The following is a 72,089-nucleotide window of genomic DNA, read 5'->3' on the forward strand; positions in this document are numbered from 1 at the left end:
CAGAGAAAACCATCCAACTTCTAAAAGATGTTTTTGATGGTAAAACAGACAATAGCTGCCACTCATATATGTCTTATAGTTTTCAGAATCCTTTCCTATATTCTCCCTTAATCTTCACAGAAAGCGTTGTTAGGCCCATTCCACAAGCCAAAAGGGAAGAAATCAGGTCGGAAGGCTCAAGTTCTCTGAGCTACTTACTGTAGGCAGAAAACAAGCTACTGCCCAGGTCTCCCTCCTGAACTTTAGTGAAATTTAACCCAAACTAGCTGGCCCTCAAAGCAAATGAAGACTAGTTTTTCTACTCTTCCCAAGATACCCCAGAGGCAACAATGTTGACATTAGCTTCCCGCAAGGCACAGTCCCAAGATTTAGGGGCCAGATTCGGAAACTGTTTCATCTCGAATTAAACGGAACCAAAAGAAAACAGAAGATCTTGTGCTAGCCTTTCAGATTAGCCTAGGATTCCCCTCAAGGTAAATGTGGCTGGTAAGATTGGGACAACATCCCTATCTAATCAGAAAACCTCCATTTTAAAAAGCAACTCTTCAAGAAAACTATTTTCTGCACAATCTTACAAAAGCATTAGGGGCCTGATTAAAAAAATAAAACGTACTATGGTAAAAATGCCTTTACTCTGGGGGACGTAAAAGAGGTGATAGCTAAGAACTCAGACCCAAGTCTGATTGCCAGATGTCCAAATCACAGCTCTGGCTTCTGAGTGACCTTGGAAAGTTACTTAACTTTTCTGGAGCTGGTTTTCTCATCTGTAAAATGAGGGTAATAAGAACCAGTACTCGAGGTACCTGAGTGGCTCAGTTGGTTAAGCGTCTGACTTTAGCTCAGGTCATGATCTCACGGTTCCTGAGTTTGAGCCCTGCATTGGGCTCTGTGCTGACGGCTCAGAGCCTGGAGCCTGCTTCGGATCCTAAGTCTCCCTCTCTCTCTCCGCCCCTCCTCCACTTGCACTCTGTCTCTCTCTCTCCACCCCCCCACCCCCCCCCACGAAATAAACATTAAAAAAAAAGGAACCAGTACTCAAGGGCATCTGGGTGGCTCAGCCAGTTAAGGGTCCAACTCAATCTCAGCTCAGGGGTGGATCTCAGGGTCATGATTTCAAGCCCCACATTGGGTACCAAACTCGGCCTGAAGCCTACTTACAAAAAAAAAAAAAAAAAAAAAAAAAAGAAAACATGAGTATATGGCAGTTGTGAGAATTCAATTACTGAATGTATATAATGTACCTACAAAAGTACTTTTAGTAAGCCCTATTTTTACTACTTGCAAACTCTCTGAACTGACCAGCATCTAGTAAAAGCACCTAGTATTTTTGAACCTGAGGTCTGTTGGATGAATAAGCCCCTCCTATTTTCAAAGCACTGTTTTAGGAGAAAAATATATCTAAGGAAACCTAATGTAAGCTAGGACAGGACTAAAACTCACCACAGTCCAAGAACGCCTGAAAGACATTTGAATCCTCACATCTATTCCAGTTCTATTTAACTCAACCTGTTCTAGCTTCTATACTCACGGTCCTAAATCTCTGTGATGTGGAGTTACATCCCACAAGGTGATCCAAATTCAATCTCCTCTTAACTCTGATAGTTGAAGGAGATGACCTAGGTGTATGTTGGTGCTTTTAAAGATATCCTGCATTGTAAATAAATAGGCGGATATTCCAGTTTTCAGAATCAATCTTGTGAGTCTGAGTCAATCAGTGCACTAGGTTCCTAAAACTGTGAAGCTAGAAAATAGGTCTGGCCCCGTAACAACCTCAAAAGGTACAAGGATACTCCCAGAGATTCCTATGTTAAATATCAGGGTTAAAATAGTCTATTAAAAGGAGGATTTTTCTACTCTAAGAAATTATAAATGATTTAGTACCCAAAACAGTAATGTAAAAAAGAAACAAGTGATGTAATGATAACTTTTAAAACTCAGCATTGCTTCTTTCTGAAGCAGTATCTACTTGCTTTGTAAAAGGTGGAGTAGGGGTAGGGGCAGACTTAAGCAAAAACAGGGAGATTACCTATTATCCCATCAATTTGGTGATCCAACTCCAGAATTAAGGTAATATTGTTTCCTCAGCTGGGTAAGAAAAGCTAAATTTCTCATATTCAAAACTGTATAGTATATAATTATCGTTCCCACCTATTTAATGGGCAGAAATCCAGAAGTTTGTCAACACACTCTGCTGACTGACAAGACACGGGGGACAGGAACTAGAACTAAAAAGTGGCCCATCCCCTATAAAGGGCAGATTGACTACTCCTGGCATAAAGACAAATGCATTTACCCTCTGACCCAGTCATGGTTATGTGAATTACTGCAAAAGTCCACGATTCACTGCAGTACTGGTTACATAAGCAAAATGTTATAAACAGCCCAAATGTCTATCAACAGGGGACCATTAGGTAAACTGGAATCTGTAACAGTGAAAACCACATACACAATGAATTAGGAACCATGGTGCTGTGAAGGAGAATTGGGACCTCTCTCTCTATTGATACAGAAAGATCGCCAGGTAAGTGTAAGTGGAAAAAAGCCATGTTCAAATCAGTATGCCACCTTCAATGTAAGAAAGGGATTTAAATAAATAATAAAAAAAAAAGCGCATACATATTTCTACTTGCTTTTATTTTGTATAAGGAAAACACTAGAAAAATAAATATGAAAGTGATATAAGGGGCACCTGGGTGGCTCAGTCGGTTAAGTGTCTGACTTCGGCTTGGGTCATGATCTCGCGGTTTGTGGGTTCGAGCCCTGCCTTGGGCTCTGTGCTGACAGCTCAGAGCCTTGAGCTTGCTTCAGATTCTGTGTCTCCGTCTCTCTTCCCCTTCCCTGTTCGCACTCTGTCTCTATCTCAAAATAAACAAACATTAAAAAAAAATTTTTTTTAAAGAAAGTGATTCAAGGATTACCTGTAAGGCCAGAGTGGTGGTTGAAGGGCAGTTCGTTACTCAGTCATGGGTGGAACCAAGAGTTCATTTTTTTTAGGTATTTTCAATTGTTGAATCATGTAGCTCACCTATTAAAAATCATTTAAAGGGTGCCTCGGTCGGTTAAGCGTCCGACTTCGCTCAGGTCATGATCTCACGGTCCATGGGTTCGAGACCCGCGTCGGGCTCTGGGCTGACAGCTCAGAGCCTGGAGCCTGTTTCGCATTCTGTGTCTCCCTCTTTCTCTGACCCTCCCCTATTCATGCTCTCTCTCTCTCTCTGTCTCAAAAATAAATAAATGTTAAAAAAAAAAATTAAAGAAAAATCATTTAAAAAAATAATAAAGCGGACCTAGGAAGTGGTAAGCTTCCTTTCCGCACCTGTTCTAACTACTAAATCACTAAATCCAATGCAGTGATTATCCATCAAGAACTAATGTTCACCATCCATGTGCCATGCCCCACGCTTTAGGTAACTGATGTTTACAGAGAAAGTGGAAATCATAAAAATTCTTAACCTTCTTTTAAGGGTGAGAGCTTGTGCTTTCCATCAGTTAGTGGTATGATAAACGTGAACAATTTCTTTTTCCTTACAAAATGATACAAATAGAAAAAGGAGTTACCTAATTCATATACTGGGTAGCAGCAGATACAAATGATGCACTTTTAATATGTAGAAAGAAGACACACATTGTGTGATATAGATTGTACAAAACTGAGGGTAGGCCAAAGCTGTAGATTATCTAAAAGCTGGTTGAAGGAGACACCGTAACGGGCAATCTATTAATGTTCCACCTCCTATATTCAAAAGGGAATACGCTGGCTTTGTTGTTTTTTTTCCCCTCTCACTACTTTGAAAAGAAGTATTTTCTTAACTGTTCCAGTTTTCCCCAAGCTCCAAATAAATTCTAGCAGAACCCAGCAACACAGCAGTTATAAAGTGTTAAACATTAGCTCTAAAAGTTTGCCCCCGAGTTTGTAGTAGATATGTATTTTTCCACACTGTATACCAGAATAAACATTTTTCTGCAGTCTCGGAGAAAAGCTTTAAAATTTTTAAATGGCTTTCAAAATATAAGCCCCTATGTTTTACAGCATTTCCTTCAAACAAAATCTAAGTTACTGTATCATTCTATAAAATGTCTGTGATCTCTAGCCCTTAAATGTGTTAAAGTGATAAAATGTAAATATTTGTGCTTTTGGATTATTTGCAAGCTGAATAACATGCAAAGTTAACATATTCACTCGGGCGAATAGGCCTTTTCATCTTTCTTCTCTGCTGTTTTACCACCATCCACTTCTCTTGGCTGTAGAACCATAGTCTGTTAGGAGAAATTATATTAGAAATCTTCTACATTTCATTTTATAGATGGGAAAACTACAGAGCCAGAAGGGATTCAGCAACTCATCACACAATCAGTTAATAAAAACAAAAGAACCCATATTCTCAAATGTCAATCCAGCACTTGTGACAGAGTCAAACTGTATTAGCATTTTCAACTGACAAATTATTTCCCTGCCTCATCCCTTGACCTGCAAGCCCCCATAAAACGAAGTTAAAGTAGATTTCCCCCTCTGATTCCTGCTAGGAAATCTGCATCACCTAAGTTACCAGCTGCCTTGCATACCAGCTGCCTTGCGGTTTTAAAACAGAATTACCTTACTGAAGAGAGAGCTTGTTAATGAAATGGAATAATGAATGACTACTGCCGTTGCTTAGATTAAGGAACTTCCCATTGCCATCTATCATGTCAATGACTTGCTTCTGTTTCCCTAAGAACATTCAAGAGGCAGCAATTACAAAAGCGCCCATTTTTATTAATAGCTGAGTTTTAAACAGAAATTGTGTGGAGGCTATTTACTAATCAACAGGAAACACCTGCAGTGGCCCCCACATTTGTAGATGTACAAGCTGAAGGGAAGTTGGTAAGGCTAGTGTTTGCTTTACGGTCTTCCTTTTCAAGTATGTTCACAGGCATGCACGTTGTTGAGGGCATATTTAAAGTTTTTTAAGAGAAAAAAACATCTTGAATACTAAACATGCTGGTTTCCCCACAATGGAATTTTTAAAGTATTTGGCCAATTCGATGTTACATTATAATGCTGACTATGGTAAATTCAGACTTTCACTCCAGTTTTCAATCTGCCAGACCCTGAGAGGTTGGAATTACCAAATCAACAGGATTTCAGTGTAACTGGATCTTGTATGGATAGAATTACACAAGGCAATTAATTCCTCAGTCAAAACAATGAATACTAAAGTAGCCACAGCCCAATACATCCAATTTACTTGACGAATCAAAGGGACAGATTTTTGTAAGTCTCAATTTTTGAAAGCAGATATCAACTTGAAAATCAAGGATACAGGAAGCTAAACTTATATCCTCCCTGCACCCCTACCCACTGGCCCCAGGGACACACACACTCCTTCAAAAATCACTTTGGTAGGAGGGTGGTGAGAAGAGGGCAGGTGAACAGCCTAACTCAATCTCTCCACCAATCCCCTACAAAAACTGAATCTGGATATCCTCGAAATTTCTGTCCTAGAAATGCTGAATCACACCCAATTGGCCAACATGGTTTGACTATCCAGAACAACAGTATGGATATAGGAGAAAAAGCCAGGCTGAACTTTTCTTGAGTAAAACTACATAAAAAATCCCATCTTTGCAGTAGCTTTGAGGAGATAAATGTTCACTTTTATAGTGCAAAAGATAACACACAGGAAAGGAGACCAAATGGCTTTACTTTAAACATGTGCCTTTGTGGGAAAACCGTAACATTTGACATTTAAAATCTTTTCATTCTGGAACTCTAGTCAGTAAGGAGGCATGCCTTGCAACTTCAATTTATTAATAAAGTTTCATTATGATTTTTAAAAAGAATAGATAATAAAATGCTTAACTAGCTCTTGTCACTTGTGAAAGTCTTAAATTTGGTGTATCATGACAGTTTACAGGTAACAGCATCTCCTCCACCCTGCCTCCCCCCGCCAAATCCTAGTATCAATTCTGTGGATATTGTAAAAGTTTACTTCTATGTTAACTAGCCCACAGACCCAGTTCTTTGAGAAATGAGCTGATTTCTTTCTAGCACATTGTCTGTGGACCCTGCTCACGATAACTTTCTTTCTGTCCCCTTCCAAAAACGTCAGCACCTTCCATCAGGATGCACATTTTCAGTTAAAATGGTCAATACAACCCTCAAAATGCAAGTTTATTGAATAAAGCTGAGAAGAGCAGTAAACAGACAAAAAATGCATCACCTAAATTAAAAAATTCACGTATTTACAAAGTTCAGTAACTGTTAAGTTTTCACATGCAGAAGTTAATGCACAGGAAAATGTTGGTAGTAGAGTTTGGATGTCTTGAAATGCTGAAAGCAATGAACAGACACACAAACATATTTAAGGTTTAGCTATAGGTCAAATAACAAACCTATGCGATCCCCACAGAGTCACACTTTCTAATTCCAATTCCTCCTTTTAGGCACAAGCAAATTGCCACATTCTCTGTAATGGTTCACAGTGACCATTAATGGTGTTGAGCTACAGTAGCAAGTTTAAATTTCCCTTCATTTACAGAACCATCCATCCCATCAGGGAAGTATGCAACATGCTTCAAAGAATAGGAACAGAATTTTAAAAGCTGAGATTCTACTCATAAAAATGCGAATGGAGGAAAACAAGGAGTATCTGTGCAACACAGTGCAGTACTTTGTACAGAATATTGTTAAGGCCATGGCAGTCTATAAATTAAAACTGGTATTCATTAAAAGAACTCACTGTTGACTGCACTTCTGAGTGCTCAACATGTCTGGAAATGCACTGTCTACATGAGTGCTGCTTAACAAAAGAAACAAAATCACACACAGTGTGAGGCAACACATAAGCGGGTGTACCATAGAATTTTATCTACTACAGTGGTTTATGTGAATAACAATTTACAAGTGAACCAGTAGTAATATGTCCCTTTGTGTATATGGACATCACTAAACTACAAAACATGTTCGTTTTAAGTTTGTATACATCTCCGTATCATAGAAGCAAACAATCCACAGCATCAGCTCCTCAGTTCCCCGGGTGATTATTAAACAACCTGTAGACGTTGCGCATGATTACATTAGATAGAGCAGGCAGGTCTAGAGTTGTCACAATAATCGAGATGTCTAATGGCACCAGACAAAAGAGTGCCAAACCTTACATCAATAAGAGAGAAAAATAAGAATTTTTATTTCTAAGTATCTATTGTGCTGAAAGTCTATGACTGGATATAAAAAGTCGAGAGTTAGAGTGTCATGCAGCAGCACTGATTTAATGACTGGAGAAAGAAAGAACAAACAGGTGTTTGAACAAAGTCTGACATTCTTAGCACATTTTATTATATTGGCTGGAATGCTCTAAATTCATGAAAGCTTTTGAGAAAATCCTCGATTCCCAACCCTTTAAAAAAGTGTGTTGAACCCAGAAAAAAAAAAAAAAAGAAGAAGAAAAAATAGAGAAGTAATGATCTGGACAGATACACAACAGCATGCCTCAGTTCCTCTCATATTCCCAACTGCTATCTGGTGATGAAGAATTCTCAGAAAGCAGAATGTTTTCTAAACTCATATATGATCTCACCAGTGTAAAGAACCAATTAACAACACTGATCTGGTGCCTTCGCTCACTCTTTGCAGACCATTTTTTAAATTCCTAAGGTGTAATTATACATTTCACATGCATTTGTGAGACAGGTAAACATTATGTTTTTATCCCACATGAGTCAGGCTAAAGGTTTTCTAAATACTGTGTGTGGCACTAGAAACTTCATGCTGTATCAAGTCAGTATCAGTATTAAGCTAATGGACTCTATAACGAAATATCATAGACATTTACCGAAAACCAATATAAAAATCTGGCCCAGAAAGACCAGAACATATATATGCAATTGTCTTGATTTAAGATGGTCACATGTGTTTGGGGTTTTTTGTTTTTTGTTTTTGTTTTTTTTTTTTTAAAAAAAGCTCTACACACTGTTTAAGACAAGTATGTATAAGAAGCTTTTTTGTGTGTGCTGACTTTATCATGACAACTCTAGCTGATTCTTTATGAAGGATTAGGGATACACATCTTCAGCAGTGCACATGAGAAATAAACTCTGAAAAAGGCAATTTCTTGGGATTAGGAAGGACCGTATTCTGGGAAGTACTTCAGAGGAACGGACAATAATTCTAGGATTATAGCCAGGAAGGACTGGATGACTTCAGGAGATGCTTCAGCTTCTTCTAGACTTTGAATGTTGAATAAGCCACTGAAGTGTGATATCTAAAGACGGAAGGAAAAAAATTGAAGGCATTAAGATATCAAAGTTAAGAAACTACTAAACATGAGGGATAATATTTAAAATGCAGCTAATTCAAAACACATGCTGGCCCTGCCCTCTTCTGCTTTTCTGCATCTATACTACTATTCTCCATTACCGAAACATCAAGAGGGCAGTCTAAGGAATTATGAGAGACTCATGAGGTCTCTGTGCTCAGGACAGCTTGTGCCATCTTTTTATTCACTCAAAAATTTACTAACTGCCTTAAGACAAGGTACTATTACATGAAGTGCCAGGAATGCAAAGATATGGGAGAAACCCTCTTTGCCCTCAGGGAGTTTTTAGTGTCAAAGCTGGAAAACAGAGAAGAAATCATTTGGGGTTGGGAGGAGGGTTGCCCAGCAGAATTCCAGGCAAAGGAAACAACAAAAGCAAAAGAATAAACAAAGACATGAACACTGTGGAGATCTGGATGGGTTATATTTGATAAGATGTGGATGAAGCACAGGGATGGGGGAAGGGGCTGCCACTCGTTGCTAAGGCTACAGCAGGAGTTCTCACTTCACCTTCTGGACATTTTGGACTGGGTAATTCTATGCTGGGATGGGAAGAGGGCCTTTCTTGTGCATGGTAGACCATTTTGCAGTATCCATGACCTCTACCACTAGATGCCATTATCACTCCCCCTCCACACTCATAGTTGTGACAGCCAATAATGTCTCCAGATATTGCCAAATGTCCCCTGGGAGCAAAAATGTCCTCAACAAAGAACCACAAACAAGAGGGAGCCAGATATCCTTGTATCTCACTCTAAGGTGCTACTAAGTTTGGGTTTTATTCTCAAGTCAACTGGAAGTTATTGGAGAATTTTAAGCAGAGAACATATATTACTTTATTTTAGCATGCTCAACAATGGCAACAGAGAACTTGGAGAGCTGCTAATACAGATGCCAAATACCACAGCGGGAATAGGAAGTGGAGGAAGGCCTGAAGCAAACAAGTGCTATAGGGATAGAAGAAGGAAATGCAGAATTGACTAACATACAGAATAGAACAAACTGCCTATATGTAGTGGGTGAGAAAGAATATTCTGACTTCAATGAGTTGTGTATGTCATGGAGCTGCTGACAAACACAGTGGCTAAAGAAAGAACAGACTTGAGAATTAAAAGATTAAGAATTTAGCTGTAGGGGCGTCCAGGTGGCTCAGTCGGTTAAGCGTCTGACTCTTGATTTTGGCTCAGATCGTGATCTCATAGCTCATGAGACTGAGCCCCACATCGGGCTCTGCACTGACAGTACAGAGCCTGCTTGAGATTCTCTCTCCCTCTCTCTCTCTCTCTCTCTCTCTCTGCCTGTCCCCTCACTTGTGCTCTCTCAAAATAAATGAACATTAAAAAAAAAAAAAAAAGAATTAAGCTATAAAGCACATCAGGTTTGAGGTGTAAGAAGATAACAGGCATGGAGATGTCCAGCAGGTAGTTTTAGCTCTATGGATCTCAGAAAGGGATGCGGACTGGTAAGGTACCAAAATAGAGGTGGCAGGTGAAGCTATAGTAGCTGAAATTAGCTAAGAAAAGCACTTCGAGTGACAAGAGAAAGCAGCTAAGTCAAACACTGAGTCACTGTCATTGAGTTCTTTAAAATGTGTCATCTATCAAAAGGAGCATTCAATTCTCCAAGCCTGAGAGCTGAGTGCAAATTCAGTTTCCCAGCTAACGTGTGTTACAGAAACTGTACTCCACACACATATAAAGAATAGCCTAGAGCTGAGATCTGAACAAACATGATCTGCTCAGAGTTGTGAAAACAATGATTTAACCTGATTGCTGAACCAGACTGTGCACTTTCAAAGGGGGACAGCAGTATGCAGTAAGAGCAAAGCCATGTTCATTAGAACTGAACGGAAAGAAAGGTAAAACTGAAAGTGAAATGCCTAGTTTTAAATATTTAAGATATTCACTTAAAAAAATCAAAACTTGTGGACACTGGACAGAAGTCATATCCTAAAGACAGATGGATCCTAAAGACTAGATAAAAAGGCAGAAAAGAAATAAGATACTCAGAAAAAGAAGTTATCTTCCATGACAAAAAGGGCCACAAACATGAGACATCTTTGCAAAAATCATGTTCCCAGAAGTAATCTGTTCTATGTGTGGTCTGAGGATACATTACTCAAGTATTTCATATGCCACATTAGGAAGCTGGAAGGAGAATATACAATCCATGTGTACTGAGATACCTTTGGAACAATTTAGTAAATTCACGAATTTGGTTCTAAAATGTTGTAAAAGCTGAAATTAAGGAGGATGTTCTGACTTGATTATCCAAGAAGTCTAATCTAATTCGCTATTTGCATTTCTTGCTCCAAATTCTCATTTACAAACTGCTTATTTGAATCTAGGTAGAGTGGATCCATGTCCTAGGGCTTGATAATGCAAAGTGAAGCCGGAGTTCTACAATCACACACTGGTGTCTCTGGAGCTCTATGACAGACTAGGAAGATCAGCCTCAAATAGCAAAAGTTCTTTCTCATCAGCTCTCCAGCATTTCCTTCCTAAATGAGCTCCCAAGATTTTTTCAAGAAACTATCTGGCTAGTTTGTTAAGGTAATAAAATAAAGGATTTTTTTTCTCCTTTCAATAACTTCTTTTTCCTATTTTATGAAATACTAGAGAGTATTCAAGGTGGTAAAATAGATTTACAGAATAGCACAATGCCCTAAAAATTACGGTTAGTATAGAACAGTGTTTTTCAGCCTCGCCACTACTGCTGACATTTTAGGCTGGTCAATTCTTAGCCGTGGAGACTGTAGCATGTTTAGAATATCTCTGGTCTCTACCCACTATGTGCCAGCATCACAGTCCTCATTATGACAACCAAGTGTCTCACGGTCCGTGAGTTCGAGCCCCGTGTCGGGCTCTGGGCTGATGATGGCCCAGAGCCTGGAGCCTGCTTCCGATTCTGTGTCTCCCTCTCTCTCTGACCCTCCCCCGTTCATGCTCTGCCTCTCTCTGTCTCAAAAATAAATAAACGTTAAAAAAAAAAAAATTAAAAAAAAAAATTTAACAAGAATTCCTCCTAACACGGGGGGGGGGGGGAGGGATTTTTTTTAATAAACTATGTAACCCTAAGTGTTTGAAGAGTCTGCAAATTATCTGAATGCTCACAATATAACAAACCACTTATTCTACCCATTTAATAGAGGAGAGTTTGTGTCCATCACCAACTTATTAGGCTCAAACTGCTTTTAGGTGCTCTTTAAAGGAAACTCAGGGAGGCCTGGCTGGCTCAGTCAGTGGAGTATAGGACTCTTGATCCTGGGGTTGTTAAGTTCAAGCCCCATGTTGGGTGCAGAGATTATTTAAAAATAAAATCTTGGGGTGCCTGGGTGGTTTAGTCAGTAAAGCATCCGACTTCAGCTGGGGCCATGATCTCACGGTTTGTGGGTTCAAGCTCTGCATCGGGCTCTGTGCTGACAGCTCAAAGCCTGGAGCCTGTTTCGGATTCTTTGTTTCCCTCTCTCTCTGCCCCTCCCCTGCTTGCACTGTCTGTCTCTCTCTCTCAAAAATAAATAAACATTAAAAAATAGTATTAATAAAAATAAAATCTTTATGAGGCACCTAGATGGTTTAGTAGGTTAAGCATCTGATTCTTGATTTCAGCTCAGGTCATGAATGCATGGTTCTCGAGACTCAGCCTAGGGTCAGGCTCTGTGCTGACAGCGTAGACCTATTTGGGATTTTCTCTCTCCTTCTCTCACTGCCCCTCTCCCACTCATGCACACATGCTGTCTCTCTGTCTCAAATAAACTCAAAAAAAAAAAAAAAAAGAAAGAAAACCCTCAAAATAAAAAGTAAAATAAGATAAAATAAAAGAGAAAGAAAGCCCAGAATTAGCCAGAAAACTATCAACAATTTGAGCTCATCAGAGCATGTTTGAGAAGGTATGGGGAAAAACTTGATAGACTAGAAATGACTTGGGGAAAAAGTTAACTATGGTAAGAACCAATACATAATGAACAAGGCTAAAGGAAAAAAAAAATCTCAGAATACCTTTTAAACAAAACTTTTTTGGCACTATTTACAAGTGCCAATACAAGTTTTCAGTGTTTTTTTTTTTTTTTTCTTTTTTAATTGGAGGTGTGACTATGGTAAAATGGTCAGAGAGAGATAATGTTTTTGGCTTTGAATATGGAGGAAGGAGCCATGAGCCAAGAAAGCAGGCAGGATCTAAAAGGTGAAAACAAGGCAAGAAAATGGAGTCTCTCCTAGAGTCTCCAGTAAGAGCACAACCTGTCATTTTAGTCCTTGATTTCTAGCTCAGTGAGAACCATGAGAGGCTGCTAATTGACAGTAGCAATAGAAAACTAATACCCCCATGTGACATCCACCATATGTCAAATGTTGTAATGCATTGTCACATTCCCTCTCACAAGAGAGTTTTGAAATTTCTGCCATTATCACCATTTTATAGATGAGTGAAAACTGGAGATCAGGGAGGTTAAGTGCTTTGTCCAAGGCCTGTCAGAAAGTAACTTAGGACCAAGTGTTCTGGCCTGAGGCTGCGTGACTCCAAAGCACATGCTGTCTGTAGCCTACTATGCAGCAATGACGGATAGCCTCATTTTTCTGTACTGACCCACACAGTGATCTTTTTCATCAGTGACCACCAAAACTGAGAAAAGTGAAGGTGCCACAAAATCCCTAGGCTCCTACCCAGCCGCTTCAAGATGCATGCATTGAACTCTCCTTTCATACTTGGGTTGAGCCGGTCATGTCCAGACAAGAACCATGTGACTTAGCGTGAGTAGCTTTTTTCGTGAAGATTATACCTTACCACTGAGTATATTTTATTGCATTGTTAGAGGTCTTTATCTTGTCAAACTCTTCCAGTCCTCTTTCCTTTTTACCTTTGACTCTTTTTACCCATTCCAATATACTTTTATTATTACATAATCTCTCATAAATTAGTTAAGAAACTAAAGTCCAACCAGATATAGGTATTCTTTAAGGACACTGTACTAGATTGAAGAGAGTCCCCTAAAAATTCACACCTACCAGAACTTTAGAATTTATTTGGAAATAGTCTTTGCAGATGTAAGATGAGATCATACTAGATTAAGGTAGGCCCTAATCCAATGATATATGTCTTTATAAGAAAAGAAAATACACACAGAGACACACACAGAGGAGAAGGCTGTGTGAGGCCAGAGACAGAAGCTGGAGTTATGCCATCTCCAAGTCAAAGACTGCAGGCAATCACAAACTAAGAAAAGGCAAGGAAGGATACTCCCCAGCAGCCTTCAGGGCCCTGTGACACCTTGAGTTTGGATGCCTCTCCTCCTGAACTTAAGAAAATAAATTTCTGCTGTTTTAAGCCACCCAGTTTGTGGTACTTTGCTATGGCAATTCTAGAAAATTTATACAGACACTTAATAGATAAAGGGTACTTTTGGCTTATATCTCCAATAGAGTACTGACATATTGCAGTAATATACTGGTTCAATAAATGAACAATTGTTTCAGTGCCTATAGACCAAATAATAGACCAATTTTTGTGAAGTCTTATTTCAAAAACATCATTGTTAAAAAGCACAGCTGGATACTAGCTCGACCAAAATTAATACAATAAATTGATATCACATAATGTTTAACTTCATGTCTATTTCACTTCTTTAAATAGCATAGAGCACATTCAGGATGTGTATTTGCTGTCAAAATATATAATGTCTATTATTTTTCCTGAGGCAAAAACAACAGTACTCTAAAAGGGAAGTCAATTAAACAGAAATGGGGAAAATAAACAGTAGAAAGCATTAAGACACCTTTCCAGTAATACCCATTTCTTCAACAGTCATTTCTTACCTATATTATCCTTTTCTTTGCAAGAAATTGAATAGCAGCAAATTTCTCTATCCTGAATAGCAGACAGGTTCCTATAAGAAGCAGAATTAAGAGAATAAGTCAGTGCCTAAAACAACCATACTTATCACCCTTTGTTCCATTTCCTGGTCTTTTTATACTGAAGAAATTATTTTACCACTAGTGAAATTTTAGAAATTCACTTCTCTGGTGGGCCAAATTTACCATGTTTACCTAAAAACATAGCAATAAGCATTACTAAATAACGGCGCCTGGCTGGCTCAGTCAGAAGAGCATGCAACTCTTGATCCTGGGGTTGTGAGTTCGAGCCTCATGTTGGGTGCAGATATTACTTTAAAATAAAATCCTTAAGGGGCGCCTGGGTAGCTCAGTCAGTTGAGCGCCCCACTCTTGATCTCAGCTCATGTCATGATTCCAGAGTCATGGGATCGAGCCCCATGTCGGGCTCTGTGCTGAGTGTGGAGCCTGCTTAGAATTCTCTCTCTCTATCCTCTCTGCCCCTTCCCCTGTCTCACGTGCTCTCTAAAAACAAAAATTAAAAATTAAATAATAATATAATGATGCTAAACAAAGTAGTGGGCAAAAAAGTGTAATTGAGAACCAAACTTTTTTAAAAACACCATCATTCTTTCTTAAGACATACATTTTTTGGGGGCGCCTGGGTGGCGCAGTCAGTTAAGCGTCCGACTTCAGCCAGGTCACGATCTCGCGGTCCGTGAGTTCGAGCCCCGCGTCAGGCTCTGGGCTGATGGCTCAGAGCCTGGAGCCTGTTTCCGATTCTGTGTCTCCCTCTCTCTCTGCCCCTCCCCCGTTCATGCTCTGTCTCTCTCTGTCCCAAAAATAAATAAAAATAAAAATTTAAAAAAAAAAAAAAAAGACATACATTTTTTCAATTAGCTGTTTTTCGTCCAAGGCATTCGGAAGATCTCTCTTGTTTCCGAGTACTAGTACCTTTAAAAAGAAAAGATATTAACAATAAACTTTTATGTAAGAAAAGGTCACAGAAGCATATGATAGTCATATCTGTGGACATGAAAACTGGAATGGTACCACATGCCATACTATTAAGGCATATTTGTGTTAAGTGGTAGCCTATCTCATTCACTCTGTCATTCAAATCAGCATCCATTTTAACTTCTCCCACACAGATACCCTTAATCCAACATGTGGCTGCCAAATTCTATTTAAAATATTCTAAGTCTTGGGGCACCTGGCTGGCTCAGTTGGTTAAGCATCCAACTTCAGCTCAGGTTGTGATCTTGCAGTTCGGGGGTTTGAGCCCCACATCGGGCTCTTTGCTGCCAGTGAGGTGTCCCTCTCTCTCTCTGCCCCTCTTCAACTGGTACTCTCACTCTCTCAAAAATAAGAAATAAACATTTAAAATATTTTAAGTCTAGGGGCACCCGGATGGTTCAGTTGGTTAAGCATCCAACTTCAGCTCGGGTCATGATCTCATGGTTCCTGAGTTCAAGCCCCACCCACATCAGGCTCTCTGCTGTCAGCCTGTCAGCACAGAGCTCGCTTCAGATCCTCTGTCCCCCTCTCTCTGCTCCTCCCCCACTTGCACTCTCTGAAAAACAAGTAATATTTTAAAAAATAAAAATAAAATAAAATATTCTAAGTCTAGGGACACTTGGGCAGCTCGGTTGGTTGAGTGTCCTGCTCTTGATTTCAGCTCAAGTTATGATCCCAGGGTCATAGGATCAAGCCCCGCAGTGGGCTCCGTGCTGAGCATGGAACCTGCTTGAGATTTTCTCTCTCCCCCTGCCCCTCTCCCCCACTCACACTGTCTCTCTCTAAAATAAAAAATAAAATATTCTAAGTCTAGGGGCTCCTGAGTGGCTCGGTCAGTTAAGTGTCCAACTCTCGATTTTGGCTCATGTTATGACCTCACAATCATGAGATTGAGCCCCAAGGCAGGCTACAAGCTAGGTGTAAAGCCTGTTTAAGATTCTCTCTCTCCCTCTCCCCAACTTGTGCTTTCATGCTTTCTCAAAAAAAAAAAAAAAAAATCTGAGTCTATGGTATGCATTCTGCTATTTCTAAATAAATCTCTACCAACACAACCAAGAGTGGGGGAACAATTTTTTAGCCATTTTTTTGTTAACCATTAATCATATCAACACATAAATAGGCTTTTAAAATTCCTGATCCATCCTACAGAATAACACGTATAAATATTCTAAGACAATGGTTAAGTCTGGAGCTCAGGATAAATATAGCAGCTCTAAACTGTGGCAATAAATGCTGTCATCAGGTTGCTAGATGTGCTTTGAAAAGAAAGGAAAGCAGAAACAGGCTTCCCAATTACCAATCTATCTTTCTCAGCTATGTCCTTTCTGCCTTAGAGAGAGCGAGAATATGAGTACCTGGAACATACCTGATGATATCCAAACTCTAAAGTCAGTGTTTTCTAAAAAACCTGTATCTCAACAAAGTACATGCCAGGTCTACCTTGTCATACCTATTCCTTTCACTTAATACAGCATACTCTCAGCTGACTCCATACACTTTGACCAATCGTACTCCTAGGCCCCAGACTGTGACTCTGCACAAAGGACAGAAAGCCAGGGACACCAGGGGCTCACAGGAGAATGCACTACAGGGAGTCAGAGTGCCAAGAGCCAAACCTCAATACCTTTGGTCAGCCTGTCTCCCCTTTCCCAACTCCCATGCCTCTCTATACTCTTATTTAAGTCACACCAGGTTCTCAAGCTGGACCTGCCTGAGTTTCTAAAAACAACATCACGGTCATTTGTTATCAGTGGTCAGTTTGGAGGTTGCCTAGCATTTTAGACCTCTTACTACATTTAAGAAACCTCCTCCTACCATATGAATCTGCCTCCCAACAGAGCTTCTTGCTTCTGTGGATCATTTTTCCCCAGCTTTCCTTTCTGCTAGATCTAGAATTGACCAAAACCTTCCAGGCAGAGCCAATTACACAAGAAAGCAGGAGGGAGAACCCATTCTGACAGGGAAAGAGAATCACCTAGATGACTTTCCAACCAGAAAAATTACATCCAGTGTTTAGAACCTGCATGTGGTCACCGGATTTACTCTGTGGTGTGGGTCTGGGTATCTGGCAGCTGCTGAGCTTCCTTGTTCCAGCCCATTTCCTGAGCCTGCTTATGTGCTGCCTTCTCAGAGCTACCCAATGTCCTTTCAATGAATTCCTTTCTGCTTAAGTCAGCTTTCTTTTGCTTGCAACTAAGAAGACTCGTGATGACTTTAAGGCTGATGTTTACTTACGGTATATAGAACCAAGTTTTAAAACAGGAGATGAAGAATTGGCTTTGAAGTCAGATAGACATGGATTCAAAACCTGGCTGCACAACATACAAATGTTGCCATGTAACCCTGAATAAGTAACAACTTTTATGAATCAGGGATAACCATGAACCTCATTATGTTCTGAGAATTCACAGAGATAATACACCTCAAGTCCTTGACATTCATTGTCATGAGGCTAAATCCTGGTCCTTTTCCAGCATTCTTGGCTCAACAAAAGGCACCACCCTCCGCACAAATGCACGAACCAGAAAACTAGGAAATTATTCTTTACATTTCCTCTTCTAACCCATTATCAAGTCTGAGGACAGTGTTCCTAAATATCCCTAATACCTGTTTCCTTTTCACCATCTTGTCTACTACCACCCTAATTCATGGTACTATAATTTGCAGTACAACTTCAACAGCTTCCTAAAACTGTCCTCCTTATAGTCCTTCTTGACCCTTGAATCTACTCTCAAACTGAAATAAGTGACTTAAATAATAAATCTGATCATTTCAAATGTTACATCAGCCTCCCACACAGTCCAGTCCAGTCCAGTCCAGCCCAGCCCAGCCCAGCCTCCTCTAGTGTCCTAGCTGCCTCATAGCTCACCACCCTCTCACTTTGCTGTGTGTTCTAGAGAGACTGGCCTCCTCTCAGTGCCTTGCTTCTTCCTTCCAAAGGCGCTCTCTTTGTCTACAACTCCCTTCTCCTCCAATCGTCCCAACCAACCCTCCTATGCCTCCATATCCCTCACGATTCAGCTCAAGCATCACTTCCTTGGGGAATCCTTCTTTCTTCCCTCAAACTAGATCAAATCTCTCCTCTAACTTACAACTTTCATGGCCCCTTGTACCTCTCCTTTGCAGCACTTATCAGAGCTGTACTATTCAAATGATTTCATCGCATCCACCTTTCCTACTAAACCACAAGCTCCATGATGGCAGGGAGCATGACTCTATTCACTTCTGTTCATTACTGTATCCCCAGGACTGAGCACTGCTCCTACTGCATATAGTTTAAGAAATGAATAAATAGCACAGTGCCCAGTATATGACTCATATTCAATAAATATAAGCCTTTTAAGACTTTAAGACAGAAGACATTTTACTGGTTTTGAACATAACATAATCAAAAAATTATACTTCTAATAATATATTATAATCATATAATATACCAAAAACTCCATACTTACTGGAATTCCTTGTAACTGTGGTTTATCTAGAAGATTATGTAGCTCATTTCGAGAGGCTTCTATCTTTTCACGATCTGCAGCATCTATCATGTAACTTAAAAAAAAAAGCAGTTTCAATATGTCTTCTCCAAATTCTCTGATGATCACAAATAGGAATAAAGGTTTTTAATTTTAAGATTTACACTACTGAAACTGTTAATCAAAATAAAGGCCTACATAAAGAGAAGCTCAGTACCCAAAAATACTTTTAAATAGACTATTCTTAGGTGCTAAAACATGGCAGTAAAACATTTCTATCCCTCAGCTCTTAACTGCATAAACAAAAGACATAAATAAAACTCTCATTTATGATTCATTTTTTCAAGTTTCATATTAATGGAATTACACTAAGAAAATATCTGAGGAAGTTATTGTGTGAAATAAAAACTGAGCCTTTGAGTATTAAAAACAACTTTTCTTCCTGGAAACCTAAATTGACGTTTGTAAAAAGTGCTTACACAATGGCATTGACTCCTCTGCAGTACCGTTCCCACATGCTCCGGAATCGGGGTTGTCCTCCTATGTCCCAAATCTTTAAACCAAGAAAGACAATTCTTAAGAAAGATATTTCAAGTAATACACGGAAGGAAAAAATTACAAGAGGCGGAGAAAGATTAGGCAGGTGTGCTTATTTCCACAACGTTAGAGCCAAACTACTCCTGAAAAACTTGAGCTAATAAAACAAGCTCTTCATCTAGAAGTTCTTGGGGCCATTCTAAACTTTATGTTCAAGGGTGCGTGGGTGGCTCCGTCAATTAAGTGTCCGACCGTTGATTCCAGCTCAGGTCATGATCTTACAGTTCGTGGGATTGAGCCCCACATCAGACTCCATGCTGACAGCACAAAGCCTGCTCAGGATTCTCCCTCTCTCTCTCTCGGCCCCTCCCCCTGCTCATGCAACCTCACGCTCTCTCTCTCTCTCAAAATAAATAAACATTTTGTAAAAAAATTATGTTTATAGTTTTATAAACTTTCCAATTTTATAGTTTTAATTTTAGGGCTTAGTAACAAAGAAAGAGAAAACTAGGTTACCACATATATACCACAAATATAATACTAAATTACCAATATTATAAATAATAAATTATCTTTCAATATAAAATACTACCCATGAAATAATGTAACACTACATCCCAAACATGGGATTTTTATTTTTATTTACATCCCAAACTAGGGATCTCAAACATAGGGTTTTTATTTCCTAGAAACATTCAGACCCTAAACATTATTCTGCCAAACCATATGTTTAATTTTTTTTTTATGGCACTTAACCATTTCAACTTACACATTTTGATCTACTAGAAAAAGAAAAAAACAAAACAAAACAAAACAGTTGATTTACATTCTTTCGAAACTTACCCATTCATGAGTTAAGAAGTACAAATAAGCATGTAAAAAACAAAGAAACAAAGATTTCTAGCTATGTATGCTAACAATTTAAGTCAAGTATGGCAAGATAACATACCTTTATTGTGACGTTACCTTTAGTTACCTTCCTCATATTGAAGCCCACTGTGGGTATCATATCTTCACTGAATTGACCTGACTGAATGAAAGAAAACATCTCAAGTTAGATTAATCAATATTTATTAAGATTCATAACATGGTATAAGCTTCAGGCATCAACAATGCTTCTGTAACCATTTTAGTATTTAACTAATTTTTTAGGGGTGGTAATAATGTCTTAAGAAAACACGCTTTAGGGGCACCTGGGTGGCTCAGTCAGTTAAGCCTCCGACTTCGGCTCAGGTCACGATCTCGCAGTCTGTGAGTTTGAGCCCTGCATCGGGCTCTGTGCTGACAGCTCACAGCCTAGAACCTGCTCCAAATTCTATGTCTTCTTCTCGGTCTGCCCCTCCCCTGCTCACGTTCTCTCTCTCTCTCTCTCTGCCTCTCTCTCTCTCTCTCAAAAATAAACATACATTACAAAATTTAAAAAAAAATACTTAAAAAAAAAACACGCTTTATACCCCTAATTCTTGAAGAGATATATTTTGTTCATACAAACACATTTCCCCCATTTAAAAAAAGATATTTTGGGAGCACCTTGATGGCTAAGTCAGTTAAGCATCCAACTCTTGATTTTGGCTCAAGTCGTGAGTTCACAGTTCATGGGATCAAGCCCCAAGTTGAGCTCTGCACTGACAGAACGGAGCCGGCTTAAGATTCTCTCTCTCTCTCTCTCTCTCTCTCTCTCTCAAAAATAAATAAATATTTAAAAAATAATAAAAATTTTTTACGTATATCCTTAAATTTAAAAAAGAATTATTATACAACTATGAAGAAACATTTATTAACTTCCCCACCTGTACGTAAATGTTAACACACAAAGTAGGAAATCAGAAGTAAAACTTCAAAGTTTTCCATTTTTAGCATTTAAATTATTTTGACAATAACTATTACAATTCATGGCTGAATAGCTTTTCCAGGTTTGTCTTGTAACAAGGCTTATAAAATATTTTGCCATTTCTTTTAAAGAGATGATTTTATTTATTTAGTTAGTTAGTTATTTTTTGAGAGAGACAGAGAGAGAGAGGACATGAGCAGGGAAGTGGGGCAGAGGGAGAAAGAGAATCTTAAGTAGGCTCCACACTCAGCACAGAGCCCAATGTGGGGCTCAATCCCATAACCCTGGAATCATGACCTGAGCCGAAATCAAGAGTTGGATGCTCAACCAACTGAGGCACCCAGGCATCCCAAATTATTTTGTCACTTTATAGGTTTTCCTTTTATGTAATCAATTCTGTTCTCTTTTTGGTTTATGACCTTCTTGTCATAAAACTGAAGTATCTTCTAATAGTATTTGAATGACTTTTTCTTTTTTTTTAATTTTATAACTCTTTTTTTTCTAAATATACATACAAAGAAGTACACAAATCGTAAGTATAAAGACCAATAAATAATCACAATGAACAACTGGATTAAAGACAATTACCCACATCAAAAAAACAACATTTCCAGAACCTCAAAGTCTTTATCTTGCCCCGTCTGAATCACTATTTCCTACTCTTCACCCAAAAGTTAATCCTGTTCTGACTCCTAACACTACAGAGTAGTTTTTACTGTTCCAGGACTTCATATTAATAAACTCTTATGACATAATATTTTGTATTTCTTCCAACATTATGCTGCCTGCAGTTTGTTCATTCTCATTGCTGTAGAGTATTCCACTATAGTAATAGACAACAATTTATCCATACATTCTGCTACTGAATGACTTTTTTACATTTAAAATGTTCACCCATCTGGAATTTGATTACACAGTGCAAAAAAAGCTCCTTTTTTCAATCATCTCACTCCTCATTTAAAAATGCATGCATTCCTGGGGTGCCTCGGTGGCTCAGTAGGTTAAGGGTCCAACTCTTGGGGCGCCTGGGTGACTCAGTCAGTTAAGCATCTGACTTCGGCCCAGGTCATGACCTCGCAGTTCATGAGTTCAAGCCGTGCATTAGGCTCTGTGCTGACAGCTTAGAGGCTGGAACCTGCTTCAGATTCTGTGTCTCCCTCTCTCTCTTCTCCTCCCTCACTCATGCTGTCTCAAAAATAAATAAACATTAAAACCTTTTTTAAGAGTCCAACTCTTGATCTCAGTTCAGGTCTTGATCTCAGGGTTGTGAATTCAAGCCCTGCACTGGGCTCCACGCTGGGCACAAAGCCTACTTAAAAAAAAAAAAAAAAAAAAAATCCACCCATTCTTAACTAATTTGAAGTGATTTGCCAAATGCCATACAGAGACAGTTCTATTTCTGAGTCCTCAATTCTTTTCCATTAGTCTGTTTATTTTAAATTAGGATTAGATGAATTACTGTAGCTTGTGCAATGTATTACACTACATAGAAGATCAAGAATTTGGAATGGTTCACTGCTCACATTCCAAATAAACTTTAGAGATTCATATTTCAGTTAAAATACTGAATGGAATTATATTAACTGTATCTACTCTGAGAAGGATTGCTCTGTATCAATTCACAATATTTAACTATCAAATCTCTCCATCTCCAGGCACATGGTTTGTCCACTCAAACATTCAAATCTTCTAAATCCTCAGGAAAGTATCATAATTCTCCTACCAGCTCTTTCACGCCTGTCGTATTCTTTACCTTGACTGCAATTACTAAGTACATCAAATGAGTCACAGTTAATACTAATTTTAACTATTTATATATTTTATTTACCCAATATTAATTTCTCAGTTGACCTGACTCTTACTTTTTAGGTAAACAGCCCAGGATTATGAAATCTCTCAAGACAGGAATGGTTAAACAAATAGGACTATTTTCAAGGTCCTAACACTGGCCAATTGTTTGTTGTGACCTTATGCTAGCCACACATGATTCTAAAACAGTCTACAAGCCCCAAACACAATGAATTCCAATTTTATAAATTAATATCCTCTACATAACTCCAAAGTTATACCTCACTCCCCCATCCCGTTCAGTGGAATTTAGGCTGATTTCAGAAAAAAAAAGATGTTGAGGCACTTGGGTGGCTCAGTCGGTTAAGCATCTTCTGCTCAGGGCATGATCCCACAGTTTGTGAGTTCGAGCCCCACATCAACTCTGTGCTGACAGCTCAGAGCCTGAAGCCTGCTTCAGATTCTGTGTCTCCCTCTCTCTCTGCTCCTCCCTTGCTCGCACGCTGTCTCTCTCTCTCTCTCTCTCTCTCTCAAAAATAAACTTTAAAAAATTTTTAACTAAATGATAATTTAAAAAATGAAAGAAAAAATGTTAACCACAATCACTACTTTCATTTATATTAGACATAATTCTCAGAAGTTTCACATATGAGAAAGTCAAGTCATGACATCAAAACTACATACACCAAAACTAGTCTTGATGCAACAACAAAAATATAAACTGATTTAAAAAGGAACAAAGGCAACACCAAAGGCACTATCCATGATAGCAACAATAAGCTGGACTTCATTAAAATTAAAATCTGTCCTGTGAACAAGAGTTAGAATTAGAGTTAGTAAACAGGCACAGAGCAGGAGAAAATATTTGTAACAGATATTTCCAATAAAGGACTGTTATCTAAAATATACAAAGAACTTTTAAAACCTCAACAATATGAAAAGAAACAATCCAATTAAAAATGAGCCACATGGGGCACGTGGGTGTATGAACATCCCACTCTTGATTTCAGCCATGATCTCATGGTTTGTGAGTTCAAGCCCCACATCAGGCTCTGTGCTGATACTGCAGAACCTGCTTGGGATTCTCACTCCTTTCTTCTCTCTGCACCCCCCCCACCAATAAATAAATAAACATTAAAAAAATATTTAAAAAATGAGCCACTGACCCTAACAGATACATCACCAAAGAAGATACAAAGATGGCATATAAGCATACAAAAAGATGCTGCAATCATACGTCATCAGCGAAATGCAAACTAAAACAATGAGATACCACTACATGCTTATCAATGAGTGGCCAAAATCTGTACACTGACAACACCAAATGCTGCTAAGGATGTGGAGCAACAGGAACTCTCATTCATTACTGGTAGGAATGCAAAATGGTACAGCCATGGTGGAAGCAAGAAGGAATGCAAAATGGTACAGCCACGGTGGGTAGTTTCTTACAAAACCAAATATACTCTCAATATACTCTCCAATCCAGCAATCATTCTCCTTCGTATTTATCCAAAGAAGTTTAAAACTGAAGTCCACACAAAAATCTGCACATTAATGCGCACAGCATCTTTACGCATAACTGCTAAAAACTGGAGGCAACCAAGATGTCCTCCAGTTAAGTATATAAATAGACTGTGGCATATCCAAGAAATGGAGTATTATTCAAAACTAAAAATAAACAAGCTACCAAGCCACAAAAAGACATGGAGGAATATTAAAAACATATCTAAATGAAAGACTCTATCTGGGAGGACTGCGTACTCTATATGATTCCAACAAAATGACTAAAAATATGACTCCAAAAATATTCTGAAAAAGGCACAACTATGGAAACAGTAAGAAGATCAGTGGTTAACAGGAGTTGGGGGGTGGGGAAGAAATGAATAGGCAGAGCACAGAGGATTTTCAGGCAGTAAAAATACTCTGCATGATACCATAATGATGGATACATGTCATTACACATTTGTCCAAAACTACAGAATGTACAACACAAAGAGTGAAAAATAATGTAAAGCTACGGACCTTGGGTGATGATGATGTGCCAGTGTAAATGCATCAATTGTAACAAATGTACCACTCTGGTGTGGGATGTTGATAACAGGTAAAGCTGTAAGTGTAGGGGCAAGAGGTATACAGGAAATCTCTATACCGTCCCCTCCTCAATTATGTTGTAAACCTAAAACTGCTCTTAAAAAATCTTAACCAAAAATTTGTTTTAATGGGCAAAGAACTTGAAAAGACATTTCTCCAAAGGAAATACACAAATAGCTAATAAAGACAGAAAAGATGCTCAACATCACTAATTATTAGGGAAATACAAATCAAAACCATGAAGATACCACCCCAAACCCATTAAGATGGCTATTATCAAAAAACAAAACAACAAACTGCAGTGAGCATATGGAGCCATGTCCTGGTGCACTGTTGCAGGAACATAACATGGTACAACTACTATGAAAACCAGTATAATAATTCCTGAAAATTTTTGAAATAGAATTACCACATGATCCAGGAATTCCACTTCTGGTTACATACCAAAAAGCACTGAAAGTAGGGACTCAAAATTGTATCTGTATACCCACGTTCACAGCAGTATTATCCATAAGAGCCAAAAGATGGAAGAAACCCAAGTGCCACTGGCAAATGAATGAATAAACAAAATGTGGTCCATTCCTACAATGTAATGTTACTCTGCCTTAAAAACCTTATTCCTGTTAAAACACAGATGACATTGAAGATATTATACTGTGAAATAAGCTAGATACAAAAAGACAAATATTATATGACTCTACTTAGGAACCTAGAATAGTTAAATTCACAAAGACAGAAAGTAGAATGGTGTTTGCCAAAGGCTAGGGAGAAGGAGGAAATAGAGAGTTATTGCTTAGTGGGTATGGAATTTCAGTTTGGAAAGATTAAAAAAAAAAGTTCTATAGATGGATGCTGGTGACGGTTACACAAGGTGAATATACTTAATACCTACTGAGCTAACTGTACACTTAAGAAGGGTTACGATGGTAAATTTTCTGTTTTGTTTTGAGTATTTTACCACAACTTTAAAACTCGTTGCTGTTAAGAAGAGGCAATTACCAGTATCATTTTATAGAACAGGAAATAAATCCCAAGGTCACATAGCAATAGTGGGTGATTCTGTTTTTCTTAAAGATTTCCACTGTAATTATATGTATTGTAATAACCTTTAATTAATGTCTGAAGTGAGATCTATGTGAGATAATGCCTCATTTGTTTGGTATCATTAGGAAAAAGATGTGCTATATAATGAAGCAGCCAGAAATGGTAGCTAAACTTTTTAAATACCAAAACTTTTAAACTAGCTTGCATAGAAAGCTTTCTAAAATGCACACATAGTTGGCTAACTTCTCACATACAATACATGGAACATGATTTAATGTGTTCTTGGTATTTGAAGGTCACTTTCCAAATGTAAAACAAGACAACTAAGTTAGATAACCTGTAAGGGCCCTTCTGGCAATAAAATTTAATGATTATGAACATCAATTATAGCACCCACTCAAAGATAAAATGATGGAGGGGGGTGGTCTGCAGTATACTGGGGTGGTGCCCCTAAACTTTCTTGGATGTTTCTTCAGCTCTTTCCTCACCAATACTTCTCAATGGTGGCAGAAGCTAACAATAACTTTTTTCTAATTCAGTTGCTAACCTGCAATGGCTGCAAATTAGGTCATCAAGTCTTTTGAATTTTTTAATTTTTTTTTAAATGTTTATTTTTGAGGGCAAGAGACAGAGCTCGAGTTGGGAAGGAGCAGAAAGAGAGAAACAGCATCTGAAGTAAGCAAGCTCTAAGCTCTGAGCTGTCAGCACAGAGTCCGATGCAGGGCTCAAACCCACGAACCATGACATCATGACCTGAGATGAAATTGGACACTTAACCGACTGAGCCACCCAGGCGCCCCAAGTCTTTTGAGTTTTTTCTTTTAATTTATTTTTTAAATTTACATCCCAGTTAGTTAGCATATAGTGCAACAATGATTTCAGGAGTGGATTCCTTAATGCCCCTTACCCATTTAGCCCATCCCCCCCTCCCACAACCCCTCCAGTAACCCTCTGTTTGTTCTCCATATTTAGGAGTCTTTTATATGTTGTCCCGTTTTAATATTATTTTTGCTTCCCTTCCCTTAAGTTCATCTGTTTTGTATCTTAAAGTCCTGGTATGAGTGAAGTCTTATGATATCTGTCTTTCTCTGACTAATTGCCCTTAGCATGATACCCTCTAGTTCCATCTATGTAGTTGCAAATGGCAAGATTCCGTTGTTTTTGATTGCTGAGTTAATACTCCATTGTATGTACATGTGTATACACACACACACACACACACACACACACACACACACACACACACATCTTCTTTATCCATTCATCCATCAATGGACATTTGGGCTCTTTCCATACTTTGGCTATCGTCGAGAGCGCTGCTATCAACATTGGGGTGCATGTGTCCCTTCCAAACAGCACACCTGTATCCCTTGGATAAATACCTAGTCGTGCAATTGCTGGGTCATAGGGTAGTTCTATTTTTAACGTTTTGAGGAACCTCCATACTGTTTTTCCAGAGTGGCTGGACCAGTGTGCATTCCCACCAGCAGTGCAAAAGAAATTCTCTGCATCCTCGCCAACATCTGTTGTTGCCTGACTTGTTAATGTTAGCCATTCTGATAGGTGTGAGGTGGTACCTCATTGAGGTTTTGATTTGTATTTCCCTGATGATGAGTGATGTTGAGCACTTTTTCATGTGTGTGTTGGCCATCTGGATGTCTTCTTGAGAGAAGTGTCCCCCATTTCTTCACTGGATTGTTTTTTGGGTGTTGAGTTGAATAAGTTCTTTATAGATTTTGGATACTAACCCTTTATCTGATATGGCACTTGTAAATATCTCCTATTCCAGCGGTTGCCTTTTAGTTTTGCTGACTGTTTCCTTTGCTGTGCACAAGCTTTTTTATTTTGATGAGGTCCCAATAGTTCATCTTTGCTTTTGTTTCCCTTGCCTCTGGAGACCTGTTGAGGAAGAAGCTGCTGCAGCTGAGCTCAATGAGGATTTTGCCTGCTTTCTCCTCAAAGATTTTGATGGCTTCCTGTCTTACATTGAGGTCTTTCATCCAATGTGAGTTTATTTTTGTGTATGGTGTAAGAAAGTGGTCCAGGTTCATTCTTCTGCATGTCGCTGTCCAGTTTTCCCAGCACCACTTGCTGAAGAGACTGTCTTTATTCCATTGAATATTCTTTTCTGCTTTGTCAAAGATTAGTTGGCCATACGTTTGTGGGTCCATTTCTGGGTTCTCTGTTCTGTTCAATTCATCTCAGTGTCTGTTTTTGTGCCAGTACCATACTGTCTTGATGATTACAGCTTTGTAATACAGCTTGAAGTCCAAAGTCTTTTAAGTTTTTAATCCCAAATGTCTTGAACACAGAAATATGTTTAATAAATGTTTAAATAAGTAATAAATAATAACCGTGATGCATGGATTTTGTGGTATAACTACTTTATACACTTGGAAGCATTTTCTACTTCTTTCCAAGTGTCAAATCTTACTCCTCACTTTTCAAAGCTTGTGCTTAATGACTAAACTACTCAGCAACTGTTTTCTAGATAACGGGGAATACTTATTTCTATGCCACTAAAATGAGACTGGCAATTTAGGAAGCAAATCAATGCTTAAAAAATATACTACTTAGCAGTGTATCATTCTATTTACTTAAATTTAACACTTAAATAACACCAAGAACTGTTCTTAGCACTTAATAAGTAGGATACAAGTAGCACTCACTGATTCTGTGATGATGGATGCAACTGTAGTCATCCATAAGCCAAAGTCTCAAGGCAATATTCCTGGAATTTGGTTGGACAAAATAGATTGAGGCAAAATAAAATAGTAAAAAGAAGACTATCCTCTAAGCCAGGGAATCTTATTACCAGTTATGCTACTTACTAACCACATGCAAGTCATTTTACCTTTGGAATGAAGCTATCTTATCTAGAAGAAGAGGGAACTGCAAGAGTAGGTCCAAATTCAGTTCTACCTCTAATGTTTATGATGTTGTGTTTTATTCACAAGCTTCTTAAAATACAGTTAAGCAACAAGCTTGAGTCCCACGTAGGGTGGAGAGATTACTTAAATAAATAAAACTTTCAAAATAAAATAAAAATAGGGGCACTTGGGTGGCTTAGTCAGTTAAGCACCCGACTTCGGCTCAGGTCATGATCTCGCAGTCTGTGAGTTCGAGCCCTGTGTTGGGCTCTGTCCGGGCTGACAGCTCAGAGCCTGGAGCCTGCTTCAGATTCTGTGTCTCCATTTCTCTCTCTGCCCCTTCCTTGCCCACACTCTGTCTCGATCTCTCTCTCTCTCTGTCAAAAAATAAACATTAAAAAAATTAAAATAAAAATAAAAGCCTATTTCACACATGATCCAATCATCAACAGCATACAAAGACAATGACTGTGTGTTGTACTGACTCACAAACACCTATACTGTTCACCTTTCCTCTATTGTCATATAAACCCACAAAGCTACTTTGCCTGTGTTTTTACTCATTTGTTTATTTACTCACTCACTTATTCAAACAACAGAAGGAAGGAAAAGAAACTAGGAAACCTAAAAAATACCACACCATGAATATAGACTATTTAAAACAAAGGAGACAGTATGAGGTGACTGGGTATCTAGAAAGGCCTCTCTGAAACAGTGACATTTAAACATCTAAAGATCATTTTAAACAGGCAGCTTCTGCAGATAACCTAACTACTGTGCTACTTGAATATCAGTAAGGAAATCTAAATTCCAGTCCCAGCTATATCACTTTAGATTATATATAGATACATACAACTTTGAACAACCCTCTTACTCAGAATGCAAAGGTTCTACCTCTCTCCTTACTGCCACTTAAGTACCTATAGCTAGTTCACTTCTTCATTACTTCAAGTATTTACCACTCCCAACCTTTTGCTTTTCTTCTTTCCTGAGTTCCCAAAGCTACTGTAGATAGGAGTTCCCGCTCCCAAAGAGCAGGCCTTTAATAACAAGTGCATTCCTTTCATCTGAGGCAAAAAGACCCACTCCAACCCATAAAATACAATATTTAAATCTTAACTGCTGTCCTCGTCCTTACAAACCACTCAAGCATTGCTGCCAGCAGAGAGACACTCTTGACATACTTCTCAGCTGAAGACTACTCCTGAATCTAAGGGTCTAGGAAAGCAAGTCTCTGGGTTTTAGTGTTAAAATTGCCAGTGCACTTTTGTTTTGTTATTAATGTTGTTAAATTATGTTAATTTGGCAAGCAATCAGGTTTGCCTTGTGGGGACTGGAGGTGGCTAGCTTACTTTTCAAGTGAACTGTTGGTAGGTTTTACGTAGTAGGATACATAGAACACCCAAAGAGGAGAAAAATGGATTTTAAAATAGCTCTTTTTGGGTGGTAACATTAAAACTCAGCAAAAGACATTATGTTTTCTTTGACATTAGGCTATGAAAACTAAATTTAACAGATGAAAATTCTCCAAATAAGAACTTTTTAAAAGCATAATGGCATAGGGAACTCTGTTACTACTAATTAAATGCCTGACTGTCATTCCAATTCAACTCATTTTAAACAACTAATTAATCCTTACTGCCTGCTAATACCAGTAGAGCTACTCTGCAGCAATCCCCTTTATAAAGATAAGTCTTGAGGATTAAAATGTTCTCAAACCCACAATTTCAATTAGGAGCCTGAAAACTCTCATCTCTGCTAACCTCCATTCTTGAAGAAAATTCATTTCAAAAGGTCTGTAATGACTATTTCCTACATTCACTACACCTTTCATTAAAAGTACTTTAATAAAGGTTTTATAAATCTATATCCAAAGAACTACTGAAGAAAAACTCAACTTGCTTGTCTGTAAAACGATTTGCTAATGAACATCCCTAGTCAAACCCTCAAAGACCATATACCACGGTTTATTTTCACTCAGATACTCAGAAATTATCACGACACAGTAATAATGTGAAAATGGACCCCAAAAGAAATCAGTGCTGGAGACCTTTAGCAAATATAGTTTCTGCTAACTTGTCAAGTCACTAATATGTCTGGATTTATTTCCCACAAACATCAAGGGTCCACCATAAATCTTTAATAACACCTGTGTCTTTATATAAAAAGACTACTAATCTTCACATGGGCTAAAGCAGGTTCTAAAGTCAAAAGCATGAGTAGGGAAAATTAGCATACAGTCACGTTTTCAGGCCTTGATATATTCTACTTGTTGGTCTCTAGACATTTCAACTTTTTTTTATTTTTACTTTTCTAACTTAAATACTTTTCATAAAGAAAGTGATTTTCTATATTTAAAAGTTTCTTTCCCTCTTTCTGGGAAAAAAATGGGTATTTAAGAAATAGAATGAGAAGAAGACCTCTATTTTCTGCTGCATGTGCCCTTCTGTGTGTCCATGTATAGCTGTTCAAAAAGAAATTACAAAAAGTTTCCTTCAAATCTCAAAATAGGCTTCTATTACTAAATCAAAAGGAGGATTCCTAGAACCACCCAAATGCTATAAATCAGTAAGTTATATATGTAACAGAAGTCCTCTAGTCATAAGGAAAACTGCTTTATGGAAAGGGTGCATCATACATAACAAAGTTTTAACCTGCAAATAAACTGTATAGTAAATTTCATACTTTTTAAAACAAGTAACAAGCCTCGTCTTCATCAAAATCTATTAAAGTAAGCCAGAATCAGGAGAAAAATAAAAATTTTAATGTAATTAATAAAGCCCATCTTAGGAAAGTTAAATAGCTGACAATCATTTCAGTACAGTTTAAAGAATCCCAGTGGGTGTGGAGTTACTAGAAGAGATCCTGTTCATTTTCTCAGGTAATTTACAACACAGTGAAATAGAGGTAGTATTAGTCTGGTGGTTATGATGGAGACTCTGGAGACAGTTATACTGACTGGGTTATCACTCTGGTCTTACCACTTGCCTAGTTATAAGTCCTCCCTGCATGTTCCTTAACTTTGCAATGCCTCACTTTCCCCAAATGTAAAGTGGAGGTAACAGTCTCTATCTCATAGAATTGTCTAAAAATCAAATCAATTTTAAAAAATTAAATTAATTAAAACACATACAGCATTTACAACAATGCCTGCCTCAGAAACAGCTATGGAAAAGGTTTTAACATTTGGTAGCATCATCATTACAGAGTCCATTAAATGCAATGTTAAAAAGTAATGCACAGGGTTCTGGTTAAGATTAAGTAAGGGGGCACCTGGGTGGCTCAGTCGGTTGAGTGTCTGACTCTTGATTTTGGCTCAAGTCATGGTCCAAAAGTTGTAGGATCAAGCCCTGCATCCAGCTCCACACTGAGTGTGGAGCTTGCTTGGAATTCTCTCCCCACCCCCCCTTCTCTCTAGCTCTCTCTCCCCCTCCTTTCCTCCGCCCCTCTCCTCCACCTGCACACTTTCTCTCCAAAAAAGAAAAAAAAAAAAGGATTAGATAAGTACACTCCACCCTATCCCTTCCACTGAAGGTAACTAAAATCCCTGGACAGAATGTATGCAGCACCTGAGGGCTGCTCAGGGTGTAAGTGGCAGCAGACAGATTAGAAAAGGAAATCAGAACTTAAAAAGCACAAATAATCTGGTGCTATTTCCTAGTCGTTTTCTTTCCTCCCATCTCCTATCCTGTAATCAAAGGTAGCCCAAATGCTAACAAACATATACCAAGCATGAACAGAAAAGGTTCCAAGAGAAGCACCTTCTCTTTTGAGTCTGAGGTAGGGGAGTGTGTGTGTGTGTGTGTGTGTGTGTGTGTGTGTGTGTGTGTGTGTTTCGGGGGCGGGGAGGGGGGGCAGCCAAGAGGAAGAAAGGACAGAGAGTGGGAAAAGTCTCCTGGGTTTTTTCCTCTCTCTCATGCCATAGCCTCCAGACAAAACCAAGTCTGCCAGGCAGGCATTCCTTAGAAAGAAAAGGATCCTCTTTAACCATAAGAACCCTGTTCCAAAAGTGCTTGGTAGTGTGGAGAAAATACAGACAGGAAACCCTGTTGATTATTATTATTATTTCTTTTTGTCTATTCTCTTGGCCCCCGAGATAGATTCAGTTGAGGGAAGGACATAGCAAAGGAGGGATAATGAAGCCCAGCTTTCCAGACAGAGGATCAGGAAAGTGGGGCCAGGGCTGTGACCCATAGTATTGGTGAAATTTGCAAAGGAAAGTTCTAGAGAAACAGACCCCATAAAGTTATACATGAACTCCTGGGCTCATCCCTAAACTGTAACATGTGGATCTGACCCTAAACAACATATCAAAGGTCTTGAAAACTAAACTAGGAGGTAGAACCACTAGCCAGGTTTCTGAATAACAGCTTGCACAGTATATAGCCAAACAGTACTACTGAGGCTTTGAAAACTGGACTGACTTTAGAACCACAGCCCACAGAAGAAGGCTGGTTGGATCTTGTGGCCTGAACCTAACTGGGTCAAATGCACACTAAAACAAAACCACAAATCATTCCCTATAGGATGTAAACAAAACCAGAGACTCATAATATTCAAAGTGTCCAGAATAACTGAACATCTGAAGAATCAAGAAAACTCAACTAACAAGGGAAAAAGTCACTGAACAGATGCCAGTATCAAGATGACCCCAATGTTGTAAATATCAGAGACTAGCTATCATAACCATGTTCCAAGAAGGATTAAATGAATGTAACATAAAATTTCAGCAGGCAAATAAGTTGTAAAATAGAACCAAATGAAAATCTTAGATTGAAAAATACAATAACCAAAAAAACAAAAAAAAAACAAAAAAAAAACTAACTGGATGGCCTCAATAGAAGAATGGAGATGACAGAAGAAAAATTCTATGACCTTGAAGATAAAGCAACAGAAATTATCCAACCAGAAAAAAAAAAAAAAAAAAAAGAGAAAAAGATAGGAAAAAGAAAGAGCCAAGCCTCAAGGATCTGTAGGGCAAGGTCTAACATTCATGTCACTGAAATCCCAGAATAACAGAAAGAGAATGAAACCACAAAAGACCCCAAATAGTCACAGCAATCTTGCGAAAGAAGAAGGCCTCACACTTCTGAATTTCAAATTCTATTACAAAACTATAGTAGTCAATCAGTATGGTATTGGCATAAAAAAAAAAAAAAAGACTCATTGATCAATGAAACAGAGTAGTGAGCCCAGAAATAAACCCATGAATATGTGGCCAATTAATCTGTGACAAAGGAGCCTAGAATTTACAATGGGGAAAGGACAGTGTCTTCAATTAATGGTGTTGGGAAAACTGCCACTATCTTACACCATACACAAAACTTAACTCAAAATAAAGGCTTGAACATAAGACCCAAAACCATAAAGTTCCTAGAAGAAAACAGGTGCTAAGCTCCTTGACAAAGGTCTTCAGAATGATTTTTTGAATCCTGACACCAAAGCAAAAATAAATAATTCAGAGTATATCAAACTAAAAAGCTTCTGCATCAAAATGAAAAGACAACTTACTAAATGGAAGAAAATATTTACAAATCATATATCTAATGAAGGGCTGACATCCAAAATATAAAGAACTTCTACAACTCAATAACAAACAATCTGGTTTTAAAAAAATGCCAAAAGAGGGACACCTGAGTGGCTGAGTCAGTTAGGCAACTGACTTCAGCTGAGGTCATGATCTCATGGTCTGTGAGTTCGAGCCTATGTCAGGCTCTGTGCTGACAGCTCAGAGCCTGGAGCCTGCTTCGGATTCTGTGTCTCCTCTCTCTCTTCTCCTCCCCACCTTGTGTTCTATCAAAAATAAATAAACATTAAAAAAAATTTTTTTAAATAAAAAAATGCCAAAAGACCTGAAAAGATATTTTCCAAAGAAAACATACAGACAGCCATCAAGCACATGAAAAGGAGCTCAACATCACTAATCATCAGGGAAATGTGAATCAAAAACAGGTGCAAATCAAAAAGCAACAGAAATAGTAACATCTGGGTAAATATCAACAAATGTTGTCTTCCTCTTGAATACTTAAAATTGTTGATGGTTGAAAACAAAAATTACAAGCTTCTCTGGTAATGTTTTCAATGTGTGTAGATATAATATGATAACCATACCATAGAGGAAAGATAAAGGGACCTATATGGTAGAAGGTTTCTAAGTAAACTAGGTAAAGTATACATACTGTAATCCCTAAAACAAGCATTAATGAAGCCATACAAAGAGAATAGTCAAAACCGCAATAAATTAGTGAAAAATAGTCCACCTGAAAAGAAAGCAGTAAAGAAGAAACAAAGGAAAAAAGCAGAGAAACAGAAAACAAATAATTAAATGACAGATGTAAATGTAAATTAAAAACCAAAACAGCTCCATCTTAAACTCATCAAGTTGGGTACATTAAATATGTATAGCTTTGTGCATGTCAATCATTCCTCAATAAAGTGGTTAAAAAAAAAAAAGTTAAAGGACGGAAAGAGTAACACCAGGCAGCCACTAACCAAAAGAAAGTTGGAGTAGCTATACTAATATCAAAGTAGACTTGAACACAAAGAATTTATTTAAAATCTATTTCCTCGTGCGCCTGGGTGGCTCAGTCAGCTAAATGTCCAACTCTTGATTTTAGCTCAGGTCATGATCTCACAGTTGTGAGATCAAGCTCCACATCAGGCTTGGTGCTGACAGCATGGAGCCTGCATGGGATTCTCCCCACCACCACCTCCTCTCCTCCACTTGTACACTCTCTCTCTCTCTCTAAAAATGAAAGAAATAATAAAATTAAAACTGATGGAAATGAAAGGAGAAATAAACCCACAATTATAGAGACTTCAGCATTCCTCTCATGTTGACAGAACAAAGAGCAAGAAAACCAGCAAAGATATAAAATTTAACATCAGTAGCAATCAAGTGAATCTAACTGACATTTATAGAAATTTATAGAACACTCCACTCAAAAAAGCAGAATACACATTTTCTTCAAATGAACATGGAATATTCATTCAAGACAAACCATATCCAGACCATAAAACAAAGCTTAAGAAATTTAAAAAGATTCAAGTCAAACAAAGTATGTTCTCTGACTATAATGGAATTAAACTAGAAATAATTAATACAATATCTGGGAATAACCAAATATTTTATTATATGTAACCTATGGGTTAGAAAAGGAAGTCTTAAGGAAGATTAGGAAATATTTTAAACTAAATGAAAAACATCAAAATTTGTGAGACATAGCTAAAGTACTGCTTAGAAGGAAACTTAGACACTCAAATGTTTGTATTAGAAAATTCTCAAATTAACAACTTAAGAAATTAAAAAAAGAATAAATATGTGCAACATTATTATTATAATTAACACTGCTGGGTGCCTTGGTGGCTTAGTTAAGCATCCAACTTTGGCTCAGGTCACGATTTCAGGGTTCATGAGTTCAAGCCCTGTATCAGGCTATCGGCTGTCAGTGCGTAGCCCACTTCAGATCCTCTCTCTCTCTGCCCCTCACGCACTCATTCTCTTTCACTCTCTCTCAAAATTAAATAAACATTAAAAATAAAATTATTGGGGTGCCTGGGTGGTTCAGTGGGTTGGGCATCCAACTTCAGCTTGGGTCACGATCTCACAGTTCGTGAGTTCAAGCCCCGTTTCGGGTTCTGTGCTGACAGCTCAGAGCCTCAAGCCTGCTTCCGATTCTGTGTCTCCCTCTCCCTTTGCCCCTCCCCTGCTCACACTCTGTCTCTGTCTCTCTCATAAATAAATAAATAAATAAATAAATAAATAAATAAATAAGTAAGTAAGTAAGTAAGTAACTAAATATTATTTTAAAAAACACTACTGTATGCTGTATTTGAAAGCTGTTAAGAAAATAAATCTTAAGGGGTACCTGGGTGACTCAGTCCGTTGAGCATTGACTTGGGCTCAGATTATCATCTCACAGTTCCTGAGTTCAAGCCCCACATCAGGGCTCACTGCTGTCAGCATAGAGCCCCTTTTTCAGATCCTTGGTCACGCTCTCTTTGCCCTTCCCCCACTTGCACCCACTCTCAAAAATAAACATTTAAAAAAAAAAAGGTAAAGAAAAAAGAAATCTTAAGAGTTCTCATTACAGGGGCCCCTAGGTGGCTGGGTCCGTTAAGCATCCAACTTCAGCTCAGATCAGTATCTGACAGTTCCTGAGTTCAAGCCCTGCATTGGGCTCTCTGCTGTTAGCAGAGAGCCTTCTTGGGATCTTCTGTCCCCCTTCTCTTTGTTCCTCCCCCACTCACTCTCACTCTCTCAAAAATAAACAAACATTAGGGGTGCCTGCCTGGGTGCCTCAGTAGGTTAAGCGTCTGACTCTTGCTTTTGCCTCAGGTCACGAGTTCGAGCCCCGCATTGGACTCTGCGCTGACAATGTGGAGCCTGCTTGGGATTCTCTGTCTCCCTCTCTGTATCCCTCTCCTGTTCATTCTGTATCTCTCTCTGAAAATAAAAAAATGAACATTAAAAACAAACAAAAATAAGCAAACATTAAAAAAAAGTGCTCTCGTTACACAGAAAAAAAATTTTTTTTGGTATCTATAGACAATGGACGTTAACTAAATTTACTGTGATAATCATTTCACAATATATAAGTCAAGTCATTATGGTCATGTAGCTTAAACAACATAGTGCTGTATTTCAATTATATCTCGATACAACTGGAGAAAAAAAGAACAAAATAAATTTGAAACAGACAGAAGCAAACAGTAAGAATAGTAATCAATAATAATGAACAGAAAATCGATAGAAGGAAATCAATGGAACCAAGAGCCGATTCTCTAAGAAAATAAATAAAACTGACGAACTGACAGAAGAAAACAAGAGAAACAAAAACTAGCAATATTAATAATGAAGGAAGGGATATCACTAAACTCTACAAATACTAAAGGGGTAATAAGAAATACTATAAACCCTATGCATATAAATTCAACAACCCCATTGAAAGAGACCAATTTATTTAAAAATTTTTTATTTTTTTAATATTTATTTATTTTTGAGAGAGACACAGAGAGTGAGCAGGGGAGGAGCAGAGAGAGAGGGAGACACAGAATCGGAAGCAGGCTCCAGGCTCTAAGCTGTCAGCACAGAGCCCAACACAGGGTTTGAACTCACGAGCCCTGAGATCATGACCTAAGCCAAAGTTGGATGCTTAATCAACTGAGCCACCCAGGCACCCCGAATTGGACCAATTTCTTGAAAGCCACAATCTACTAAAACTGACCCAGGAAGAAAAAAATTGAATAGTTCTCTGTCAATTAAAAAAATGTAATAAGTGACTTCAGGTCTTTTTTTTTTTTTTTAATGTAAACTCTCTCCCCAACATGAGGCTCAAACTCACAACCCCAAGAACAAGAGGTCATGCTCCACCAACTAAGCTAGCCAGGCATTCAGATTTTAAGTCTTTTTTAAAAAAATCTTCAGGCCTGGATGGTTTCACTGGTGAATTCCACCAAACATTTAAATAAAAAACATTTAAATAAAAAACACCACCAATTCTACATAATCTCTTCCCAAAAAATAGAAGAGGCAGGAACATTTCCCAGCTTATCTTAGGAGTCTAGCATTACCCTGATGCCAAAAGGTAATTTACAATATTCAAAAAGGTGGCTACATGTCCTAAACAACTAGAATGATATAAAACAGCTAGAAAATTCACACCAATCTACAGCAAAGTTCTATGAATTACTAGATTTGCTTGTGATTTGGGGACAAGAGCCCTTGAGGAAGGGAGATCTATCATCTGTTGAATGATCTAGGTTGTCAATTTTGTTCAGCCAAACGCTGGTGTGTGGAAAGGTAGGGGAGCAACCCCCACCTCCATCAAGAGGTTACTGGTAAACCCACCCATGTTTTCTGGTAACCCAGGAACCATCTATTCTAACCTAAAAATTTCAGAATACAACAAACACCTACAGCTGCATCCCTCATGTTGTCTTTTCTTATTGTACCCTTGGATTAGTTTGAAGAAGTCTGGAAACCTTCTCCAACACTCACTATATAGAGAATTAAGGACAAGATTACAAGATTAGTCTGTGTTGGAATTTAGCCATGAGGTTTAGTTCCTGATGAACCAACCAGAGCATGATTGTTAAAACTGCTGTGCACAGTCCCCAAAGTGAAGAAAATCACCTAATCGCATCTTGTATGGGAAGAGGCCATGACCACTGCCACCTGTTAAAGAACAGAACTAGGAAGGCCACAGGGAGCCCTGCAAGCTTTACATCACCTATCACCCTAATTTCTTTGAGACAAGACATCCTGTAGGAATTGAACTGACTCATTCAGAATTCCCAGGTCCAACATCATCCATAACCACTTCTGCTTCCCGTTCAGCTCCATTTCTTTAAAAGAAGTTATACAGGGGTTTTTCTGGGCTATCAAGAAATCTAACTGGGGATGAACATTTTATATCATTTTGAGTCTACCTCATTCTACTTCCGAGACAATAAACATCACTGCTCACTGAAACTGTAACATCCATTAGTGGCTATTTAGATCTGCAATTAAACAAATGTCAGAAACATTACTGAGAAGTTATCCAGAAACTGTCCCCTAGTTTAGAATTTAACCCATGACTCCTACTGCTACTCAGAACCTTTAAGTGTTAGAATGAAAAAGCCTCTAAATGTAACCAAGGATTACAGCATATCACGCCAGGTGACAGCATATGCATGTCCTCTTATCAGATCTCTTTTCTAACTGGACGATAAATAAAGCTATTAAAACCCTGCTCCACAGGTATATCATAAAACAGATAAGCAATACTCTCTTTCTTATCTTTTAAAGAGTAGCCCAGGCAGCCTTGACAGCAGTAGTGGAAGCAGAAAATGTTTATAAATACAATTCTGATGTCAGACTCTGGAGGAAGCAAACTTTGGCACCTATCATTAGGATACATTAAAACCTGGATTTTAATTTTAGTCGTTTATCTCCAACTTGTAACATTTTCCTGCTTTGTGGATTTGCATCCTTATCTCCTCCACTAATAACATCACGTGGATTGCTTTGTTTTTACCCCCAAAACAAAGTAAAGCACTTAGAAACACTGCTTATTTTTTAAAATATTAAAGGTACTAAATCTCTAAAAACATTTTTAAACTAGAATACATCAGGTCTTGCAGCTGTTTATTCATGTATCAGTAAAGACATCTCTGCTTCTACATTTATTAGTTTGGCAGTACAGTGGTATGGCTGCAGAAAATGCCATGGCCTGAATACATTTATTTCCCTTTCAATGGCTATTTTTCACCCTCTGGCTCTCTCTGGGTGTCCCTGAAGAAACACCAAACATGCCAAAGCTACTCCATTAGCCTACTCAGTGTTATCAGCATCACTTCATACTGAAACTCAGCTCTTAAATGATGGGCAGTCATGAAATACTGAGTCATTGTACAGTGCTCAAGTTCCAAATTGCTGTGTCTTCTAAATGCTAACATCATTATTTATTCAGTAGCTGTCTACAACCCCACTTACTACCATCCAGGTAGGGACCCTGGCAGGGAAATAAAAATGCACAAGGGGTTGGAGTGTCAAGAATGTTTTCCAGTTATATGTGACTCCTGCATCAAGAATACACCACTGTTAGTAGCTAGGACACATTCCACTGACTTACACTATTAATAACAATAGTAATAATGTTAACAGCAACATGACACCATTCACTTTACTGGCCTCATTTTACAGAAAAGGAAGCCTGAGAGCAAGGTCACAAAGTCACACACACAGCAGGAAAACTGGGATCTGAACCCAAGTCTGAGTTTCAAAACCTTTATTCTACTTTCTACTTGAGTAAAATGCTTCACACATTTGAGAGTTATCTGTTGATAAATAAGCAAAGATTTTTATTTGTACAGAAGCTTGTAGTCCACGTTAGGCTGCCCAAACACAGGAACAACAAAAAAAACCTCAATGGTCAATTGAGAGATTATAAATAGATACTATACTAAGCATACGTAGTAAAATACAAATTTAGTATTCCACCAAGCCGAAACTAGTCACTACTACCAAGTTTACCAACAGGAAGACAAAACAAATAGACCAGTAAATTTTTCAGTTAAGTTGCCCCAAGCACCCTAGCACATCTGTAATGGATTATGGCAAAGGACAGTCTGATTTTAATTTCTCTCACAATGACAGAACCTTCATCAAGAATCAGAAATTGGTCCCTAGTGGCCAGCAGACCTCCATCCTGGAACTCAAAATCCTTTCATCCTCCTCCAAAACTGAATCCCTATTCAGTGCTTACTTGAGGGGTGAGGGAGGATCCATTTCATCTGCCATCTAACTGGAGCACATGCTCCTGCCCTTCCCCCCCAAATATCACATCAACCACAGTGATAATTATCAACTATGGAGCATTTATGCCAGGTACTATGCTGATTTATCTTACCTCACACCATGAGCCCATAGGACAACTACTCTCATTCCCAAATCACCAATGAAGAAACAAACTTTGAGGGGGGCAGAGAGCTCTAACAGATATAGAATTCAAATGTAGGCTTGTCTGACTCAACATACTTAAACAATACCCTACAGTGCTTGACTCTAGTAAGTCAATAATTATGGAGCACCTCCTGAGTCAAGCACAGAGATACGTTTAGGGGATATAAACAAGAAGTCTGCAGTCTGTAAGTAGAAACAGATAAAAAGATATAAAATTGGCACAAATAAACACAATTTTTAACAAAGCGCTATGAAAAGAGAGCAAGGGCAATTAACTTTGCCTGGGAAAAGAGTTAAGGCAAGGCTCCACAGATATGGGACCTAAACTATGTGTAAGACAGTGCTGTCTAAGGGAAAAGGAGGACCAGGAGATAATGTATTGCAGACAAAGGAAAATGGCTTGGTATCTTGGGTGTCTCATTCTCCATCATTAACACGGTCTAACATGTATTTCAAAGCCTGCTTCCTCTTTCTGCTCACAACCATCTTGCTAATTTTCACTGGCAAATTTAAGGCCCAGTCCAAAGTCTGCCACGCATGCGTGCGTAAGCGCACACACATGCACACACACGCACACACACACACACACACACTCAAACCACTAAAATTTACAAGTGTTCCTAGGAAGTATAATACAGAAAAGTATTACAACAACCAGTAAAATAGACTTAAAGTATTTGGCAATGAATTGCCAAAGAAAGCTAAAAATGCCTAAGGAACACCACAAGAGGTGATATCAAATTTCTCAAGTAGTCTGAGTCACAGGACTTGGAAAAGTTGTACTATGTCAAGTGGCAAACCAAGGTCCTAAAGGATTTGTCTGTAAACAGGATTCATCATAGCTCACCTTTTTTATGGAACAGAACATCCAGGCTGAGTTAGAGTTGCATTCCAGATCTATCTCAAAACTGTGTCACTTGAGCTCTTTTTACCTTTTATAAGCCAGTGAGTATCTATTTAACAAGGAGACCAAAAGAATGATACAATGCTTCGTATGTGAGTGCACTTCATAAAACAATCAACTGTTTCACTAAATAAATAAATAAATAAATAAATAAATAAATAAATAAAAAGGTTTTCACTGAATACCCCTTCTGCATTGTAGAAAAGGACAGTTAAGAAACAGTAGGATGTCTAGGAATATTCTTTGCATTAACTACCCTTAAGAATGACATGGCAGAGATGGTACAGCCAGTTCCTTTTTGTTATATGATAATGTCCACATGTTCTAAGATGAACAGGTGTCTTTGAGCACTGTTAAGTCCACAAAAGACTGTACTAAATAAATCTCTTAGCAGATATCAGACAGCCTAACTGGGATAGGAGGACTGAGGATCACACTGTGTCTTTTCAATCACACAGTAAAATAATCAGTAATGTGACCCAAGAAGAAAGAAAAATGATATCCTGAGTCTAAGACTACTACATGTTGACCCAGCACCTAAAAAAAATCACAACTGAAATCCCAAGACATCAGATATCCTTTATGTTTAAAGCACAAGATATTATACATACCAGCTTTTCTCTTCAGTAGAAAGACAGCATACAAAATTAAATCAGACACTTTCCAGGGATAGAACATTCCTCTTTAAATTAAATCAGGAAGACTTCCAAGCCTACAAGAGCCTCAGCCACTCTGAATATACAACCTTCATTCAGCTGCCTCAAGGGCCTATGGATTAGGACGTCTTCTGGGCAGCCTGCAAACTGGGCACAGACTAATGTACATAGCCCCATAAACAAATCAAGATAGCTCAACTGAAATTCTGGAAGAGTGGAGAACATTTTGTTTACTCCTTGCTTATAAAACATTTGCAAAATAAGTTATCAGAATAGGATAATTGACACAAATCAGAAGGAAGAAAATATTCTACAACGTTCTTTAGAAGAGAAACCAGGATTGAATTCTCAACTACTTCTTAAGTCCCTTACTACTAAGATAAAGATATGAAATGACATTTTAATTCTCAGTTTTAGTCCCACTATATCTAAAAATAATAGAATGAATGCCCTTCCCAAATACAAATCCCCTTTATATCATTAATCATATAATACATTTTATACTCAATTCATCCTTATCTCTTCTAAACTCATTCTCATTCTCTACCCCATTTCCACTACTTGATCCCACAGCCATATTCCCCAACATTCACTCAACTCCTTACAAATCCCCCTTTGTCTTGCATATCTGATTCGACCACTAAATTGTACCTATTCTACTTCCCTAATAAAGCTCATCTTTTCCTTACTCCTTAACTCCCCCCACCACCACCCCATTACCTCTCAATCAGACCTTTGTAATGATCTTGTGACCAACTTCCTTTTCACTGGTCTACTAAATTAATCCGTTGGAAAACAGTCTTACTTCATTCCCCCAAACAAAAATCTTCAATGGCTCCCCAGGCATACAGATCTATTTTTCCAGTCTCTTGTTTTCTCCTTCATGCAAGTCACACTTAATTCAACAAAATTTCTTGCCTTCAGTTGTGTCTTTGCTACTTCCACAGTTCCTTCTTGAACATCTTTTCTTCCCTCCATAATACTGGAAGATGCACAAGTAAAGGAATGTCTGTTTTGTTCCTCGTTATATCTATGCTACCTACAACACTGCTTCTTCAAATACTCATTGATAAATTAAAACCACTCTACTCTCAAAGCTCCCCTCAGTGGCCATTCCCACCACGGTCCCACTAAATCGACTTTCTAAAACACCCCCGAAGTCTTAGTGAGGTCAGGGTAAAGAGATTCCCAAAGCATTTTGTGCCAGTCTTAAGGCACTTAACATTTCTGTTCTATACATGGCTACTATGAGGCACATACTCCAGCAAAACAACCTTATCTGATACACTTATGAATCATCTATCATAATGCCTTGCACACAATTTAAGAATACATAAAATAGTTTGTTTTATATACATTCACTCAATATTTAGAAAACCTATTATATGCAGGCATAGTGCTTTGTACTTAATACAGTACTGAAAAAAGGACAAAGCTCTATCCCTATGTAATTTACATCCATAAAAGAACTTACATTCATAAAAGAGACAAAGACAATAAACAAGATAATTTCTTTTTAAAAAAAAATTTTTTTTAACGTTTACTCATTTTTGAGACAGAGAGAGACAGAGCATGAATGGGGGAAGGTCAGAGAAAGAGGGAGACACAGAATCTGAAACAGGCTCCAGGCTCTGAGCTGTCAGCACAGAGCCCGATGCGGGGCTCGAACTCACGGACCGCGAGATCATGACCTGAGCCAAAGTCAGATGCCCAGCCGACTGAGCCACCCAGGCGCCCCCAAGATAACTTCTTAAGGTGGTAAGTGTGGTGAAAATTATGATGGAGGTGATATGATCAATCCTAACTTGGGAAATTACATGCTACAGACAGGGTGAGAGGAGCATGGAAAGGTTAAAACTGGTCAAACTGGCCCATCTTCAGGCACTCCAAAGAAAATTGCAAAAACAAAGTCTTAGGCACAAATATTTCATCACTGAACAGTGGAAAATAATGCCTGCAACCAAACTATAAATATATAGATAAATTAAAGCCTCTAGCATCCATTTCATTCAATATTTTTTAGAAAAGGATAGATGCTGGTGCCCTGGATTGAGGCAAAAGGGGATCAAAAGTTCCATCTTGAGCTGATTAAACTTGAGTTGCCTATTAGCCATCAAAGTAGATAAATCAAATAGACTACATGAGATGACTAAGTATGTACAATATGATCCTGTCACTGTTATCAAGAAAGCATATACTGGGCACTGTGCTAAATGAAAGAAGTCAGAAAGAGAAAGACACTTCTATGTGGAATCTTTAAAAAAAAAAAAGAGGAGGGGGGGAGTACTCACAGAGAACAAATGGTGGTTGCCAGAGGCAGGGAGTAGGGGGATAATGAGAGGAAACAGGTGACAGGCAAAGGGGCCAAAAGGTACAATCTTCCAGTTATAAAATAAATAAGATGTAATGTACAGCACAGTAACTGTAGTTAATAATACTACACTGCATATCTGAAAGCTGCTAAAAAGTCTTAAAAATTCTCATCATAAGACAAAAAAAAAATTTTAACTATGCATGGTGATGGATGTTAACTAGACTTACTATGATGACCATTTTGCAATATATACAAATATGCAATCATTACATTATACACCTGAATGTAATATGTTATATGTTAATTATATCATAACAAAAAAGTATATTATGTGTGTGTGTGTGTGTGTGTGTGTGTGTGTGTATAAATAAAGGGACAGGGAGAAAATTGGAAGGATATACAGTTTAATAATGATTAGGTCCTAATGGTATTAAAGATGAATTTTTTATTTGTGTATCTATATTCTCTTTTTATAGTTTTTTAAACATTTATTTGAGAGAGAGAGTGTGCATGTGCACGAGCAGGGGAGGGGCAGAGAGAGAAGAAGAGAGAATCCTAAGCAGGTTCCAAAGCCCAACACAGGGCTCAAACCCACAAACCAGGAGATCATGATCTGAGCTAAGTCAGATGCTCAACCAACTGAGCCATCCAGGTGCACTGTATCTACCCTCTTTTTTTTAAACAATATGGATTATGTGTATTCTTTTTAAGAAACAAATGTTTTAAGTTTTTTAATTCAGCCACTGAAGAAAATAATACAATTAAATAAAAAAACTAAAACCTGGGAGTGAAACAGCTAGATTTTGGAGGAGAAAAAAAGTGAGTTTCTTCCATTTCCTGGTTTTTCCTCTGATAAGAACTATTTAAAAATAATGAAGTCAATATATTGCATTCAAACATTCTCTAGACAAAATGAGCTGTCAGGAAAAACTGGGTCTAGTGATCAGTGTCTAAACAGGACCTTAAGTCACCTTCAGAGAGGAAACTCTGCCAAAAGCTCTTTCTGGTACAGGCTGCATGCACCCTCAAGGGCCCACTTCTCATCTAGGAGAGGATGGCCTACCACACAGTCTACTGCCTGGTGGGGCTTGCAAATTTATGGCTGTCAACAGTGATTAAACCCATTCTAATCATAAATCTTCGTTCAAAAATCAAAGCAAACACATGTAAATGGATGCCAATAGTATGGTCTTAACCAAATTTACAATGACAATCCAAGCATACACTTGTACACGGCACCTCAATTCTAGAGGGCAGGTAGTACTGCCAAGGGCCACTCTTTTCTTCCTGTTGGGATCAGTCTACTTCTCCACCTTGTACCATAAAGCTGCATTCTTAATTCACATTCTTAACACTATGCTACAGTTTGCAAACTTAACTATGAAAATGGGAATATGGGTTCATAAAGACATTTTTCTTAATTTTTTATTGTGAATAAGTCTATTTGAAAATATATTTGAGCATCTAATAAGTGCCAGGCACTGTTTCAGGGAATTGGAACAGATCAGTGAACAAAAGCAACAGAAATCCCTGACCTCAAGGAGAGCAGAATACAATAACCTAGTGGTTAACATTTATGAAGCACTTTCATAGTATATGCTTTGTTTTGAACACTGTTCAAAATGTTTTATAAATATTAACTTATAACGACTCTATGAGGGAGAACTACTATTATTCCCATTTTACATTTAAGGAAACAGACATTGAGGAGTTAAATAACTTGCCAAAAATAACACAAGTCAAAGAATAAGGATTTGAACCTCAACAGTCTGGCTCTCAATTATTAACTTCTATGCCATTCTAACTCCTGCAGCCACTTAAACATATTCCAAATAAACTCATTCATACCACACTCAGATGCCAACAAATGTAGGCTCAAATATATTCTTCAGTAATACTACTTTGTTAAGTCTAAAGTAATTGTTATCAAGTAAACTGGTTAAAAAGACACTTTTAGGATTATTTTGTCAATCATAATCCAAGTTTGTTTTTTTTTTTAAATAACAAATGATTACTTTTCCAACCTAGTTTAGAAGGAAAGGCTTCAATTTTCAAGCAGAAATGTCACTACTCTGATACCTGAAACCTAAAACTATTTTGCCAGAATTATATTTTTTTAAAAATACAGCATTCTTAGAGATGATTTTAAAATGAACCCTAAAGCATATAATTAAATTAAATTAAATTAACCCTAAAGTTTAGATTTAATACAAAAAAAATTCCTTTTGGGATATGAAGAACGTTACTCTAGCGAATAAAACTAGACAAACTATGAAATCCGATCCAAATACAAGATCCAATGTCTAATTTAAGAAACAGTGTAACCTTTAAAAAAATAGCACAATAGAATATAAGCTTTGTGGTTTTGACTTTGAAGAAAGAAATTAACTCACATTATTTCATTAGAGACTCCAATTTTGGTTTGCTACATCTTAGAAAAACTAAATGTCTGAGTGAAATAAGTCAGTCAGAGAAGGACAGATATCCTATCCTATGTTTTCAGTCATAGGTGAATCTTGAGAAACTTAACAAGTCTGTGGGGGAAGGGACAGGAGGAAAAACAGAGAGGGAGGGAGGCAGGCAACCCACAAGAGACTCTTAAATACAGAGAACAAACTGAGGGTTGATGGGGGGGTGGGGGAGAGGGGAAAAGGGTGATGGGCACCGAGGTGGGCACTTGTTGGGATGAGCACTGGGTGTTGTATGTAAGCCAATTCGACAATAAATTATATTTAAAAAAAAAAGAAAAACTAAATGACTTAAATTGTCATTTAATTTTGCCCTACTGAGCAAGTAAGTTAGTATTTTTCTATGGTTTTTTTCATATATGAGGACAAAGGACATGAATCAACTTTTATAATCATAAATGATACCCAAGTTATTCATTCAAAACAAGTCATATACTAGGGGCACCTGGGGGGTTCAGTCAGTTAAGTCTCAGGCTCATGATTTCAGCTCAGGGCATGATCTCATGGCTTGTGAGATCCAGCCCCACATCAGGCTCTGCTGGGATCTGTGCTGATAGTGCAAAGCCTGCCTAGGATTCTCTCCCCCTCTCTCCACCCCTCCCCTGCTCCAAGGTGTTCTCTCTCTCTCCCCTCTCTTGCTCTCTCTTTCTCAAAATAAATAACCATTAAAACACACACACACACACACACACACACACACACACACACACAAATCATATGCTATAGCCCTCAAAAAGTGGTCTCCTTAGCAAACGCTCTTAGATTCTGATTTAGAAAAGAATATTTAGCATACAGACACCCTCCCGCCCACCAAGAAAAGGCAGCATCACACCATAATAGGCCAAGATTAGGTAAGGACTGCGTGGAAATATGCCAGATTCCTGGAATACAAACTCCTAATGCAATCCACCAGTAAGTTGAAAACAAATTAGATGCAGATAGCTAAAGGGGATGAGCTGTATTTATAAGACTTGCCTGCAAAGTTCAATAAAAAAGAAAATTGAAAAAGGAATTATGTTCTCTATAGTCTCAGTCTTAGCAGTTGCTGAAACATAAAGATACTTCTTTAAACATTAAACACAGAAACAGAGCAATTACCTAATAAAATAGTTTAAAAATACTGCTGGTTTACTTATCAACAAAACTAAATATGTTTTTCCCTAAAAATAACAAAGAACAAGTGCTTAGCTTAATTCCAACTTTATACATGAAATCTATTCATAAGACATTGTCAGTAGCACATACTTTCTGGACAGCAATTTGGCCATTTGGCATGAAATACGTTTCTATCTTCTGACCCCATGATGTAACTCTGGAACCCATCCTTAGGAAATGCAGATCAAATTGATATACAATAGCAAAACCCTGGAAACTACCCAAATGTCCAATAATAAGGAAATAATCAAATATATTATGGTATAGCCACATGAATGCCATAACATAAATTATAAAGGCACTAAAATGGTTTTACACACAGAAATATGCATACACCATAATTTTAAAAAAACAAACTAGGTATCATCTCAAAACTTTTTAAAAAAAAGTTTAAAGTTTTTTTTTTAAGTTGAAAGGCATTTCAATGCATACATTTAAAAAGGATAAAAAGGGAATACTTTTCTTTTAACTTTATTTATCTTGAGAGAGAGAGAAGGGGAGGGACAGAGAGAGAGGGAGAGAGAGAGAATCTTAGGCAGGCTCCACACTGTCAGCCCAAAGCCAGGGGCTTTGGGAATATTTTGAAACGCTGACAGTTAGTTAACCTTGGATGATGAAGATAACAAGTGGTTTCTTCTACTTTATACTCCTTTTTCAAATTTCTACTCATGACCCTGTATTATATTGAAAATCAGAAAAAAATTCTTAAAACAACATATAAGTAACTAGTTTTTATAGCTGTGATGCATTTTGTATCCATGTTCACTTACCACCCACTTTTATCTTTGAGAAAATTAAAAAGGGCTTCAAATTGTGAGATATATTCTAAGTCAGCAATTTAGAAATTCTTTCTTTGTTTTGGAATGTTTATTTATTTTGAGAGAGAGAAAGAGCGTGCACACAAGCTGAGGGAGGGGCAGAGACAGAATGAGAGGGAGAGAATCTCAAGCAGGCTCCGCACTGTCAGCATAGAGCCCGATTTGGGGCTGGATCTCACAAACCATGAGATCATAACCGGAGCCATGATCAAGAGTTGGACACTTAACCAATGTGCCACCCAGGCACCCCTGTCAATAATTTAAAATGCATTATTGCACCACCTTCTTCATGAGAACATGTGGCTTTTGAGATTCTAGGTCTGCATGGCAGAAATAATGGCAACAGGGGTGAAAGATAAAGAGCCTAGAAGAGAAGCTCCTTGGCAGGATGCCTCGGGTTCCACAATTCCTAATGTGAATTGGAAGACTACCTCGTTGGAAAGCTAGTTTCTACACTAAAATTTCAAACTTACTAACCTTTAGACTTCAGCTACATTGTATTTTCTTTAAAAACCGTTTTTGCCATTCTTGCCCTAAAGTAACTAAATAATAAACACTAATCAAACCCAGAATTATTTCTGGTTTTTTAATGTTTATTTTGATAGAGAGCCCGCATGTGGGGGGAGGGGTTGAAGAGAAAATCCCAAGCAAGCTCCCAGCTGTCAGCACAGAACCATGAGATGATAACCCAAGCCAAATCAAGAGTAGGATGCTTAACCAACTGAGCCCCTATTTCTGCTTTTTAAAGGAAACAGACATAGCTCAATAACCCAACAATGCCTGTTAGCCAGTTATTTAAATGTCCAAACAATATTCCACTATTCCTACTTTACACAGATGCTCATTACTTCCTCTAATTCATATCCTCAAATATAAATACACACACATATATACAAATAGTCCTCAAATGTCAATCAACATGCTTAAGATACTTGGATTTAAAATGTTATCCAGATTTGGGGCACCTGGGTGGGTAGGTGGCTGAGCGTCCAACCATGACCATCAGGTCCCGATCTTGCGGCTCGTGAGTTTGAGCCCCGGCATCAGGCTTGCTGCTGTCAGCATGGAGCCCACTTTTTTTTTTTAAATTTTTTTTTTAACGTTTATTTATTTTTGAGACAGAGAGGGACAGAGCATGAACAGGGGAGGGGCAGAGAGAGAGGGAGACACAGAATCTGAAACAGGCTCCAGGCTCTGAGCTGTCAGCACAGAGCCCGACGCGGGGCTTGAACTCACGGACCATGAGATCATGACCTGAGCCGAAGTCCGACGCTTAACCGACCAAGCCACCCAGGCGCCCCCATGGAGCCCACTTTGGATCCTCAGTCCCCTCTCTCTCTCTGTCCTCCCCTGCTTGTGCTCTCTCTCAAAAACAAATAAAATAAAATAAACCTTTAAAAAATAATAATAAATAAAGTGTTATCCACATTCATAAGAAGAGTGTATTTATGTACAAATACATGAAAAAAGATATTTAAAGGATTAAGATTTCCCAATCCACAGCTCTAGGATTCTAATCTCAGCTAGATCCTACAGAGGCAGATAAGAAAAGTAGAAAGTACACTGGCCCTACATTCTAATTTTATCTCTGCTAATTAGCTTTGTTGCCTTAGGAATTTCACTTATTTTTCTGGATCTTCTAGCTACATCTATAAAATGAGAATAAAATTAGACCACTTAATTAAAGTTTCTAGAAACTCTAAAAAAAATTATTCTACGTTCAAATTTCTACAATCTTTCAAAATATCTCCTTTTCCTAATTCTTGGAAGTTAATAAACTTTTCCTTGAATAACCTGGGGAGCACTAATACTTCATAAAAATGTAGACAAATTTTTATACTACTCATTTCAAAAATACACAGTGTCTATAAAATTTAGCCTATAACACCTTGGTAAATCCTGCTAAACATTTCTTAGTAATTATCTTATAACCCGTGTTAGAGTCTCTGTTAAAAATAAAGATTACTCAACATAAATTACACATATAGGACACATGATTTATTATGCAATAACTGCCAGAATACTTAGCAATGGGCAATATTTCATTCCCTAACACTAATGAGAAAATTAAATATTAGAGGGGTTTCTTTTTTTAATGTCCAAAACAAAGAATACAGTATGTACGTTAAGGGTCTCTGTATAAAAATACCAGATAAAATGGAGTATCACTGAAGTTTTAAAATCACAAGAATATAAATTTTAAGACTGAACCTCTCTGTAAATAAACTGCCTAATTTCAGAATGGACCAAACCCTACACAAACCTCTCTAGTAAGTTAAATGACATTTATGAAATTTTTCATAACTTTTAAGGCAGAAGATAGAGACACATTTTATGTTTACAAAAAGTTGATTTTTACCTGAAGAAAACTGCCTTCACCTAAAGCTTTTCATGCCTAAGTTACTTGTTGAATGTGAGTAAATAAATGGCCAACTTTCTAAAGTGACACACTCAACCCATGTGTACTTGTGAGTCTATAAATCAGACATTTTATGCAAAATACAAAGAACAGTGCAGTTAATTTTTTTAAAGACAAGGCTAAATTCACTATTCTGGAAACTTTGTTTTTATTGAAAAGTCTGCAACATCACCTTTATTTATTAACCTTTTCCTCACCCTCAATATAGTCCATGATAATCACAGGTTAGGTTAGAGTTGTTTTTTTTTTTTTTTTTTTTTAAGTGTGAAATTTATTAAGGTCTCTTTTTGTCAGCATCTTAAGGGTTACAACCACTTACAGTCCAGAATTTTTTCTAAACCAAACCTACCCATATAATTATAATTTAAAAAGAATAGGCTAGGGGCACCTGGGTCAGTCAGTAAAGAGTCCTACTTCAGCTCAGGTCATTATCTCACAGTGGTGTGTGAGTTTGAGCTCAGAGCCTGGAGCCTGGTTCGGATTCTCTCTGCCCCTCTCCCGCTTTTACTCTAGTGCTCTCTCAAAAATAAACAAACATTAAGAAAAAAGAAAAGTCTAATGTAAAAAAAAAAAAAATAGTGGCACCACTGGTTCACTTTAAGTTCAACAGCACTGCAGAAGCTCAGTTGTTAAAATAATCTAATACAATGTAAAAAAACAAAACAAAACAAAAACAGGGGGTCGGGGGGAGTACATGATGTGATCATTTGCCACAATCCATAAATCCGCTACTGGAGCCCAGGTTTGGATAAATTAGATTCAAAGAAGGAAATGACCACAGCTAATTCCCTTCTGAATGTTTTTCAAAACACTGTTTCTGCATTAAAGGAGTGTATCCGCTACAAATAACAACAGCTACCACCTACCTAGCCCCTTCTTTGGGCAGGCATAGTGCTGGTCACATCTGTCATTTCATTTACTCCCCAGAACAACTCTTTAAGAAGCACATTATTATCTCTACTTCAAAGATGAGAAAGCAAGGACTGAAAGAGGATACAAGGCTGCTAAGTGGCAGAGCCAGACTGCAAAGCTGGGGCTCCTTCTCTTCAAAGTTCTTGCTCATTATATTAAGCTACACTGTCTACAATAAAAATAAATAAATAAATAAATAAGCATGATGTTCATGCCTATGTCTTTAGAAGTTCTTCAGAGATTTACTAAACCTTTTCAGACTTCCAATGCATAACTCCTTCTCTGCAACAAATACAACTAAATGTAGTGATAGACCTACACCTACACTGTATATTAATTCAGTTTTGTCAAAAGGATAGGGTTTACAAGGAAACTTTCTTATCTCAAGGGATACCAGAAAATGTATAGCAAACTGAGGTCTTATCTTTTCCCCATCATACAAAAGCTCTACTTTGGATACTGAATCCAAAGTTGGTTTTTTTTTACTGTGTCATCACATACACATTCCACTCCACTATACCTGTTGAAAAGATAGTCATCTCAAGCCAAAAAATAAATAAATAAATAATTTAAAAAACCTTATCACAAAAGGAGCCAAACAAGTGGGTAAATTTTCTTTATACTTATACGCAACATTCTTCAAAGAAGTTTGGATCTCTGCTAATCTTTTTCAAGTCTTACTCCTGCTACTCTATTACTGGAGGACTAAGAGTCACACGTTACCTATTTTCTCCCACAAGGGAGCTGTGTTTCAATCGTTCCTGTAACCAAACCAGTTGGGCAACTAGTCTATTAAATAAGGATTTCAACCACCATCTAGAAGACGGAAGGACGGCTGCCATCTCTCTTTAGAATAGTTCTAAAGCTCATCCCTGACAAGTACAAGCACCTATCAACTAAGAGTGAGTCACATCGACTCCTGGCTTCTAAAGATTGAGGAGAATCTCTCTTATCCCTTCCCCAACTAACCACCCAGGCAAAATTTAATAATCATCCTTCCACACAATCACTGCTTAATCAACACCACACTAGGTTCCCAGGGCAATTTCCATCCCAGACACCCCATTTCCTGGATCTGGAAAAAGCTATGCTCCTGCCCAGTCACTTCCCTGCCCTCCCCTTCAAACAAGAAACACTCTCACAAAAGACCAACTACCCCTTTCCCAAGAAAGTTAAGTGACTACAGATCCATCTCTTCCGACCACTGGGAAAGCAGAGCCCCCGATCTGCTTGGCTAAGTAAAGGCTGCGGACTACTGTAGACCAGACTGGCTGGAAGTGTTTCTCCCCAGTCTCTCTCGCAACGAGCCCGGCAGCAATGAACTCGATCTCGCCCCCTCCAAGGGGACCGACTGAAAACCAGTAACTGAATCACAAGGAACCAGCTGCCCACAAAATCCGGGAAGGGGCCCACAACGCTCCCCTGCTTTCCTTGCGATGGGCTCTCCGTCCCGAGCGGATACTGGAGGGACACTCTCGAGTCTTACTCATGCGTTCTCACGGGACTGACAGCTCGCCAAATCCCCCCCTCCTGGGAAGGGACAGGCCGGAGTTAAGCCTTCAGGTGCCCCCCCCCCCACCAACACACACACCCAGAGCAAGCCCCAAGGAAATCCCAATCCTGAAAAATGTGATAAGGCCGATTTTACCCTTTCCAAGCCGCGGCCGCGTCGAGGACCCAGCCCTTTGTAGAACACGACTAAATGGAATTAACCCTTCGGCGGCCGGCTCAGCACTACGCCTCAGGCGCCAACACGCGCGAACTCCAAACCCCGGCCCCGGCCGAGGCGACAGGAACGCCTTGTTGCCTCCAGCCCTCGTCCCACTCGCCCCATCGCGCTGAGGGGAGCCCCGGCCACGGGCTTCGGGCCAGCACCGGGCCGGACTCGCGGGCTGCGGCGCCCGGGGCGGGCGAGCCGGCGGCACTCACCGCGATGACATTGACGAAGGTGGTCTTGCCCGAGTACTGCAGCCCCACCAGCGTCAGCTCCATCTCCTCCTTCCAGAAGAGCGAGCGGAACCAGTCCAGCAGGCGGGAGATGAGCGCCAGCATGATGGCGGCCGGGAGGGAGAACGGACGCGCGGGCGCGGACAGCAACAGCGACGGCCTGCACACGAGCGGGCCTCAGCCCGTACCCCTCAACGGCTCCTCGGGGCCGCGGCGCACCACTGGCGAACACGGGCAGGCGGCGGCGGCCGAAGCCAGGAAGCCGAACGGGTCATATGACTCGCCCTACCCTCCGCCCCCCCCACGCTCGTCCCCGCGCCACCGTCGGCGCCCACGGCAAGAGCGGCGTGGCCGGTCCGGCCACACGCGTCTGCTGCCTGCAGCGCCACCGGCTGGAGCCTCCCTGCAGCGCGGCTGACCCCGCTCCCTTTCGACCACACCTCCCTCGCCCAGTAATGTTGGTTGGTTCACACTCATCATTCATTCTACATTCGTTCTATGCAGAAAGTATTCAAGACTCTGTGGGCTTCAGCACGGGATAAAAATCCCTTCTGACATTTTTGGTAGCAAAAGTTGGGAAGCCACAAGTGTACATCAGGAGGGACCTCATTAAAGAAACTGTAGTGTGGCCCTAAAAGGGAATACTATGCAGCTATAAAAATGAATGAGGAAATTCTCTATAAACAGATATGGCATGATGTCCAGGAAATGTTTTCAAAGACTGTAAATGCAAAGTCTGTACTTATATAAAAATACGTATTGTATTTGCATAAAGAAATACTGCAAAACCAATAAGAAATTTTTTTTATGGGGTAAAAGAAACTGGATGGCCAGAGGCAGGAATGGGAATGAGACTTCTCTAGATATCTTTTTGCATCATTCTGACTTTCAACCATGGAAACGAGTTGACTGTTCAAAAGTTTAATTACAAAATAAATTAAAATATCTGCAAGGATTTCAAATTAAAAAAAAAAAACCTTGACCTCATGGAGCATACATTCTAGTGAGGAGACATGTAATGTAATAAAAAAATAACTATAAGATATAATTCCATGTAGTATAGAGCGTTATACAGAAAACTGCACAAGAGAAGGACACAGGAGTGGCCCCTGTTCTAGTTAAGATCAGAGTAGACTCTCAGAGGGAGTATCCCTGAGTGGGGAGACTTGGAGGAAGTGAGAAAGAGAGCCAGGCACAGATATGGTGGAAGCACATTCCAGACAGAAGGAAAGGAACAGCAAAGACCTTGAAGGGGGAAGGAGCATGGAATGCTCTGGGAACAGAAAGACAGTGTGGCTAGCTCAGATTAGGGAGGCAGGGAGTGGGAAGAGACGCGGGAGAAAGAGGCAGGGACCAGGCAAAGAAAGGCACAGTTGGTCATAGTTCAGATTTTATTCTTGGTGTGATGGGGAATTGGGTGAGTGAAACAATTTATGTTTTTAAAAGTTAACTGTGGTAGTTCCATAGAGAATTGGCTGTAGGAGGGCATCATGTGTTGAATCGTGTCCCTCCAGAAGATATGTTGGAGTCCTAACCCCCAATACCTCAGGATGTGACCTTGTTTAGAAACAAAACCATGTAGACATAATCAGTGAAGATGGTCATACTGGAGTAGAGTGGGCTCTTAATCCAAAATAAGTGGTGTCCTGGGGAGCCTGGGTGGCTCAGGTGGTTAAGTGTCTGACTCTTTTTTTTAATTAATTAATTTTTTTTTAAATTTATGTCCAAGTTAGTATATAGTGCAACAATGATTTCAGAAGTAGATTCCTTACTGCCCCTTACCTGTTTAGCCCATCCCCCCTCCCACAACTCCTCCAGCAACCCTCTGTTCTCCATATTTAAGAGTCTCTTATATGTTGTCCCCCTCCCTGTTTTTATATTATTTTTGCTTCCCTTCCCTTACGTTCCTCTGTTTTGTATCTTAAATTCCTCGTTTGAGTGAAATCATAGGATATTTGTCATTCTCTGACTAATTTCGCTTAGCATAATACCCTCTAGTTCCATTCACATAGTTGCAAAAGGCAAAATTTCATTCTTTTTGATTGCTTAGTAATACTCCATTGTGTGTATGTGTATGTGTGTGTGTATATATATATATATATATATATATATACACACACATATATGTATATATAGATGTGTATATATAGATGTGTATATATAGATGTATATATACATATGTGTATATATATATGTGTATATATAGTGTATATATATATATACACACACACACACACACACACCACATCTTCTTAATCCATTCATCCATCAATGGACATTTGGACTCTTTCCATACTTTGGTTATTGTCGAGAGCACTGCTATCAACATTGGGGTGCATGTGCCCCTTCGAAACAGCACACCTGTATCCCTTGGATAAATACCTAGTCATGCAATTGCTGGGTCATAGGCTAGTTCTATTTTTAATTTCTTGAGGAACCTCCATACTGTTTTCCAGAGTGGCTGCACTAGTTTGCATTCCCACCAGCAGTGCAAAAGAGATTCTCTTTCTCTGCATCCACACCAACATCTGTTGTTTCCTGACTTGTTAATGTTAGTCATTCTGACTGGAGTGAGGTGGTATCTCATTGTGGTTTTGATTTGTATTTCCCGGATGATGAGTGATGTTGAGCATTTTTTCATGGGTCGGTTGGCCATCTGGATGTCTTCTTTGGAGAAGTGTTTCTTCATGTCTTTGCCCATTTCTTCACTGGATTATTTGGTTTTTTGGGTGTTGAATTTGATATGTTCCCTACAGATTTTGGATACTAACTCTTTATTTGATATGTCATTTGCAAATATATTTTCCCATTCCATCAGTTGCCTTTTAGTTTTGCTGCTTGTTTCCTTCGCTCTGCAGAAGTTTTTATCCTGATGAGGTCCAAATAGTTCATTTTTGCTTTCATTTCCCTTTCCTCCAGAGACATGTTGAGTAAGAAGTTCCTGTGGCCAAGCTCAAAGAAGTTTTTGCCTGCTTTCTCCTGTAGCATTTTGATGACTTCCAGTCTTATGTTTAGGTCTTTCATCCATTTTGAATTTATTTTTGTGTATAGTGTAAGAAAGTGGTCCAAATTCTTTTTTTTTTTTTTGCAAGTTGTTGTCCAGTTTTCCCAGCACCATTTTCTGAAGAGACTATTTTTGTTCCATTGGGTATTCTTTCCTGTTTTGTCAAAGATTAGTTGGAAATATGTTTGTGGGTGCATTTCTGGGTTCTCTATTCTGTTCTATTGGTCTGAGTGTTTTTGTGCCAGTACCATACTGTCTTGATGATTGAAGCTTTGTAATATATCTTGAAGTCTGGGATTGTGATGCCTCCAGCTTTGGTTTTCTTATTCAAGGTTGCTTTGGCTATTCGGGGTCTTTTCTGGCTCCATACAAATTTTAGGATTATTTGCTCTAGCTCTGTGAAGAATGCTGATGTTATTTTGATAGGGATTGCATTGAATATGTAGATTGCTTTGGGTAGTATTGACATTTTAACAATATTTGTTCTTCCTATCCAGAAGCATGGAATATTTTTCCATTTTTTTGTGTCTTCTTCAATTTCTTTCATAAGCTTTCTATAGTTTTCAGCGTATAGATTTTTCATCTCTTTGGTTAGATTTATTCTAAGGTATTTTATGGTTTTAAGTGTCTGACTCTTGATTTTGGCTCAGGTCACGATCTCATGGTTTGTGAGTATGAGCCCCGAGTCTGTGCTCATAGTGAAAAGCCTGCTTGGGATTCTCTCTCCTCTCCCTTTCTTTCTCTCAAAAATAAATAAAGAAACATTCAAAATAACTGGTGTCATTATAAGAAGAGAAGAAGTTACAGACACAGGAGAGGAGAAGACCAGGTGATGACAGAAGCAGACACTGAAGTGTTGCAGCCAGGGTACACCAAAGAATGGCCAGCAAACCATCAGGAGCCAGGGAAGAAGCATAGAACAGAATATCTCTTACAGCTTCCGAAGGAACCAACCCGGCCAACACCTTGATCTTGGACTTCTAGGCTTCAGAACTGTGAGAAAAACTATGACTTTTCGTCACCCAGTTTATGGTCCTTTCTCATGGCAGCCCTAGCAAACTAATGCAGAGGGAAAGAACAGAAACAGTGAGATGGTTAGGACATCATTGTACTAGTTTAAGGGAATGATGATAATGGAAGCTGGAACCATGACTCTGTGAAGGCCATCATGGAGCTTTCATTCTAGTGGGGAAAACAATGAACAAATAAACACGCTAATTTTGAAATGAGAAGATGAACATTCCTCAACCTTTACAATTATTGTAATTCCCTTCATCTCTAAAATCTTTTAATGGAAAAGTCATTCTTACCTTCCAATTCTAGTTTCCCATTAAAAAAAATCTCTAAATTACTTTTTATCATAAAAGCACAATATTATGGTTGTAAAATATCAAATAATACAGAGATGCGACAAGAAAAAGGTAATCTATCTCTTGGCATCCTTGATCCCCTCACCTCTGAAGTAACCCATTTTAACATTTACTCTTTCTTTTTAAATCATATACACATATATGTGATGGAGAGTTTTCTCTTATATACAATAATGGAAACATGTTGTAGACATAACTCTTTTGTTCACTTATAGTTAAAGTACACTTTATTAAAAATAAAGGCCACAGGGCACCTGAGTGGCTCAGTCATTAAGCATTTGACATGATCTCAGGAAGCTCAGGTAATGATCTCATAATTGGTGAGTTCAAGTCCCACATCTGGTGAGCATGAGCCCCACTTTGGGTAAAAACATGAGCCCTAATTCAGGTAATTGGGTAAAAACAGTGAGCTCTGCTTCACTCTCTCTACCTCTCTGCCCCTCCTGGAATTCTCTCTCTCTCTCTGTCTGCCACTCACTTGGGCCCCTGACCTCTCAAAACAAAATGTTTTTTAAATAAAGGCCATAAATACTCAAAATGTATCTTTCCTAATATTTTACTACACTTTACTAGTATCGATTTCTTGACGATATTTACATGTATTATACCTGTACAATGAAAATAGCATATAGTGGAGAGTTACTGAACATATCTTCCCATTTCTGAGTTCATTGAAGGCATAGTGGAAGCTTGAAATTGGCTCTAGTGGGAATATTTACACCAAACCCTTCTTTAGAGACCAGCTGTTAGTTATTTACCAGAATACCACAGTTAATACCTAATTCATAGCATTAGAATGAGGATTAAAATAATATTAAGTTAGACTAAGTAATGTAGCAAAAGGCAGGATGATATTCTTATTGCATATACCCTACATAGTTAGAATGGCTGACTGATACCAGCTTCTCTACCTATCAGCTGTGTGAACAAAGTTGCTTAACCTCTCTGTGCCTCTTTTTAATTAAATTCACTAAATACTAGTTACTATTTCTAGGACATAGTGACTCAGGAAGTTTTGTTAACAATTCAGGGGCTTGGTGTCTCCTCTGTAAAATAGGGATAAGGATACCACCCTTATTTGATGTTTTCATTGAAGAGGCATTTTCTGCTGAACTCAGTCTGGTAGTGTACTAAATCCTATGGGTGCACTCTTGCCTTTGAACTTTATCTAGAATTAAGTTAAAAGAATGGGAATGCAGGATCATGTGCTCAGACACATTCACAAGTCCTGTGTAAAGGTCAGGAATCCCAGTGTCTTGTGAGTGTGGACGGTGAGTACAAGCAAGAGAAAAGATGGAGCCATATGTTTGATATATGGCTGTTTTGATAAAAAACAAAATTCTATAGGTACCTGGGTGGCTCAGTCGGTTAAGTGTCCAACATCGGCGCAGGTCAGGATCTCACAGTTGTGGGTTCGAGGCCCACGTTGGGCTCTGAGCTGACAACTCAGAGCCTGTAACCTGCTTCAGATTCTGTGTCTCCCTCTTTCTCTGTCCCTCCCCCTCTGGCGCTCTGTCTCTCTCAAAAATAAATAAATATTTTTAAAAATTTTTAAAAGAGGGGTGCCTGGGTGGCTCAGTCGGTTAAGCCTCTGACTTCGGCTCAGGTCATGATCTTGTGGTTCATGGGTTTGAGCTCCGCATCAGCTCTGTGTTGATAGCTCGGAGCCTGGAGACTGCTTTGGATTCTGTGTGTCTCTCTCTCTCTCTGCCTCACACTCTGACTCCCTCTCTCCCTCGCTCTCTCTCCAAAACAAACATTAAAAAAAAATTTAAAGAAACAAAATTCTATGGTATTATAACTGGACACATCCTTGAAGATCATTCTAGTTTTAGCTCTCAGAAAAATGAGGCACAGATGTGGAACTGTCACTGGGACATGATGTTAAATTGTAATTTCCTTAAGGACAGGGACCATTTCTACTTAAATCAATAAAGTCATTTTGAGCAAATGAGGTAGTCAGTATGGAGATTCAGAAATCTAGTCTCTTAGGCATCTGTTTTGTTAGCTTCACATTTGTCTAACAGGGTAATAGTTTGGGCCAACGAATAAAATGGGTGTGACACATTCCATATGTTCCCCCTGGCCTGATTATCAGCCTCATAGCTTCTTAAAATAACAGCAGCTGGGCCTCATCCACAGGACATTTCTGCATTTTGGCCCAAGTCACTCAAGGAGTCAGGATTTTTCATTACCCACGGATGTCACTCCAGGTCACATAGATAGGTAGCCCCCCAAATCTGCAAGGACAGAATGTCAGTTCTGTCTTTTAAAAGGAGACTGTCGGCCTCTGGAAAAGCGAAGCAAGAAACAAGAAGTTCTCTTTAGAAGTGTCAGAGAAGAAGAAATCCTGTCCTTTCAAAAGTCCTAGCTGGACTCAGAATTAAATTGACATGAGACAGATTACAAGAGAAAATAAAATTTAATAGTGTACGTACTTGGAGTCCACACAGACAAATTCCAAAGACAGTCAGGCAAAGTGAGGAGTATATGTCATCCTGAACTAAGGAGAAGGAGGTAGGGGTCTGCGACTACAGAGGAAAGGGATGCGCTTCACAGAGTAATAACGAAAGCAAATGTGAGCACCTGGCTGGCTTAGTTGGTAGAGCACGTGACTCTCAATCTCAGGGTTGTGAGTTTGAACCCCGTGTTGAGCATAGAGATTACTTAATAAAAAAGAAATTAGAGGGGCGCCCGGGTGGCTCAGTCGGCTGAGCATCCAGCTTCGGCTCAGGTCATGATCTCACAGTTTGTGGGTTCGAGCCCCGCATTGGGCTCTGTGCTGACAGCTTAGAGCCTGGAGCCTGCTTCGAATCCTGTGTCTCCTTCCCTCTCTGCTCCTCCCCCGCTCATGCTCTCTCTCTCTCTCCTTCAAAAATAAACAAAAACACTTAAAAAAATAAAACAGAAATTAGAAAAACAAATTTGTTTTAAAGAAGAAAAGCAGTTGTTTGGGAATCAGATGTTAGCCCTGTGATACAGATGGGTGACTCAGATAAAATGTATCTCTGCTAATAATCCTTATTCTGGGAAAGACCTCCAACCAATTTAGATTCTTCTAGGTAAGTAAAGGAGGGACAAAAGTTTCTCTTGAGCCCATAGGATCTCAATTGCCTTCAGCTCAGATTGATCTTCATGCCAAAATTGTCCATCTCGGTCGGAGCAGTGTGCCCTCATCCCTACAGAAGGAACACTCCTCATCATTCTAAAATTGAGCTAGCCAATCCCATTTTAAGAAAAGCTAATGATATGAGAATCCCAAAGGTAGAACACAGATACCTAATGCAGTGTGGTATGGTGCAAAGAGCACTCTGCTAGGAAGGTAAAGGCTTACGTTGAAGAAAAAGTTCTTATTTTGGCTTTAAGACTAAATAACTGTGATCTCGGGTAAGTCACCTCTCCTTTCTGGGCTTCGGCTTCCTTATGTGTGAAGCGTTCGGATAAGATAACATTTAAGAACCTCTTATCTCAAAAACTTTATGATTTCATAGCAGCCTAATTGAAATGTTCAAGAAGGGATGCCTACATGGAAAATGAAATAATTCTTTTTTTTTTTTTTAACAGCCTTTTTTTTTTAGGGGTGTTTTAGGCTTACAGAAAATCAAGCAAAAAGTGCAGAGTTCCCATAACCCTCTTCCCCCTTCACACCTTCCCTAATTACATTTGTTTAATTTTTTACAATTAACGAACTCATTTTGCTACCTTATTAGCTAAAGTCCATAAGGTAATTGAGATTGTTTAAAGAAAAAAAGAAAAAAGAAAAGAAAGAAACCACATTTCCATTGTAGCAAACCAAGACTTAACAGCAGGAATGTGACCTTCACCCAGTCAATCTGGAATTTCCTGACCAGCACTAGTGAGGTCATCTGCAAGATAGACCACTGTCCTGGCCCCAAAGGAAGGTGACCTTACCTGCAACAATCCTTTCTTTGCTTTTACTAATAACTTCCTTGTCCTGCTCCTGTTTCTGCCTATAAAAGTCTTCCATTTTGCACAGCTAGTCAAAGCTCCCTTCTGCTCGCTAGATAAGATACTTCCAGGTTCGAGAACTGCTGAATAAAGCCAATTAGATCTTCAAATTTATGCAGCTGAGTTTGGGTTTGAACAAATGTGGTGGCAGCAGTCAGATCCCAAGCGAACTTCTGATGGCGTTTGGAAACTGTGAGCAACACAGGCATGGTACCAGTGAATGCTGGGAATTCTCTGTCTTGCTCACTGTTGCTCAGGGTAAGTTCTCTCAGTTCTCAGCTCTGCTCTTTGCGGGTTGAGTTCCCTAATTTGCTTTCCACTATTTCTTAATTGGTTGGAAGCCCCAGCCCTTGGTTTTGTCCCCATATTCCCAGGTTCTATGTTGGGAACTGTTGGTAACAGCTGTAGTACCCCACCTTTTTTCTTTTTTTCAATAATCAGTCTGCAGTCCTCAGTCTTTGAAGTTTGTTAGTTCAGTCCCCAGATTCCACATAAAGAGCACGGTGGTTACCAGCTGAAGGTAGGCTGGGTCCAACATGGGTACCAGAACTAGACTGGGATTGGATTGAGTCTGACTTAAGCTGGGTCCAGTGGGTAAAGGCTATTGCTGATGGGAATCTCAGAAGCCAAAAAAGCCAAAAAATTGGTGGCCATGAGTCAACCATTTTTGTTCTATATTTTTTTTTTAATGCTTATGTTTGAAGGAGAGAGAGACAGAGTGTGAGCTGGGAAGGGGCAGAGAGAGAGAGACACAGAATCCGAAGCAGGCTCCAGGTGCCAAGATGTCAGCAGAGAGCCCGACATAGGGCTTGAGCTCATGAACCCTGAGATCATGACCTGAGCTGAAGTTGGGGGCTTAACTAACTGGGCCACTCAGGCACCCCAGGTGGTGAATTGAACATTTAAAAGCTGTGAAGAGTGCTGGCCACCTAACCCAAGGAGTTCTGTCTTATAATAAGTTGGTCACAGAATGGGTTAGATTGCTACCAGGTCACCTGTCAACCTCAAGAAAATTTCCATGCAATGAGGTACACTGATTTCGGCTCTGGATTTCGGCTCAGGTCATGATCTCACAGTTGATGGATTTAATCAAGTTGTAAGCGCAGAGCCTGTCTGGAATTCTCTCTCTCTCTCTCTCTCTCTCTCTCTTTCTCTCTCTATCTCTCTCTCTGTCTCTCTGTCTCTCAAAAATAAATAAATAAACATTAAAGAAAAAAGGAAAGGAAGAGTTCCTAAATTAAACAGAGTGGGGTACCTAGTTTAATTGTTATGTAGAAGCTTCCAATGGGGCTTCAAAATTTCAAAATAGCTTCACTGAAAGAGTCATGACAAAAGGCTAATGAAAAGTTAAAGACACAAGAGATATCTGAAACAAAAGACTGTGAGCAAATGTGACTCCTCCTTCTACTCCCTCTGTCCTTTACTTGAGTGCTCACAGTCTCCTAATCCTCTCTCTGAATTGCCTTTCCACCCTGAAGAGACTTAGCTACCTTTTAAAATACAGCCACCGGAGCTTCAGGAAGTCCTCCTAAGGCATCTTTCACTCCTTAGTCAAAGGTAAAACTTAGGGCTGTAGGTAAAAAAAAATTTCTAAATCTAGGGAGGATCCCCAGAAGTTTTTTTGTTTTTAAGAATTTCGAATCAATATCCGGACTTAAGCACCCAGTCTGCCAGATCTTTACCAGCTCATGCACATGTTGGTAGGACCTAGTAAAGCCCAAAAATGGGTATAGGAGGCAAAAATGGCTAAACCCCAAGGATGAGGTTCGAGATCCTTGATCTTCAATGTGTTTCCCTTATGGACCAGCAAAAGCTGGCAAAATAGTAACTGATCTTTTACAAGCCATTCAGAGAATCATCCCTGCCTGCCCTGGGTAGTCTAATATCCAAACATGCAAACAAAAGAGATAAATCTGTGGGAAACATTAAGACCTGTTTGGAAGCTCTCTTCCTAGGGCATCCTGGGGTCCATACAATAAAGAAGGTCACCCAGCCTGCTCCAACTGCCTTATTTGTAAATGGATTATTTCCTGAGATTAGTGGATTGGTAAAAGGGCAGAAAATATGGGAAGCCACCAGTCTGACCCAATTTAGGGCCACAGCTGAGTAGTCTGAAGGGACTTTGGGGGGGTGCCTGGGTGCCTCAGTCAGTTACACATCTGACTCTTGATTTCAGCTCAGGTCCTGATTTCACAGTTTGTGAGATCAAGCCTGGCATTGGGCTCAGCACTGATAATGAAGAGCCTGCTTGGGATTCTCTTCACTCTCTCTCTGTCCCTCCCCCACCTATGCTTTCTCTCTCTATCTCTCTCTCTAAAAATAAGTAAGCATTTATTTATTCTTTGAAGTCTGCTGGTTCAGTTCTTTCCCTAGTCCCCAGATTCCACATAGAGAACACGGTGGTTACCAGCTGAAAGGCTAGGTCCAACATGGGTACCAGAACTAGACTGGGATTAGACTGAGTCTGACTTATGCTGGGTCCAGTGAGAAAAGGCTATTGCTAATAAGAATCTCAGAAGCCAAAAAAGCCACAAAATTGGTGGTCATGAATCAACCATTTAAAAAAAATTTTTTTTCAGTATTTATTTTGAAGGAGAGACAGATCATGAGCAGGGGAGGGGCACAAAGAGAGAGAGAGAGAGAGAGAGAGAGACAGAATCCAAAGCAGGCTCCAGGTGCCAAGCTGTCAGCATAGAGCCCGACATAAGGCTCAAACTCATGAACCAAGGGATCTCAATGAACTTCGAGAATCACGTGAGCTGAAGTCAAAGGCTTAACCAACTGAGCCACCCAGGCGCCCCGGTCAGAAGTCGAACATTTAAAATCTGTTCGAGTTCCGGGTGAAAAAAACTGAATGTACATGTGTTATTAAAAGGTTAACTAAAAAAGAACTTTGGAACAAGATTGTAAACAAAGGTCAGCCAGCGATTTGCTTTACTAATGTGAGAAATAAACCCACTGACCCAATCAAAGTGATGAAGGTTTGAGGTGATGGTGGGGTGGTCCAGAGCTGATGGCCAAGAAGGAATTCTTTGGTGCAAAAAGATAAAGATTTTATTAAAGCATGGGGACAGGGCCCGTGGGCAGGAAGAGCTGCACTGTAAGTGTGGGGGTGACCATTTTATGGAGTCAGGGGAGATAAAGTCAAGAGGGAGTTTCCGAAGAGACTTCGACATGCTAAAGACTTACTGGTGGCCTAGCTATTGTCAATCTAAGGTTGTTTTTCCCTCTAGCAAGGAAGTAACGTTGAGACTGGAGGGAGTTTCTGGACTTCAGGCTGTTGATAGGATTGCCTTTTTCTGGTAAACTGGTAGAGATTCTTATCAGTTTAACCTTTTGTTTTTTGTCCTTGGAGTGTCCAAGGAATATCACACACGTCCCACCTGGGAGGGAGATGGTGCTGCTAACTTGTTTGTCCTCAGCCTGCCTCATGCTCCCTCATCAAAAGGAGGGACACAGAGACTCCGAGCACAGTGAAGCAAGGCTTCAGTCAATGTTCTTGAAAGGGCAGGTGTCCGATGGACAGGCCCTTGGGATGGTTACAGCAGTCAGTTTATTTCCTAGGTGCAAGTCCCTCTCCTGATTCCTCATTGACTGAGTACTAGAGAGGGTACAGCCTTACTCGAAAGTCGCCTATGCCCATGTAAGGCAAAAAGTAGTTTGATTGGAGCAAATGCACATTCCTTGAGGTGACGCAGAGACTTCGGTTCTTTGGCATTGTTCATTGCAAAGCCTGCGAAAATTAACCCCATGAAACAGAGAAGGGATGAAGAACCAGGAAGTGAAGTGTCTAAGGTTTGGGACTCATTGTGGGGGAGAGGAGTTCGTACATATTTCCAAAAGGTTGTAAACATATTGTTAACTAGACAGTACAGCTTTTATTTCATTCTTAAAATGAGTCATCTTCCTTCTCACATCACCAGAACACTCCAAAGCCAGGCACTTAGCATAACACCTTGGCCTCCTGCATCGCACCCTCCTAGGAGTCCATCACCAAATGCGGGTCCAAGGATCAATATCTCAGCTGTAATCAACTGCGACACTGGAAAAAAGGTTGTCCTCAAAGGTTCTACCTTTGAGTTTGAGGTTAAATTCTTTAACATCCAATTTAATCCTCCTTATCTATACTGGAAGGAGGGCTCTTCCCAAAGTTGATGGGACTCTGAGGGATTTTTCTGATAAGCTGATGCATTATTTCCTTAAACAGTTTCCTTAAACAGTTTCCCCAAGGGGAAACTGAAATGAAAATTAATGGCTATGCAGCATTGCCAGAAATATTTACGGTTTGTGCCTGCTGAAAACTGACAAGATATTTAGAAGGATTTAACAACTCTATGATCAGAAATTTGGCCAAATTGGAAGCTAATATACAGAACCTGATAGGAATTTTTTAAAGGCTTTCTCCCCTAAGCTAAATGTAGCCAGCGGAAAAGGAAAACATTCTAACTTAGGTGAGTATGTTAGTCCTTGATATCATTAGATGGCAACACAATTCTTTGAGGAATTCAAGAAAGCTGTCCTTTTTTCTTTTTCTTTACAAATCTAGTCTTTACAGGACCACAGGTGCAGTTCTAGAAACAATTCAAAGTCCATCTATCCTTTTTACCAACCCCTAAACCTCCTCCCCTATTTATCTCAAAAGATATGTAGGAACTTTTTTTTTTTTTTCTGTGCCGTTGTGATGTAATGTTCTACTGGGATCTTATCCAGAACTCTAATCGGGATCATCTCTTTGATACCCAAACTTCAGGGAGGTAATTCCTATCAAAAGAAAAAAACAAAAGGGGGAAAGGTCATTTGGAACTTGACTTGGCAAGGACAAATACAAACCTTCAGTGTCTACTCCACCAATTTTAACACAAAAGCTAGAGGGCGCGGTGGTGGGAGGGGGGGCAGACATCAAACAGGGGCCACCAGGGCCAGCACAGCGGTGATCTCGCAGGTCCTGGATGCCTGGTCCCTTAGTTTCCACACCAGTTTGAAGTGGTTTGTCATATGCTTCCTGCACGACATTTTCTTCTCTATCCTTGAAACTGGATTACTGTGGCTTCCTGGTGACATAAATCTTTTTGCAGTGTTTTATACCCTTGGAAATATTGCTGTATTAGCCAGCACATGCTTTTTTTTTTTTTTTTTAAGCTAGTACATGCTTTTTAATGCAACCCATGAAGCAACTGAAGAAAACGTTTGAAACAACAAGATTACTTGCAATAGTTGTTATGCTTTTGTGCTTCATAGTTACCTCGTGTGGCACGAGACAGGACTGGCCTTATTATACTGCACATTGCAGGTCTCCTGGATGACTTGGTATATAGCCTGTCGTACATCCCATATGCAAGGGATGCAGTAATTAAATGCTATTCATTCTCTTAAGTTGAAAATCAGGAACTCTTTGAAAAGAACATTGGAATGTTGATGTTGTTCTGTTTTTGGTGACGTATGTTTTTCCTGATACAGTAATCACTCCCAAAACGATTGCCGTAGCTAAGAAGGGTCGGGCCTGGTTAGTACTTGGATGGGAGACCAAAACGATTGCCATGACAGGTTAAGACCCATTTTGTGTATTGGTGAGAACTACATGCCTGATTAAACTGTTAAATACTTGTAACGTGGAAAAAAAATACAAAAAGCTGTAATCATCTGAGCAGGTAACCTTAATCTATTCTATCTGCCAGGAAAACAATTTAGATCCAATTCTTTTATAACTGGTAAGTTTTGTATTAGTGTACCCAGGCACCCCAATATGTGGTATTTTCTACCTCCAGATGATATTGCCAAAATTAATCTGTAAAAGAGCTCTATTTAGTTGGCTTAAAGAAAATTAAGTGCTTATATAAATTGAATTCTCAAAAATATGAGGGCACCTGGGTGGTTCAGTTGGGTAAGCCTCCAACTCTTGATTTCGGCTCAGGTTACAATCTCATGGTTCGTGAGTTCGAGCCCCATGTCAGGCTCTGCACTGACAGTGCAGAGTCTGCTTGGGCTTCCCTCTCTTTCTCTCTCTCTCTCTCTCTCTGCCCCTTCCCCACTCAGTCTTTCTTTCTCTCTCAAGAGTAAATAAATAAACATAAAAAAATATATGGTAGAACTAACCCTGATGGTTTTCAGATTCACATAATCTGGCAAAATATTCAATATTAAAGCTAGTTCTATTTTGTTGGTTTAATTAAAACAGTTGTGTCTTTGGGGCATCTGGGTGGCTCAGTTGGTTAAGAGTCTGACTTCGGCTCAGGTCATGATCTCATGGTCCTGCTTTGGATTCTGTGTCTCCCTCTCTCTCTGCCCCTCCCCTGCTCACACTGTCTCTCTCTTTCAAAAATAAATAATAATAAAACATTAAAAAAATAGGTGTGTCTTTACAGTTAGTGTTAGAGTACTTTATTCTACATAGGCTTACTAAAAGTCTGTTAACCTTAAAAATAGACACTGCCAGTTATATTAACAGCAAAAGATGGATTTATTTTGGAAAAAAAAAAAAAAGAACTGCAGTATGGGGCAAGCAAACTGTAGGAAAACCATAGGCAAGTCCAGGGAAAGAAGAAGAGGCATGCTTTTTGGGGAGAAAAGGGGTAAATTGGGAAGGCTGTTATGAACTAAAAGCCCATTGGTATAAACTGGGAGTTCACAGTATGGTAGCTTCACACTGGCAGAAATGTTGCCCAGGGAGATGAGGAAAGTTTCTCATGCTCTGGCTGGAGTAGTAGAGCAGCCTCCATGTGTAAGGTCAAGTCCATGTAAGGTCAAGCCCATCTCTCCCTGTTGGGTCTGCAATTGACTATGAGTGGTAGTATATGAGAGCTCCCCCTGCCCAAATCTCAGGACTTCATGTGAATGGCTTTAGTTTTCTTTTTTTTCAGGGTTTATTTTTGAGAGAATGTAAAGGTTGGGGGGGGGGGGATTTTGAAGGGGACAGAGGATCCAAAGCAGGCTCTGCGCTGACAGCAGGGAGCCCAATATGGGGCCCAAACTAAAGAACCTCAAGATCAGGACCTGAGCCGAAGTTGGACGGTTGACCGACTGAACCACACAGGTGCCCCTTTAATGACTTCCCATTACCAATTTTCACAGGTCAAATAAGTTCATAGTATCTCTGTTGCAAAATCTGTCAGCAAGAAAATTAGCTTGAGATGATGGCTGACTTTGTCTAATATTACTCATGAAGTTTTTGTGAGTAGTCTAAACAATTATTGGAAGGGAATGATTTAGATAGATGTAAGTGGGATAAGAGTTTTTAGGTGCAATAATTAAGTTTATGGTATATGTCTTTAAAAATAGCTTCCAAAAATCTTTTTGTGTAGGATGTCCCAATCGGATGGAGGGCTAGCAAATGTGAGGCATCCCAACTGTTTGGGAGCCAGTGGTGGGGGCAGTTAAAGAATTCACCCAAGGCAGAAAAAAGGAGAAGTTTATAGAATACACCGCAAGGGAACCATGGACAGGACAGCAAAGGAGAGACTGTCTGCCACAAGGTGGTGGTTAGAGGCCACAGTTATAGGGTGGAGTGAGGAAGTATGGGAACATACGGGATTTTCCCTTTTTTGGTAATCTTAGGAACTGTGTCTTGCTGTAATTGCTCAGTTAGAGCCTGTGGCTCTTTCAAGGTGGGTCTCTTAATGAGCCTGTTGGTATCCAGCTGGGTGGTCACTGTGGGCTTACTCTGGTATGCACTGCTAAAGCCTATTGCCTAAAAGTGGCCTTTACAACGAACGAAATGGGAAAAGATATTTGCAAATGACATATTGGACAAAGGGCTAGTATCCAAAATCTATAAAGAGCTCACCAAGCTCCACACCCAAAAAACAAATAATCCAGTGAAGAAATGGGCAGAAAACATGAACAGACACTTCTCTAAAGAAGACATCCGGATGGCCAACAGGCACATGAAAAGATGCTCAACGTCACTCCTCATCAGGGAAATACAAACCAAAACCACACTCAGATACCACCTCACGCCAGTCAGAGTGGCTAAAGTGAACAAATCAGGAGACTATAGATGCTGGCGAGGATGTGGAGAAACGGGAACCCTCTTGCACTGTTGGTGGGAATGCAAACTGGTGCAGCCACTCTGGAAAACAGTGTGGAGGTTCCTCAAAAAATTAAAAATAGATCTACCCTATGACCCAGCAATAGCACTGCTAGGAATTGACCCAAGGGATACAGAAGTGCTGATGCATAGGGGCACTTGCACCCCAATGTTTATAGCAGCACTTTCAACAATAGCCAAATTATGGAAAGAGTCTAAATGTCCATCCACTGATGAATGGATAAAGAAATTGTGATTTATATACACAATGGAGTACTACGTGGCCATGAGAAAGAATGAAATATGGCCTTTTGTAGCAACGTGGATGGAACTGGAGAGTGTTATGCTAAGTGAAATAAGTTATAGAGAGAAAGACAGATACCGTATGTTTTCACTCTTATGTGGATCCTGAGAAACTTAACAGAAGACCATGAGGGAGGTGAAGGGGAAAAAAAGTTACAGAGTGGGAAGGAGGTAAACGATAAGAGACTCTTAAAAACTGAGAACAAACTGAGGGTTGATGGGGAGTGGGAGGGAAGGGAGGCTGGGCAATGGGTATTGAGGAGAGCACCTGTTGGAATGAGCACTGGGTGTTGTATGGAAACCAATTTGACAATAAATTTCATATTTAAAAAATAAAAAAATAAAAAATAAATAAAATAAAATCATGAATGGATGTTAAAAAAATAAATAAATAAAAGTGGCCTTTAGATCTTGGTAACTTGAAACCTTTGAGTTTTGCTAAGTTGAATGATGTCAATTCATTGACTATCTAAATCATTTCTAAATAGAACATGAATTACTAAGCATAGATTTGCCTACTTTTGTCTTGTTACAGAGAAACTAAAGATAAATTTGACTCTGTTAGGAAACATGTTTTGTGCCATGTGAAAAGATTCTATGACAAAGAAGCAT

At 39.1% G+C, this 72,089-nt stretch overlaps 1 protein-coding gene across 1 annotated transcript; it reads right to left on the reverse strand.

Moving 5' to 3' along the window:
• Nucleotides 1-6,133: 6,133 nt before the first annotated feature.
• ARL8B (ADP ribosylation factor like GTPase 8B) lies at nucleotides 6,134-55,125 on the reverse strand. Its single transcript, XM_027042525.2, has 7 exons — nucleotides 54,791-55,125; nucleotides 20,093-20,173; nucleotides 19,086-19,159; nucleotides 18,589-18,682; nucleotides 15,006-15,073; nucleotides 14,105-14,175; nucleotides 6,134-8,240 (listed from the first exon to the last, which is right to left on the reverse strand). Exons 1-7 carry the CDS (start codon nucleotides 54,911-54,913, stop codon nucleotides 8,191-8,193), a joined length of 561 nt encoding a protein of 186 aa, XP_026898326.1. The 5' UTR covers nucleotides 54,914-55,125; the 3' UTR covers nucleotides 6,134-8,190.
• Between the last annotated feature and the right edge of the window lie 16,964 nt (nucleotides 55,126-72,089).

This window comes from Acinonyx jubatus, chromosome A2, assembly GCF_027475565.1.
Source record: "Acinonyx jubatus isolate Ajub_Pintada_27869175 chromosome A2, VMU_Ajub_asm_v1.0, whole genome shotgun sequence".
Lineage (NCBI taxonomy): Eukaryota > Metazoa > Chordata > Mammalia > Carnivora > Felidae > Acinonyx > Acinonyx jubatus.

Bases quoted from the DNA above. Each gene is read 5' to 3' on its own strand.
- ARL8B (XM_027042525.2), bottom strand. From the start codon at position 54,913: ATGCTGGCGCTCATCTCCCGCCTGCTGGACTGGTTCCGCTCGCTCTTC. The intron at 19,160-20,092 runs GTATGTTATCTT...CTTGGTTTAAAG, and splicing joins AAGGTAACGTCACAATAAAG to ATTTGGGACATAGGAGGACA. The intron at 15,074-18,588 runs GTAAGTATGGAG...TTCTTTTTAAAG, and splicing joins CACAGTTACAAGGAATTCCA to GTACTAGTACTCGGAAACAA.